General features: G+C 32.1%; 4 protein-coding genes across 4 annotated transcripts; 2 read left to right on the top strand and 2 right to left on the bottom strand.

The window, feature by feature from the left end:
* Window positions 1–29,228: 29,228 nt before the first annotated feature.
* LOC139487533 (elongator complex protein 6-like) lies at window positions 29,229–33,817 on the bottom strand. Its single transcript, XM_071272399.1, has 2 exons — window positions 33,078–33,817; window positions 29,229–29,378 (listed from the first exon to the last, which is right to left on the bottom strand). Exons 1-2 carry the CDS (start codon window positions 33,735–33,737, stop codon window positions 29,259–29,261), a joined length of 780 nt encoding a protein of 259 aa, XP_071128500.1. The 5' UTR covers window positions 33,738–33,817; the 3' UTR covers window positions 29,229–29,258.
* Window positions 33,818–34,011: 194 nt separating this feature from the next.
* Window positions 34,012–52,238, top strand: LOC139487535 (kinetochore protein Nuf2-like). Its single transcript, XM_071272401.1, has 12 exons — window positions 34,012–34,081; window positions 37,538–37,655; window positions 38,438–38,512; window positions 39,745–39,824; window positions 40,367–40,428; window positions 44,385–44,482; window positions 44,822–44,932; window positions 45,746–45,865; window positions 46,969–47,231; window positions 48,288–48,479; window positions 50,464–50,626; window positions 51,306–52,238. The coding sequence occupies exons 2-12, from the start codon at window positions 37,539–37,541 to the stop codon at window positions 51,390–51,392; spliced, it is 1,368 nt and encodes a 455-aa protein (XP_071128502.1). The 5' UTR covers window positions 34,012–34,081; window position 37,538; the 3' UTR covers window positions 51,393–52,238.
* A 1,254-nt stretch (window positions 52,239–53,492) lies between these two features.
* On the bottom strand, window positions 53,493–55,921 carry LOC139487534 (uncharacterized). Its single transcript, XM_071272400.1, has 2 exons — window positions 55,862–55,921; window positions 53,493–55,357 (listed from the first exon to the last, which is right to left on the bottom strand). Exon 2 carries the CDS (start codon window positions 55,354–55,356, stop codon window positions 53,638–53,640), a length of 1,719 nt encoding a protein of 572 aa, XP_071128501.1. The 5' UTR covers window position 55,357; window positions 55,862–55,921; the 3' UTR covers window positions 53,493–53,637.
* A 70-nt stretch (window positions 55,922–55,991) lies between these two features.
* Window positions 55,992–57,671, top strand: LOC139489406 (uncharacterized). The gene has a single exon (XM_071275723.1). The coding sequence runs from the start codon at window positions 55,992–55,994 to the stop codon at window positions 57,669–57,671; it is 1,680 nt and encodes a 559-aa protein (XP_071131824.1).
* Window positions 57,672–72,089: the final 14,418 nt, after the last annotated feature.

Consider the following 72,089-nt stretch of genomic DNA (forward strand, 5'->3'; position numbering starts at 1 on the left):
AAAATGATGAACGAGATCCGAAACTCTTGCATCTCTTATATAATTATATATAAATATTAACATGATTAAGGTCATCAAATCTGATAATTTATCAACGAACATATATTTGAAAATTTCCAGATGTAAAAATGAATACTACAATCTATGAATTAACCAAAGAGGCAAGAACTACTGAACATTTAGGCGCTATACTCTGTCACAAGAGCCTTACAATAATTCTAGTAGGTTATCTTTCAAATTCTTTACAAAATGTTTCCTCGCTCACAAGAGTAAAATTAATGAAATATTCTCGTTGTTGTTAGTTGTAGAAACTGAATTTTCCATGTTAGAATGCACTGGATCAACATATGCAAATTATCACAGAATTGAACTTAATAAGTGTCTAGTCATGGAGGTGTTATTGTGTTTATATCTTTTCTAAACATAGGCGATTTGGTAAAATCATCAGAATTTTTTAAACATGAAACCATTTATTGCATTATAAAATAGATTGAATGAGTAGGGTAATAGATATGGAAACATTTTAACATTTGTTAAATGTTATCAATAAATACTTTAAACGTGGCACTATAACTTTCATAAACTGTTTGAAAATACTGGGTCATTTGGGACAAAATATTGGCAGATTCATAATGAATATTTTTTAATAAATGTGTCCGATGATCACACCTGCCAACTTACGTGTGCCCCAAGGATAAGTACAGAACATAAGGGAAAATGAAAGCATGGTTCATTATCTTTTAAACTGTTGTGCACTTCAGTGTTTCTGCTGTTCTGTTTTTTACTCAAATCAAAAACAAGAGGGAAACAACGAAACAACAGAAACACTGAAGTGCAACAAAAACAAGCGACAGTGCAACACACACAGAAACACGATAAAAGATAATAACTGTCATTTTCCTGACTTGGTACTGGACATTTAAAGAAAAAATGGTGGGTTGAACCTGGTTTTGTGGCTAACCAAACCTCCAATTGAACCTGGTGTGGTGGCTAGCTAAACCTCGCGCTTTTATGGCAATGTTACATATAGATATACTTCATTTTAGTTTTCCTTTGAAATACTTTCAAATCCTCACAAAACTGATTTGATGACGTTAGGAGTTTCATCAAATTTTGGATGCTCTTGTAAAGCAACGTTGTGAACAATACGCGTTAAATTTGAAATAAAAAATATAACAGAACGAATTATCTGATTAAAAAAACTGTACATATTTGAAAAACTTATTTTGTCAGTTTATGTTGAACATTATTTTCCTTCACATAATAATATTGGAATACTGAAGATGGAAATAATTTTCAAAACTTTGAAAACTATATTTCTATTTTCAATTGAATATGTTGGCTTTGTAAGAACTGCATCTCATTACCAAAACTTTTTATCAATGCAGCCTATCTCTTATTCGTTCCTAATTAGAATTTTAATGCAACCTACCATGAAATTGCTATTTAGACCTACAAAAAAGATATCAGACGAAACATCAGTCGGAATTAACAGCTTAATGGAATCAAAAATATCAAATTCACTCATTAGGTTTATTGTTATACCACAGGGAAATGTTCCGTATGGGTTATAATGAATATCGCTTTAGATATTAAAGGATTATAATCAATTCCTAATAGACATGTTCACCATAAGCCGATACCGAAACCGAAACCGAAACCGAAACCGATACCGAAACCGAAACCAATACCGAAACCGAAACCGAACCCAAACATTGTAGGGACTGATAAATGTTTATAATGTTAATTAGTTCAACCTTTTTACTCTATTACATTGTTTTAAATTTGAATACAAAAGACCGAGTTAGATTCAATCATTATTTAATAACACCAATGCAAGTAATATACAATTTAAGATGTCGATACAATTTATCTATGAAGTACATTAAGCAGGTCTCGTCGTAGGGTAATAGCTGCACATAGTTCTACAACAGGTGCAATAACGTTCTGACTTTGTCTATAAAGATAATTTGTCTTATGGAATGTTCTACATAAGCTCTCCTGCACGAATCTTTTCATCGACAAAAAAATTTGCGTTCATCGTAGATAAATGAATGTTAATTGTGTAGCTGCCTTACAGTATATAGTATTGCAATAGGATGTTCTAATGGATGTGTTCCAGACCGTATGAGTATTTGGACCGTACGCGTACGGTCCAGACCGTATGCGTACTTTTTAAAAATACTCATACGGTCGGACCGTACGCGTACGGTCTGATTAATATCACTAAGAAGTTTCTTAAGTTTATAAGTTACAAATGTATGTAACAGATCAACATAACTTAACTCTCAAATTAATATGGAAAAGTTCAATTGTAATTGAAATATAAGCTTTTATTTTTTAACTATTTAAACAATTCACGCTAATTAAATCTGTTAATATGTCGATCAGTAATACATTAATTGAATTATGATCATTGAAATTGATGATATCGGAAGTAAACATAATGTGGGAGGACAATTGTTTTATAATATTAGAAACTTTACAAAAAAATGCAAATGCAAAGGAACATGAATGAACTGCAAACATGTAAATGTAAAAAATATTACATTACTTGTGGTAGCAAGTGTCACCTGGGCGAGAGTACCAAAATAGGATTCAGATATATACAATTAAACAAATATTTAATTTCAATTGTTCATTTGTTCATTTTATCCATCTAATTGTAATGACAATTTATAAAACTAAAAATAAAGATTGTGATTAATGTTTGTTTAAATTTAACCAATATGATCCAATAACATGTATGGTCAGCTCGTACTGGACCATACGCGTATACTCATACGGTCCGACCGTACGCGTATGGTCGGACCGTACGAGTATACGTATACGGTCCGGACCGTACGCGTACGGTCCAAATACTCATATGGTCTGGAACAGATATATGATATCACCAAGTAAGTAACAATCACGAGAAAACGTAAAAATATCGTATGGACGGATCGCACCCATCAATAATCACGCAAATGACATAAACGGCCACTCATACTGCCTTACAGTATATAGTATTGTAATAGGATGTTCTAATGGATATATGAGATAGCAAAGTAAGTAACAGTCACGAGAAAACGGTAAAATATCGTGTGTGGTCCGATCTCATCCGTTAATCTGTAAGTCATCGCGTCATAGTAAGGTAATGACCTAGAAACTATATTTGATGGGTCTTATTTCTTTCTTCTGTCTCTTATTACTTTATACGTGTACATGAATATTGTGTATACAATGATGTACACTATAAAACCATGCCTGGTTTTTGGTTGACGATTTATTATATGGTAGGTGCCATCAATAGATCCTTCTTCCAATTCTGGCCAATCACCCTTCGTAGGTAACCATTTTTCAGCTGACGGATATGTGATCAATGATCTGCATTACTGAAAGCTTGATGAAGAATTGGCCAAATTTCATGGATAGCTTTGTGAAATAAAGTTTTGCTAACACTAAGAACAAATATGTAATTAGCAATACTTTGAAAAATATAGAAGGCTAGTGTAAAAAGTATGTCCATCACAAATGGGTTAAAGTCAGTTTTTATTTTCAGCATAACAAACTATGAAATAATTTGCTTTAAAGTTTAGGATAAATATTGAAGAACCTAGCACATCAAGAGGAGCAATCAAACGTGTTCCAGAAAAAAGGAAGTAAAAGGAAAAAGCTAGAGAAAACATGAAAATGTATAACATACTGTTGAAATTAATTTTGCCAAATTCACCATCAAGCTTTTTGGATTCCCTTATTCTGATACAGATTAACAGTAGTCATACAATTATAATAAAATGAAAAAGGTTTGCCTTTATAAGTATTTGTTTTTGTCCTTTTTGTTAATTAAAGGTTCCCTTTATATATATATATATATTCGGAACGATATTGCACATGTTGAAGAACTATGTACAGTTCTTTCCTTTAGACGAAACTTGATTCATAATAAATGTACATCATCAATAATAAATTTACATCCAAATCTTTATTGTAGATTACTTACTTAAGTGTATTTAATACTCGTTGAACTCAATTTTTTTTTTTTTTTTTTTGATAGATTCTGGTTAATTTTGGAATTGAATAAATACTCCATCATGTGTTTTAAATTTCAAACAATAAAATGGAGTAAAAGGGTTCAGTTGATTAAACATTATTAACATTTACCATTTACCCAACTGCTATTTTTTGTTTCGGTTTCGGTTTCGGTTTCGGTATCGGCTTATGGTGAACATGTCTAATGGTAATATATAAAACCATTATTTCATCAGTATTGTAGATTCTGATAGCAGCATCGGTGAAACAAAAGCATTTCATGGAATATATGTGTTATATTATTTCTTATTTATGTTTGTCCACGAATATGAACTTCTGAACTACAGTTAAAATATTGTTAAAATGTTATACATTTAAATATTTATTTGTATTTTATATAGATTTACCAAATCGTTTTAGTAATGTCAATTGTTGAAGTGACTTTTCCTTATTTTGTATGTATCAAATCAGGTATATAACGGTTGTTTTCTATTTGTTTCTTTTGCTGATATATGATCATTTAGTCGAACTATTGATTTTGTTATACATCGTAACTAAAGATATTCGTGTTTTCTCTTATCCCTTTATTTATCATTTTAACTTTATAATCCTATGATAATATTACATTGAACCCTATGTTGGTGTTTCTTGACATCATGGTTCTGATATCAGAATGTTATCCCTGAAACATTGCATGACCAAATATAAAAGGTTTCAGGGATGACTTTAATCAATATGCACCTTCAAGTCTATATGAATACGTTAGTGAATCCTGTTTGAACATATCAGTAATTTGTGTCTGATCTACAAAATATTTAGACTGCTATGAAAATTATCAAGTTTACACTGCATTATATTATTTCTTCTACAAAGACACAAGATAATGTTAAATGGATGTTTATTTGTCAATAAACAGCTATTTGTTCTAATTCTATGTTTTCAATTGAACCAATAGTCCAAAGCCTAATTAGATTGTTTATAGCAGATGAAGTGATAAAAAATATATAAGATAATTAATGCCATATTGGAATTGGGTTACACCTAATTGCTATATTGGGAAAATAACTTACTTATACTAAAGACAGCAGTAAAAGTGGAATTCAATGTTAAGATATCCAGAATGGCATTACACTACAGTTGTACGGTCTATGAAATCTCAATTGTCCATAGAACAGGTAAATAAAGGCAACAGTAGTATACCGCTGTTCAAACTCATAAATCCATGGACAAAAAACATGATCGGGGTAACAAACTTAAACTGAGGGAAACGCACCAAACATAAGAGGAGAACAACGACACAACACTACAATGTAACACACACAGAAACGGACCAAGCATCAGACAAAATCCCACGAGAATAACAAATATAACATCAAAACCAAATACACGAATTTCGGATAGATAAGTACCGTGACACGTCTTATCGCAATGTGAATTTACACTAAACATGATTCGGACCTATGAGTATAAATAAAAGGATACAAGTTTTAGTGTAAAGAGTTGAAGGCCGTACCTTGACCTTTGGTTAATGGTTTACTTTTATAAATTGTTACTTGGATGGAGAGTTGTCCTTAATTCAAATAATGGATTTATTTTTCAATAATTATTTTTAAATGCTATATGAATATTAAAAAAAAGCGGTTTTGTAATTTGGAATATAGCTTCTTTTCGTTTCAGTAAAACATTTACTCTCAAAACCTCTCTTATTAACCAGTATGCGAGGTAAATTACCAAAGTTATTGTCTGTACATTAAGCTATTTAAAGAAAAAAAGTCAAGATATAAAAGTGTATCGTATAATATGATAATTATTTTTATTTATTTTTCCGTTATCTTGATATTTTTCACGATAGACTTTTCTCATGTCAATACTTCCATAACAAAATAGACATTTGAAGTTGATCATTCGTTATATTATAGTTCGTTTCTGTGTGTGTTACATTTTAAAGTTAGGTTTATTTTGTGTCGTTTGTTTCCTTTTATATTTGAGTGTGAATTCACATTATTATAAGACGTGTCACGGTACTTTTCTATCGCAAATTCATGTATTTAGTTTTGATGTTATATTTGTTATTCTAATATCTTTGTTATTAGATTTTGTATGCTTAGTTCGTTTCTGTGTGTGTTACATTTTAATGTTGTATCGTTGTTCTCTTATATTTGATGCGTTTCCCTCGGTTTTATTTTGTGGCCCGGATTTGTTTTTTTTCTATCGATTTGTGAGTTTTGAACACTGTATACTACTGTTGTCTTTATTTAGTCCATTTTTATTTTATTTTTTTACATGTGTATACAATGTATTTTTTTTATTATGCAGATTTAATGTTCTTTGAATTTTATGGTCAGGATGTAAACGAGCGATCTCAGCAAAGACGTGGAAATTGATATAGGCAATTAGGTCAGAGAAACATTAAAATCGCATTTTATTTTGCTCTAATAACATTTTTTTCATACTAAGTCTATTTTTATAACTTTTATTAACAATGGAAACATAAACGAAAATTTCAATAATGGGACATAAATGTTATACAAGAAATGTATAAAAGTCATACTATGAAAATGAATAAATGCATCCAGGTATAAAGGTACATTATTACCTGCGTGATTTCTAAACATATATATTGTATGAAGAAGCAAAAGCCATGAGATAATAGTCATCTTTATCTCTTTATCAATAAGTAGACTGTTGATACATAGATATAAGCAGAAAAACAAAATGGCAACCCTTTACCACAAAAAAAATGTAGTTAATTTACATAGTACTAGTATATACATATATTTGTATGTGTAAGTAATTCAAAGTCAATACTGAGGATGAAAGTTCATCATACCAGGCAATAGGTTAAACACGAAAAGAAGATACTCTTTCCGAATGGATTTAAGCTGTTGAGGTTGTTGATAGAATTAAAAAAAAACTAATTGGTATATGAGGGTATATGAGCGCATATGTAACATTAATCGTTAAAGCACCTGAACTACCTCCATGACCAATAGTTTGTTGTACCTGCTTGTAACGCCTGGACCCACATGGTTTTTGTGTGTACATCCTATTTTATAAACTGCGAAATAAATTTATTAGGCATTGACAATTCACTAGGAAACTCAACGTTTAACCCTAAAGCAATAAACAAGAAGGAAATCTTACTATTTTTGAAAATTTTGATAATCAAAACACTTATTGTGCCTTTTTTCACTTTTGTGGTATCTGCCTGCGTAGTTCCCGAGAAATAGAAAAAAAGATGTTTTAAATTTGTTTGGGATAATAAACCAGATAAAGTAAAAAGAAATTCAAATACTGGTCCATATGAAAAGGACCGGGGGAATTGGATATGATAGATATAAGAAGTTATTTCACTGCTTTAAAAGCTATGTGGGTAAAAAAACTAGTAACTAATTGTGAATGAGGTTGGAAAATAGTACCTCACCACTTATTTTTTATAATTTTGGGTCAAACCGGTTAGTGGGGATAAGCCAGACGAAAGCCTTGAAAACATTCCAGATTTTTATAAAGATATCATTAAATGTTGGAAATTAACTGGTTGAGGTCGAACGAAAAAAACTGAAACATTTACAAAGGTCTTTCCACCAAAAAACATGTATTTCAATATGAAAGTAGTAAAATAAGGTTTAAAATGTCATTACATTCGGCAAATGATAGCTTATTGTACGCAGATTCTAAAAATATATGGTTTGTATACACTATTTTAAATAAGGGAGATAATGTGTTACTTCCGGTTTAAAAATGTTACTTCCGATACTATTTGAATATTTACTTGACACTGCTTCAAGAAATATCTTGTTCTATATACTTTTATATTAATAAAGTACAAAACATAGCTACTTCCGGTTTAAACAAGGTCACTTCTGGTAATATTTTTCAAGGTTAAATGGTTTGAAACCTATTGCAAAAAGTCTCATGGCTTTATCATGTATACAGTTATCAAAGGTACCAGGATTATAATTTAGTACGCCAGACGCGCGTTTCGTCTACATAAGACTCATCAGTGACGCTCATATCAAAATATTTATAAAGCCAAACAAGTAAAAAGTAAAAATACATATGAGGTAAAAGCAAAGGTCAAAATCTAAAATGTCAAATTAAGCTATGGCCTTGAGATTAATTTCAAGGTCATTAACCAAGGACCATAGGTCTTAATTATAGGTCTTAATTATATTTGGTTAATGAGTTATATCACCATACGTGTATTTTTACAAACAAGAGGGGAGAAAACTCCCTTTTACGTTTAACGTACCCTTGAAATCAAAATTTTCATGTTACAACATGTCGCAACTAAATTTAGTAAAAATAATGTGTCGATATTTTATACGGTTTTTGGAAATAAGTGAAAATAAGCCAAAATCAAAATTTAGAATATGACCTTGACCTTTGACCTTGTCCCACTTTTCATTTGTTTGGGACCAAGGACCTCAAATCAAAAGATCCTAGGTCTCTATCACTTATGGTTTACAAGATAGAAATGCATATCACTAAACTCAAATGCATTAGGGGCAATAACTCTCATATGGAGTGTTCATATCACTTTGGTCAAAATAGGACAAATCATTTAATCGATATAACGAGCAATTTAATAAAATAAATTTGTCGCTTTCTTTTGCGGTTACGGAGGAGATGCTGTCACAAGGAAAACAGTATTCGGGGAGATAACTCTTATAAAGAAAATTGTTCTGCTTACAATGGGTGAAATAAAAAGCGCATCAACTGTATGATACTATATACAAAATATCCAAGCGACATATTGCAAAACATAAATGTTATGCGAGAACAAAATTAGGCGAAAGAAAATAATAATAATTAAAAACCAATTGTTCAGAGAACAATTGAAGGCCTTTCCACCAGTTTATATCTATTTTGATATTAAAATATAAAAAATCAGTCTAAAATGTCAGTTCATATGGCTTTACGATGTATAGATATGAATTTAAAGCAAAGGTCAAAATGTAGAACGTCAAATTAACCTATGACCTTGACCTCACATGGTCACAAACTGAGGATTTCAAATCAAAAGACCCTAGTCTCTAATATGTATGGTTAATAAGTGATATCACTTTAAACATAATTTAAGATATGATAGGGGCTAAAACTCCCATTCATTGTTTACGCGCCCTTTCAACTAAAATTATTTAGTTACCTAATGTCGCAACTAACAATTTATACAAAATAATTTGTCGATATCTTATAAGGTTAATGAAAATGAGTGAAAATATGACAAATTCAAAAATTAGAATATGACCTTGACCTTTGACCTTGACCTAATTTTCATTTTTTTGAACCAAGGACCTCAAATCAAAAGATCCTAGGTCTCTATCACTTATGGTGGTCCAGTTTAAAATACATTTCAAAATTTCAAATACAAAAAGGGAAATAACTCTCATATGGAGCGTTCATATTGCTTCGGTCGAAGAAAAAACTTATATATCAAAACAATTTATATAAATTTTTATTCAGATACTCAAAAGAAAATAAACTTAGAATTTTTAGATGGAAATTACTACAACATATTCTACCTACAAAGAAACTTTTATGCAGGTGAAATTTTTAAACAATAGGTTTTTTATTTTTGTATACAAATCACTTCTTTATACTGTGTCCGTATTCAAAACATTTTTGGATTAAAATGAATAAATTTTTAAAGAACAGTAAAACTACTTTTAAGATAAAACTAAGACACTTGGTATTTGGATATAAAACTTCGGACGAAGAATATTTTGACTTTAACTATTTTTTTTAACAATTGTTGGTTTTCCAATTTACAAAGCCTATTACATATCTGATCAAAAGAAACAAAAACGTCAATGTTTTCTCAAATTTTCTTAATGAGTTCAATAGAAGAGTATGTTTGACAATTAAAAGTAATGTTTTATCAACTATTAGAAATCATCTGAATAGTCATATTAAGTGATATTATCTAATATATATTTGATGTACAAATGTACGTATAATATAAATCTAACAACTAATTACTTCCCTGAGTAATCAGGGAACATCAGGAGGAGCTAGGACTCCTGAAGGATATTGTAACAAGCTAATATTCTAAATAAATATTAAATTATGTTGGGTTATTTTAATAATAGAACGAAATTCCGAATAACCAAATGGATTTTTTATGTTCTTTCGGAATTTTAACCAAAAAAGATCTTTCAGAAATGCCTAAATTCTATTAGTGTCCTTACAAATAACGATATCTTACTGGGTCTTCCAAGTGATCAGAGAAACCTCCTTCTACATTAATAACATAAATCTTATCAGCAATGAAAACCGGACTTCAAAGTTATTGTTTAACTACCTTTTCCAGAGATGGTGTGAATCAGATCTGTTACATTAAATTCTAAATTCCAATCTAAAAGACAAATCAAACGAAATTAGCCTGCTTTGTTTCTTAAAAAGAAATATTGGCCAACGTAGATATACGTGTTTTGTCTTAGGTCTGGGATAACTCATTCTTTGTTAAAAAAAAAACGCACTCGGTTCAATCGAAAATAATCTCTGAAACAGACATTTTCAAGATGCTTGATTTCTTGATTTACTGATGGGAACATTTTAATCCATATGAGGCTAAATTCATACAGAGCTTTTCATGCATAATGAGAAGAAGCTACCATATGTCTGTAACTTCACTTCCGCGATAAAGTTTTTATCATATTACTAAATAATTCAAAGATTGATGACTAACAGAGTGTACAATGTTAGCATCTCCTGTCATTCCTGGATTACCTATCAAGCTAATCCAAAGTCACCCAACAGAGTGCACAATGTTAGAATCTTCTGTCAAGCCTGGATTACCTATCAAGCTAATCTAAAGTCACCCAACAGAGTGCACAATGTTAGCATCTTCTGTCATGCCTGGATTACCTATCAAGCTAATCTAAAGTCACCCAAATGTGACACTATCAAATATGACCCAATCATTTAATTATAAGTTATAAAGCAGACAACTATTTTTGTGTCTTAAAATGAAAGTCCGAGAAACATATCTCTCGTGAATTGGAACACCTCAGATGTTATAAATTTGATCGAATGAACAAATATTATTCCCTGGATGACAACTTATCAAAATGGTTACTCTATATTTTCTGTATTCATTTGTGTTAACCGATAGGAATGTTTGTGAACTTGTATTTATATCCCAAAAAATATGATGAAACTGTCTGGTTTGCTAAATCCCGCGAGACATGAACTATTTTGATCACCAATGATTTGGATAACTATTTTAAAGTAGCTTTTCTACTGTCATAATGAATTACTAGTTTCAATAAAGGAATTAAATTGTTCAGCAGGGAACAGTCTCACATGTTTTGCTAAATTAATAAGGTTAAATGAACCACATTAGCATTGAAAAAACCATCAATCACTCATTTATTCATCGAAAATATCATAAAACATACATGAAGCAGTCATCCTCACTTTAGAAATCAAGTTATGTAGTTGTCACCTCTATATCACAAGAACGTTCGTTCGACGGAAGTCATAACTACTTTTGTGACATACTAATTTTTAGACTGCCAATAAACTGAGTACAAGAAAAATTCGCAAGGGTTCCGCGGAACGCAGTGTCTCGCCTACTTTTGCTGTTAATCGCAGGTTCAACAAAAACGAGAAAAAAATTAATAAAAATATTCCTATCTATACTATCTTTTGATTGTCAGAAGCTTCTATCCAAGTTTGGTAAAAATCCAGAATAGTTCATGAATCTGATAAATGATTTAAAAACTTAAACTGCAGACTGTATGTAATGTTAACTGGAAGAAAAACTAAGTCCATTTATAAGTAAAATACGGAAAAAACAAGAACAAAGTATTAACAAAATTTCCTTCTAGATACTATAGTCGCCGTCACGTAAAATTGGCACCATGTTTTTTGTCAAAATGTTCTTAAATATCGACCGCGTTTATTAAAGATCATGTTTTTCAATTAGCGGAACTAAAATCCTGTCCAAATATCCACTACTGTCCTACCTTTTATTGTGTTTCCACTGTATAATCCTGACCTTCACATAATCCAAGATTAGTTTGTATGGTGGAATCTGACATTGTTATTACAGAAAGTGTTGTCGTGGAGTTCCACGTGCTCTCCATTTTCTTGTGTCTCTCGGAGCTTTTCGTCATCTTTACGTAAAAAGCGCGGGAAATTGTATCATCAATGACAATGATATAACAGGAGTGTAACGAATGTTATGGAAAAAGGGATACTCATAGAAACTAAGATGGCGGTTTTACAATGTAAATAATCTTGAAAAATGTGAAGGTCAAGATTATACAGTGCAAACACAATAAAAGGTAGGACAGTAGTGAATATTTGGACAGGATTTTACTTCCGCTGAATGAAAAACATGATCTTTAGTAAACGCGGTCGATATTTATGAAAATTTTGACAAAAAACATGGTGCCAATTTTACGTGACGGCGACTATAGCTTTTGATCATAAACAAGCTTCTGTCTAAGTTAGGTACAAATCCAGGATAGTTTAAGCAAGTTATTTAAATTGTAAAAACTTAACAACAGAGTGAATGTAATGTTTCCTGGCAGAAAAACTAAGTCCATTTATATGTGAAATACGGAAAAAATGGATTTATTGTTTTACAAAATTTACTTCTAGATACTATCTTATAATCATAAATAAGCTTCTGTCCAATTTTGGTAAAAATCCAGGATTGTTTAAAAAAGAGTTATCAATTTTTTTTAAACTTTAACCACAGAGTGAATGTAACGTTCACTGGCAGAAAAACTAAGTCCATTTAAAAGTAAAATACGGAAAAATAGGATTGTTTTTTACAAAATTTACATCTGGATACTATCTTATGACCATAAACAAGCTTCTGTCCAAGTTTGGTAGAAATCCAGCATAGTTTAAGAAAGTTATTAAAATTTCAAAAACTTTAACCACAAAGTGAATATTTGTGGACGCCGCCGCCGCCGACGACGACGACGACGACGACGACGACGGAATGTAGGATCGCCTAATCTCGCTTTTTCGACAGGCTCGACAAAATTGAAGTCCATCCAGTTTTATTAATTATTCATTATTTTCCAGTAAATTAGATAATTATTGAATAGAATACGACAGTTGTTATCCATTCGTTTGAAACAGCCAAAGGTATGTCAATGACATTTTTTTCTAAAAATAATAGTTCATCGGAAGGTACCAAGACCGTGTTGATAAATATTCCGTATCACATTTAAAAAATGAACGATGGTCTTGAAGTATAGATTCTGGGTACTGACGTTGTTTATCATCTTAATAACACATCATAGTATTCTTTTATTTGTCTTTTTGGTGTTACTTTTACTTTTTAATCTGTTTTGGTGATATCCATTTCACATGGTTCTGTACTTATACATCCCGTTATTGTGGTATTGTGCGATGATAACTTTTTTGTATTCTGGTTTTTCATTTTAACTAATGTGCTTTGTCTAAATTGGGTTTGTTTGGTTTTTGTTTTTGTGTTGCTTTGTTACATATTTATTTTTTTCATAGTGATTACGATTATAACACAATGTTGACTGCTGTACCCTTATTATATGAGAGTTTGTCTCACCTATTATGTCAAATTGTTTTGAACACACATCGTTGTCTATATAATGGAATTAGATGTGACTGTTATAAATGTGAGACGTTTAACTAGCTTAAAAAAAGTTTAATCCACCATTTTCAACATAAGAAAATGCCTCTACCAAGTCAGGAATGTGCCATTTGTTTTCCATTCGTTTGATGTGTTTGAGCTTTTGATTTTGCCAGTTGATTAGGGACTTTTCGTTTTGAATTTTCCTCAGCGTTCGGTATTCTTGGGATTTTACTTTTTGATTAATGTTTGAGCTTTTAATTTGGCAATTTTCTTAGGAACCTTTCCTCGGAGTTATGTATTTTTGTTATTTTACTTTCATCTTGCCATTTTGACGACTACAGTTTTGTTGATGACATTTCTTTTCATTGAATAATGGTCTGAAAAGATATAAATAATCTCTCACAAAAGTATTTTTCAAAGAATTTGATTGTTAAGAACTCAGATATATGGTATACATATGAAGAAGGTGTGGATATACGTGACCATTTGAAGTCAACAACAACACATCTGAATATCATACTGTCATCATCATAATAAGCAAGTGTCTGTATAGATCATGTAGATACCTCGAGTCTAAATATTTGTGAATAGTTTTATGATGTAACCAGAGGTGTATCATCAACAATTAATTATCAATATCATAAAATATAAAACACGACGATATGATAGAAAACGACTACTAATGATGTCGTTGGCATAGATATATCATTCCCCTTTTATGATAAAGCTGAAAAGTTAAAATAACAAATATATCAATATATGGATCAAAACAACCGAGAAACGAAGTAGGCAATCAAATTGTGTTACAAGTTCTTGCAAGATTTTATAAAAACATTAATTAGTTAAAATTTTAGCATTTGATATTGAAAAGATCATTTATAAATATAAGAACTATTATGGCAGGAAAACAGTGTTTATGTTTACAGTAAAGAAACGTCATTGGTACATTTCGTTCACACATAGAACTATCTTTATCTGTATGATATTATTTTGTTGAATAATTCAGAGTTCTAAAGGGAAACTCCATACTATTTTTTACGACAAAAAGACGACTTTCTTTCCCTATTGTTAATATTCCATTTTTAGACGGCGATGTTTCTTTGGCTCCAGCTTACGGTATGTTTATATCCAAAATCATTCAACCTGTGTGTGAAGTATTATAGTGATATATACAATAAGGTATTTTTTTTAAAATCCAGAAAAAAAAACAGAATATTTTCTACAAAGCTTAAAAAGGTTAATGTCAATAACCTACGCTCAAAGTAAGGGTATGAAAAGAACCTAATTGTAAGAGATTCAGCTAGCAGAAAATATGTTTGACCAATCATCTTCTACGTATGGCAATTCCTGTATCAATTCAGGAATAGGACAGTGTATTTCCATTCGTTTGATGTATCAGTATTTGATTTTGTCATTTGAAGACGGACTTTCTGATTTGAATTTTCCTTGCTGTTTGATAGCTATGTAATTTTACTGTTTCTTAACGTGTTTTCATTACAGCACAATCTAAAGGGATTATTAAGAATAACGTTTCCGACAATTGACAACTAAGCAACAACAAAATTTATGCATTACATTTTGATTCAAGCCTTTTCAAACACCAACTGCTTTGACTGATATCTATTTCGTCGAATTATTTGCATCTTTTGATGAATTTAAAATTTACAATATGTGCAAGGATTATGAAACAGGAACAAGTCAAAGCAGAAAACTTTACTTTTGATAGAAAAGATAAATTCTGTTATAGAGGTGTTAAGAACGCGGAACATTCCAATGCGTTTAATTATAACATATCTTTATATTGAACATATTCATGTAAAACTGTCAACTATCTCTGAGACAAAAATCTCCAATACATGTTAAACAACAAAATCTTTTAAATCATACATACAACTATATATAAAGTTTGTCAAGCAAAAAGTGTCATAGAAATAAATAGATATTAATAAAGTAGTAAATTGATTCCTCGTGACAAAAAATATAGTAATTATAAATATTGATAAGTGGTGTTAAAGAATAAAGCATTGATCATTTGACATCTGTTTTGCGTGTAGGAATGAAGTACGATTTAACAAAATGATGGATTAAGAAAACACGAGGTGTCATCTGAAACAACTAAAGTGAAACCAGCGAATTTATCAATGTCAGAATAACTTATTTGTTGCAGCAAGAATATCGCTTAACGGTGTACACATAATGCTCATTTGAAAACAAAATGATGAAAGAGATGTTAAAACATATGAGCAGGAACACGATTTGGGTCATCAAATCTGGTATGTCATCAAATAACAATATTAGAAAAGATATATATGTGTGAATGAATACTATAATCAATGCTATACTTTAAAAGCTATAAGTACAAATACTGACTGAAAATTCCAAAGTTATTAAATATCTCCAGTCCCAACAACTGTACAATAATAGTTTTACTTCCAAATACTTTACAGTTGATAGTCGTAGAATAGTCGTTTTTAATGAAGATCTATTGTATTGTTTTGCGTTTAGGTTATTGACGTTTTTATCAGACAGTCGATTTCTATGTATCTTGGCGTTTGCTTTTGTTGTAATTCAGTGTTTCTGTTTTTCCTTCCATCGGTTTAAGTTTGTTAATGACATTTATGTTTGCTTAATCGCCTGATGACCGTATGATTATCGAATAGCGGGGTAGAACAATGTTGCCTTTATTTATGGCCGTTTTAAAGTTCACATTGGTATGCCGACAGTCTGTTGAAAAACACGTCCTCCACACGTAACAAATATGTTGTCAATCAAGAAATCGTGCCTCTTTGGATAAAAAGTTTTGTTTTAAATCGACCGTCCTTTTCAATTTCGTTTATTGATTAGTGTATTTCTCTTTTGCTGAGTGTTATTGCATTTGTTTGTACTTTTTAGCTCACCTGACTTGAAAGGCCAAGTGAGCTTTTCTCATCACTTGGCGTCCATCGTCCGTCGTCGTCCGTCGTCGATCGTTAACTTTTACAAAAATCTTCTCCTCTGAAACTACTGGGCCAAATATTACCATACTTTGCAACAATCATCATTGGGGTATCTAGTTTAAAAATGTGTCCTATGACCAGACCAACCAACCAAGATGGCCGCCATGGCTAAAAATAGAACATATGGGTAAAATGTAGATTTTGATATCTCTGAAACAAAAGCATCTAGAGCAAATCTGAAAGGGGTGAAATTGTTTATCAGGTCAAGATCTATCTGTCCTGAAATTTTCAGACAAATAGGACAATCCATTGTTGGGTTGGTAGTTATAAGGAGATTTTGCAGTTTTTGGTTATTATCTTGAATATTATTATGGATAGAGATAAACTGTAAACAGCAATAATGTTCAACAAATTAAGATCTACAAATAAATGAACATGACCAAAGTGACCCCTTAAGGAGTTATTTTCCTTTATAGTAAATTTTTAACAAAAGTTTGAAAGTTTTTGTTATCTTACAAAAATCTTCTCCCCTTACAAATTTAACAAAACTTAGTAACAATCATCATTAGGGTATTTAGTTTTAAAAATGTGTCCGATGATCCTGCCAGCCAACCAAAATGGCCGACATTGTTAAAAATAGAACATAGGGCGAAATGCAGTTTTTGGCTTAAATCTCTGAAAATAAAGCATTTAGAGCAAAATTGAAATTGTTGGGTTGCTGCACCTTATTATCTTGAATATAATTATAGATAGAGATAAACTGTTAACAGCAATGATGTTCAGCAAAGTAAGATCAACAAAATGGTTAATTGACCCCTAAAGGAGTCATTGCCCTTTAAAGTCAAATTTAACATTTTTTTCGTAAATTTTTGTAATCTTTTACAATAGTCTTCGCCTGAAACAACTGAGACAAATTTAAGCAAACTTGGTCACAATCACCATTAGGGTATCTAGTTTAAAAAATGTGTCTGATGACCCTGCCTGCCAACCAACATTGCAGACAAGGCTAAAAATAGAAACAATAGGGGGATGCAGTTTTTCACATATCTCTGATATTAACACAAAAGTATAAGGGTTGCATTATTACATGCATTAATTGTAAATAGAATATCAGGTGAGCGACACAGGCTCCTTGGAGCCTCTAGTTTCCTTTGTTTCCTTGTTGTCATTTCAGAAAGATGATTGCGGTTTCCCAATTGTTAACTTTCCATTTCTATGTAGCAACATTGCAGCAGCGCCTGCATACGGAGTGTATGTCTCCCAATTGATACGCTATTCCCGCGCTTGTATTTCCTATTATGATTTCTTTGATAGAAAGTAGCTGCTTACAAGGAAGCTATTAAATCAAGAATTTCAAATGGTGAAGTTGTAATCTCATTCCTTCGTAAATTTTATGGAACCATCACGAGTTGGTTGACCGTTATGGAATAACCGTTTCACAGATGATATCGCATCCGATGTTTCTTATGTCGTAACTACAATCCCCTTCCCTTTTCATGAATGTGACCTACCGAATTAGACTATTTACCGGGTTTGTAATAACATGATCAACACGACGGGTGCCACATGTGGAGCAGAATATGCTTACCCTTCCGGAGCACCTGAGATCACCCCTAGTTTTTGGTGGGGTTCGTGTTGCTGTCTTTAGTTGTCTATGTTGTTTCTTGTGTACTTTTATTTGTCTGTTTGTCTTTTTTAATTTTTAGCCATGGCGTTGTCAGTTTATTTTGGATTGATGAGTTTGACTGTTCTCCTCTGGTATCTTTCGCCCCTCTTTCAATGTTTTTGGCACTACCTTAGTTAGGATTACATATCTCTGAATCTAAGACTCTCATGAGATACGTTCCTTTTTTCATTTGATCAATAGATGGTCGATTATGAAAAGGAAACTCGGTCATGTAAAGTCTTACGGACTCTGTGGTAGTATTATTTTGTTTCCGTTATGAACAATTTATACAAATGACAACGGATATGTTCAACTTTTTGTATTAAATATTACATCATCTTATCTTCACTAACGAAGTCATTGAATTATATTCATGACTTCTATGGAGATAAAAATGATTCCTTGTGTATACTTTATAATTATTTTTCCGGCTTGCAATGTTTGTATAAATGTTTATTCAAGCTATGTTATTAAAATTGACATCTTTGAACAATATATATATATATACAATGTAGGCATAGTTAAACCCGTATATATTATATTTAAATTTAATTCGACGTTATCCTAATATAATTGTACAATATACAAACAAAGCAAGCAAGCTAACCAAAGTCTTGCTCTGCATGCATTAGGGAAAATAGCTGTAATTTAATAAAATATTATCAGTGTCTCTGGTTGTTGTAGGTTGTAGACATCGGATTTTTCAGGGTAATATTTACTGGATTAACATATCCAAACTCTCACAGAAATGAACCTAATAAATGTCTAGACATGGAGGTGTTATTGTGTTTATATCATTTCTAAACATATCCAATTCGGTAAAATCATCTGATGTAGGCATGCAAATATGTATTGCATTATCAAATAGATAGAATGAGTAGGGTAATAGATATTGAAGCATTTTAACATTTGTATAATGTTATCACCAAAACTTTGCCTCTAAAACTATAACTTTCACAATCTGTTTAATGTATTGTGTTATAATATCAACTGACAATATTATTAAACATATTGTAGACTGTAGTACTGCATTTAAATTATGAGACAAAGCAATAAAATAGTGTTTTGCTATGTTGGAGCAGGGTGTTCAGACACGTTTCTAAAGTATAGGAAAGGTTAATTGTAAAGAATTCTTCCTTTCAAGGATATGTATCTCTTTATTGAGTATATTTTTTCAAATAGTTACTTTTTTTAAACTTCGTGTATTTCACATCCTATCTTGTATGGCATTTATCCGTTCGTTTAATGTGTTGTGGCTTTTGATTTTTCCATTTGATTAGAGACTTTCCGTTTTAAATTTTCAGCGTTCGGTATTTTTGTGATTTTACTTTTTTATGGTAATATTCTTCACACAGCACAAAAATGTCGCCATTCACAACTACCCTAACCTTTGGACAGACTTATTTAGAATGAATTTAGTTACGATACTGTTGTCAGGTCATTTAGGATGGTATATTTTGGTAATAATATTGATTCACTCTTTGCGTTGGAAACTACAGCCGATTTCAATAAGTATGAAGCTAAAGTTAGTATCTTTCAGTATGGTTAGCTTGCTTGCTAGCTTAACCATGAAGTCATTGTTAGGTAAGGTATACTACTCTCCTTTCAAAGAAGCCATCCTACAGACAGATAGATTGGTTATCTGTCGGACTAGTCTAATCTTAAAGGAGGGTGGTTTACCTAACATAACAATGACTTCACGGTTCAGCTAGCAAGAAAGCTAACCAAAGATATTACCTTTAGCTACATACTTATTGAAATCGGCTGAAACACATTTATTGTAAAACCAGTTGTTGGCATGATACGGGTTATGTTCTTCTCATATATTTTATGATGACATGAAACTAAACCCCTAACGGGAGGGATTCTGCTCAATTTTCATATATGATGAAGACACAATCTTTCAATCAATTTAATTGAGGTCTGGAGCTGGCATGTCAATAACTGCTAGTAGTCCTTTATTAATTTATGTAAAACTATCATTGTCATTTTGCTTTGTTTCTTTTGTTGCCTCAGTGACATCAGACTCGGACCTCTTTTAAACTCAGTTCAACTGTGCGTATTGATGTGTGTTTATTTATTCTACACTTGCTAGAATTATTAGGGAGGGGTTGAAATCTCACAAAACATGTTTAATCCCATCGAATTTTTGCGCAAAAGTCAGGAGACTCCAGCTTTGTTAGTCTTGTGTGTGTTTTTATCTTAGTTCATTTATATGTTTTTGAGTTCAGTATGACGTCCATTTTCGCAAAACTAGTACACATTCTTAGTCGGATTTTCATGCTGCATTGTAGACCCTTTGGTGGACTTCGGCTGTGTTCTGCTCTTTTGTCATGTTAATGTCTCTTTAACATATGCCCCATTTCTATTCTCAATTCTATATCTTACTGGACTCATTTTATGAAAATATGACAGCTGATCAATGTACATGCTCCTTGGGGCCTCTGGTTCATTGTACCTATAGTATCATCTTTGTTTTCATGAAGGTATTAAAAATCCAAATAATTTTATCCATACATTATTTTATTTTCATAGTATATCTTTCAAATCAAATAGCAATCATATGTTACATACATTTTGTATATGTTTCAAATCTATCTTGAAAAGGGAATGTTTGTCTGCATAGAGACAATTACAACAAATGAAGCCAAACTGTTTACCGACAGAAAACCAAACAGACACACCAGATTAAACCCTTATAATAATACCTGACAGCTGAAATATTGCAGCCAGTAACTCCACACAATATAATCTCTTTGTGTCTATGAATGTGACCACCTCTGACATCAATACAATTTAGAGAATAACCTTAAATCAAGCAAACACGTTCCTGAATACAACACATTTGAAAGTTTTTTTTTATATGTCATAAATTATAAGAAATGAGTCAATAATCAACATAAAGAGGTAAAATGGTTGAATTTCAAATCAAGAATTTCATATCACAAACTTATTCTTCTTCATAAAATTCTCAAAGATAAAGCACCTGATAAATTAAAGGAACTATGTTGTCCAATTGTTAACCTACATAGTAGAAATCTGAGGTCATCTGCAAATAATAATTTAGCTGTTGTACAACCGAACACAAATTCAATGAAGAAATATTTACCATATAGCTCATAAATACTTTGGAATAAACTACCAAATGAAATAAAACATTGTGAAAACCTGGACACTTTTAAACAAAAATGTGAAGATCTTATGACTGTAAATGATTTATAACAATTAACTCACTCATATATTCAATGATTTTGTATTTTATGTATATATATATATGAAATTATTTTTCTCTTGTTCTACAGACAATTTATAGTTAGCATGAATATTGCATCTACATATGTTCAAAATTGTAAGCTTTGTAATATTTTTACTGTTTGTTCTTAGTGAGGGTCTCAAGGTAGATTAGTGAATACTAATGGAGTCACCCTCTTTAAATAAAGCCATTACTTACTTACTTACTAAGATTTATAAACTTCAACAACTGTTTGGAATGTATAGGCATCAGTTTACAATTTAAAAAGTGCACATAAATCTGGATTATTGTGGAGGAATAATTAACAGAGCAAGGATTTATTCAAATATATGCAAATATCATTGACTTAACATAGTGTTTCATGTTAAGATAATGAATTTTATGAAAACCAAACACCTTTACATCATACTAAATTACTTTCATGGAACTCTGACCATTGGCTCTATGTTTGACATTTTGTCCTCAAGGGTATAAAAAAAAACAGATGTCAGCACTCCAATGTTAAATATCATTGATACAGTCTTCTTAACTACTTTTTCTGATGAGTTGTATGTAGACAGGACACATGTCTCCAATAACTACTTTTTCTGATGAGTTGTATGTAGACAGGACACATGTCTCCTATAACTACTGTTTCTGGTGAGTTGTATGTAGACAGGACACATGTCTCCTATAACTACTGTTTCTGATGAGTTGTATGTAGACAGGACACATGTCTCCTATAACTACTGTTTCTGATGAGTTGTATGTAGACAGGACACATGTCTCCTATAACTACTTTTTCTGATGAGTTGTATGTAGACAGGACACATGTCTCCTATAACTACTGTTTCTGATGAGTTGTATGTAGACAGGACAAATGTCTCCTATAACTACTTTTTCTGATGAGTTGTATGTAGACAGGACACATGTCTCCTATAACTACTGTTTCTGATGAGTTGTATGTAGACAGGACACATGTCTCCTATAACTACTGTTTCTGATGAGTTGTATGTAGACAGGACACATGTCTCCTATAACTACTGTTTCTGATGAGTTGTATGTAGACAGGACACATGTCTCCTATAACTACTGTTTCTGATGAGTTGTATGTAGACAGGACACATGTCTCCTATAACTACTGTTTCTGATGAGTTGTATGTAGACAGGACACATGTCTCCTATAACTACTGTTTCTGATGAGTTGTATGTAGACGTAGACAGGACACATGTCTCCTATAACTACTGTTTCTGATGAGTTGTATGTAGACAGGACACATGTCTCCTATAACTACTGTTTCTGATGAGTTGTATGTAGACAGGACACATGTCTCCTATAACTACTTTTTCTGATGAGTTGTATGTAGACAGGACACATGTCTCCTATAACTACTTTTTCTGATGAGTTGTATGTAGACAGGACACACGTCTCCTATAACTACTGTTTCTGATGAGTTGTATGTAGACAGGACACATGTCTCCTATAACTACTTTTTCTGATGAGTTGTATGTAGACAGGACACATGTCTCCTATAACTACTTTTTCTGATGAGTTGTATGTAGACAGGACACATGTCTCCTATAACTACTTTTTCTGATGAGTTGTATGTAGACAGGACACATGTCTCCTATAACTACTTTTTCTGATGAGTTGTATGTAGACAGGACACATGTCTCCTATAACTACTTTTTCTGATGAGTTGTATGTAGACAGGACACATGTCTCCTATAACTACTGTTTCTGATGAGTTGTATGTAGACAGGACACATGTCTCCTATAACTACCGTTTCTGATGAGTTGTATGAAGACAGGACACATGTCTCCTATAACTACCTTTTCTGATGAGTTGTATGTAGACAGGACACATGTCTCCTATAACTACTGTTTCTGATGAGCTGTATGTAGACAGGACACATGTCTCCTATAACTACTTTTTCTGATGAGTTGTATGTAGACAGGACACATGTCACCTATAACTACTGTTTCTGATGAGTTGTATGTAGACAGGACACATGTCTCCTATAACTACTGTTTCTGATGAGTTGTATGTAGACAGGACACATGTCTCCTATAACTACTTTTTCTGATGAGTTGTATGTAGACAGGACACATGTCTCCTATAACTACTTTTTCTGGTGAGTTGTATGTAGACAGGACACATGTCTCCTATAACTACTGCTTCTGATGAGCTGTATGTAGACAGGACACATGTCTCCTATAACTACTTTTTCTGATGAGTTGTATGTAGACAGAACACATGTCTCCTATAACTACTTTTTCTGATGAGCTGTATGTAGACAGGACACATGTCTCCCATAACTACTTTTTCTGATGAGCTGTATGTAGACAGGACACATGTCTCCTATAACTACTTTTTCTGATGAGTTGTATGTAGACAGGACACATGTCTCCTATAACTACTTTTTCTGATGAGTTGTATGTAGACAGGACACATGTCTCCTATAACTACTTTTTCTGATGAGTTGTATGTAGACAGGACACATGTCTCCTATAACTACTTTTTCTGATGAGTTGTATGTAGACAGGACACATGTCTCCTATAACTACTTTTTCTGATGAGTTGTATGTAGACAGGACACATGTCTCCTATAACTACTTTTTCTGATGAGTTGTATGTAGACAGGACACATGTCTCCTATAACTACTTTTTCTGATGAGTTGTATGTAGACAGGACACATGTCTCCTATAACTACTTTTTCTGATGAGTTGTATGTAGACAGGACACATGTCTCCTATAACTACTTTTTCTGATGAGTTGTATGTAGACAGGACACATGTCTCCTATAACTACTTTTTCTGATGAGTTGTATGTAGACAGGACACATGTCTCCTATAACTACTGTTTCTGATGAGTTGTATGTAGACAGGACACATGTCTCCTATAACTACCGTTTCTGATGAGTTGTATGAAGACAGGACACATGTCTCCTATAACTACTGTTTCTGATGAGTTGTATGTAGACAGGACACATGTCTCCTATAACTACTGTTTCTGATGAGCTGTATGTAGACAGGACACATGTCTCCTATAACTACTTTTTCTGATGAGTTGTATGTAGACAGGACACATGTCACCTATAACTACTGTTTCTGATGAGTTGTATGTAGACAGGACACATGTCTCCTATAACTACTTTTTCTGATGAGTTGTATGTAGACAGGACACATGTCTCCTATAACTACTTTTTCTGATGAGTTGTATGTAGACAGGACACATGTCTCCTATAACTACTTTTTCTGGTGAGTTGTATGTAGACAGGACACATGTCTCCTATAACTACTGCTTCTGATGAGCTGTATGTAGACAGGACACATGTCTCCTATAACTACTTTTTCTGATGAGTTGTATGTAGACAGAACACATGTCTCCTATAACTACTTTTTCTGATGAGCTGTATGTAGACAGGACACATGTCTCCCATAACTACTTTTTCTGATGAGCTGTATGTAGACAGGACACATGTCTCCTATAACTACTTTTTCTGATGAGTTGTATGTAGACAGGACACATGTCTCCTATAACTACTTTTTCTGATGAGTTGTATGTAGACAGGACACATGTCTCCTATAACTACTTTTTCTGATGAGTTGTATGTAGACAGGACACATGTCTCCTATAACTACTTTTTCTGATGAGTTGTATGTAGACAGGACACATGTCTCCTATAACTACTTTTTCTGATGAGTTGTATGTAGACAGGACACATGTCTCCTATAACTACTTTTTCTGATGAGTTGTATGTAGACAGGACACATGTCTCCTATAACTACTTTTTCTGATGAGTTGTATGTAGACAGGACACATGTCTCCTATAACTACTTTTCCTGATGAGTTGTATGAAGACAGGACGCATGTTTCCTATAACTACTTTTTCTGATGAGTTGTATGTAGACAGGACACATGTCTCCTATAACTACTTTTTCTGATGAGTTGTATGTAGACAGGACACATGTCTCCTATAACTACTGTTTCTGATGAGTTATATGTAGACAGGACACATGTCTCCTATAACTACTGTTTCTGATGAGTTGTATGAAGACAGGACACATGTCTCCTATAACTACTGTTTCTGATGAGCTGTATGTAGACAGGACACATGTCTCCCATGACTACTTTTTCTGATGAGTTGTATGTAGACAGGACACATGTCTCCTATAACTACTTTTTCTGATGAGTTGTATGTAGACAGGACACATGTCTCCTATAACTACTTTTTCTGATGAGTTGTATGTAGACAGGACACATGTCTCCTATAACTACTTTTTCTGATGAGTTGTATGTAGACAGGACACATGTCTCCTATAACTACTGTTTCTAATGAGTTGTATGTAGACAGGACACATGTCTCCTATAACTACTGTTTCTGATGAGTTGTATGTAGACAGGACACATGTCTCCTATAACTACTTTTTCTGATGAGTTGTATGTAGACAGGACACATGTCTCCTATAACTACTTTTTCTGATGAGTTGTATGTAGACAGGACACATGTCTCCTATAACTACTTTTTCTGATGAGTTGTATGTAGACAGGACACATGTCTCCTATAACTACTGTTTCTGATGAGTTGTATGTAGACAGGACACATGTCTCCTATAACTACCGTTTCTGATGAGTTGTATGTAGACAGGACACATGTCTCCTATAACTACTTTTTCTGATGAGTTGTATGTAGACAGGACACATGTCTCCTAAAACTCCTTTTTCTGATGAGTTGTATGTAGACAGGACACATGTCTCCCATAACTACTGTTTCTGATGAGTTGTATGTAGACAGGACACATGTCTCCTATAACTACTTTTTCTGATGAGTTGTATGTAGACAGGACACATGTCTCCTATAACTACTTTTTCTGATGAGTTGTATGTAGACAGGACACATGTCTCCTATAACTACTTTTTCTGATGAGTTGTATGTAGACAGGACACATGTCTCCTATAACTACTGTTTCTGATGAGTTGTATGTAGACAGGACACATGTCTCCTATAACTACTTTTTTCTGATGAGTTGTATGTAGACAGGACACATGTCTCCTATAACTACTTTTTCTGATGAGTTGTATGTAGACAGGACGCATGTCTCCTATAACTACTTTTTCTGATGAGTTGTATGTAGACAGGACACATGTCTCCTATAACTACTGTTTCTGATGAGTTGTATGTAGACAGGACACATGTCTCCTATAACTACTTTTTCTGATGAGTTGTATGTAGACAGGACACATGTCTCCTATAACTACTGTTTCTGATGAGTTGTATGTAGACAGGACGCATGTCTCCTATAACTACTTTTTCTGATGAGTTGTATGAAGACAGGACGCATGTCTCCTATAACTACTTTTTCTGATGAGTTGTATGTAGACAGGACACATGTCTCCTATAACTACTGTTTCTGATGAGTTGTATGTAGACAGGACACATGTCTCCTATAACTACTGTTTCTGATGAGTTGTATGAAGACAGGACGCATGTCTCCTATAACTACTTTTTCTGATGAGTTGTATGTAGACAGGACACATGTCTCCTATAACTACTGTTTCTGATGAGTTGTATGTAGACAGGACACATGTCTCCTATAACTACTGTTTCTGATGAGTTGTATGAAGACAGGACACATGTCTCCTATAACTACTTTTGCTGATGAGTTGTATGTAGACAGGACACATGTCTCCTATAACTACTGTTTCTGATGAGTTGTATGTAGACAGGACACATGTCTCCTATAACTACTGTTTCTGATGAGTTGTATGTAGACAGGACACATGTCTCCTATAACTACTTTTTCTGATGAGTTGTATGTAGACAGAACACATGTCTCCTATAACTACTTTTTCTGATGAGCTGTATGTAGACAGGACACATGTCTCCCATAACTACTTTTTCTGATGAGCTGTATGTAGACAGGACACATGTCTCCTATAACTACTTTTTCTGATGAGTTGTATGTAGACAGGACACATGTCTCCTATAACTACTTTTTCTGATGAGTTGTATGTAGACAGGACACATGTCTCCTATAACTACTTTTTCTGATGAGTTGTATGTAGACAGGACACATGTCTCCTATAACTACTTTTTCTGATGAGTTGTATGTAGACAGGACACATGTCTCCTATAACTACTTTTTCTGATGAGTTGTATGTAGACAGGACACATGTCTCCTATAACTACTTTTTCTGATGAGTTGTATGTAGACAGGACACATGTCTCCTATAACTACTTTTTCTGATGAGTTGTATGTAGACAGGACGCATGTCTCCTATAACTACTGTTTCTGATGAGTTGTATGTAGACAGGACACATGTCTCCTATAACTACTGTTTCTGATGAGTTGTATGTAGACAGGACACATGTCTCCCATAACTACTGTTTCTGATGAGTTGTATGTAGACAGGACACATGTCTCCTATAACTACTGTTTCTGATGAGTTGTATGAAGACAGGACACATGTCTCCTATAACTACTTTTTCTGATGAGTTGTATGTAGACAGGACACATGTCTCCTATAACTACTTTTTCTGATGAGTTGTATGTAGACAGGACACATGTCTCCCATAACTACTGTTTCTGATGAGTTGTATGTAGACAGGATACATGTCTCCTATAACTACTGTTTCTGATGAGTTGTATGTAGACAGGACACATGTCTTCTAAACTACTGTTTCTGATGAGTTGTATGTAGACAGGACACATGTCTCCTATAACTACTTTTTCTGATGAGTTGTATGTAGACAGGACACATGTCTCCTATAACTACCGTTTCTGATGAGTTGTATGAAGACAGGACACATGTCTCCTATAACTACTTTTTCTGATGAGTTGTATGTAGACAGGACACATGTGTCTATAACTACTTTTTCTGATGAGTTGTATTTAGACAGGACACATGTCTCCTATAACAAATCATAAACCTGGTATCTTTTTGAAGTGGAAACATAAATACTCTTAATTGTAAACCTTTTAGTTTTCTGTTCAGCTGACATTTCAACCTTAAGGAGGCTCGCGGGTATAAGATTTTCAGAAAAAAATTAAACATTAATTTTTCATTACAAATTTTATTGATTACCTTAAGTAGCTGTTACTTTATCATATGGTACAAAAATCATTCCAAAAAATCAATTTGTGTTGGCCCCAGCAGACTTTTAAAATGTAGATGTCATTGAAAAAGCTTCAAATTATCTCCCTTTGGTGCAAAAATGCCATTTTTTGGCATAAAAATTGAAATATCTTTTTTAACTCATCGGTGACCTATATTTTTTATTGTTATTTTCGAATAAGCTGTACATAGACTAAATAATTGTAAAATTTTAGCGATTTCTGTAATTTAGTTCTTTTTTTATTTCGATATTGCCGCTATTTCTCCTATTAGTTCAACAGAAAAAAGGACATTAACAAAAATGTATGCTCCTTTCGAAGGCAGATTGTGAGCGTAAATGAACGGTGACCCCATTTTTTTATTTCATTTTTCTATTAAGTATAAGATAAAGTTCATTAATAGAAAAATATAGAGAAATCCTATATTAAATTAAAAAAATTATTTAGACCCGCGAGCCCCCTTAACACTGTACTAGTAACATTCATAGAATACTGTAACTATTATAGCACTGGACAAATTATACATTAGAATGTACATGAAAACAAATATCATTCATTGTTCAAGCTTTTTTCACTTCAGACATTTTATGTCTATGGAAAGGATTTCTGTTTTCCTTTACAAAATTTAACAAGGAATAGTACTAGGTCATCTCAACATGCTAGTAGAAATAAATGGAATTCATTGTTGACAATTATTTGTATTTTATTTTATTTATAGAACAGCTGATGACATCCCTGCAGCAAACAATACAATATTTTTATCTGTCAGTTTATACTGCATTCTTCTTTCTTTTCCTGGTTTTGTTAGAGAATGTCTGTGTTTAACAGCAATCTGAAAAAAATTACACATTTAATTTTTTCATATGACAATGTATGATATTTCAATTAGATGTTCTAACTCAAAACTGCAGAATTTAGTGATTTCCAATTGCTTTTTCTATTTACATAAGAAATGATCAACATGATGGTCTGAGGCAAATTTCTAGACATGTTCAAAAAAAAAAATTAATAGCCAAATCCAATTTTGTTTATTAACCCTGTTTAGTTGCAGTGTTTGGTGTTGTAAACTTTTTAGACAGTATTTCATGTACATCTTATTTATTTATAAACAGTATTCATACAATTATCTATAATACTAAAATTACGAGGTCCAATTTGTCAGCCGTCATCACGTAAAAACGACGAATCAAAGAATTCAGCTTTATATAACTAATATAGTACAAAGGTGTAGATTATTAGTTACATAGTGTGCTAGTGACCTAATACGGTATATATGGGGTCAGTAAATTCCATATGGGGTGAGAGCGAAGCTCGAATCCCCATATGGAATTTACTGACCCCATATATACCGTATTACGTCACTAGCACACTATGTAACGAATTTATCTTACCGACTATCTTAACGTGTAAAATTAAGACTAGTGATTCTCAAAATGAGCAAGTCTTCAATACTGTTAGCACTAAGAAAATACTTCCATTGATCCTACAAAAACAGATGCCAACAATAACGACTTGTAAGGTTTAAATGTGTTTTATGAATTTATTTCGATCTTAATCATCAATTTCTTCGTCTGTTGGAACTTTTAAGATTTTTTCTCAGTACCGTTTTGTTTTTTATAAAGGGACATAACACCATTACTAACCGTGTATGAAATAAGCCCCGCCCCCTTCTTACCTAATAAGGAATATAAAGGGACGTAACTCCACTACTAACCGTGTATGAGATAAGCCCCGCCTCCCTACTAACCTAATATCAAATATACACGGTTTGCACGCGGACGCTTTTAACCAATCATATTCCTGGAAATGTATAGGAGGTAAGATAATAAAAATTACACCACTCCAGGCCCTTTTGTTTTCCACGTAATTAATATTGCCAATAATTAAGAAGTTCCGGGTTGAGTCCGATACTGATACCAGTAGAATATTCACCTGTTACCTATTACCTTATCTGTATGTTCCGCATCTAACAGGTGCACCACCAAACGATGTATTTAGGATTATGCTACATTCACGGATCATAATCCTAAAGGGTTGACACTACTAAATTCAATCATTGTCAAATTGTTACCTATTGTAGTATTTTAATCAGTAAGACTTTCTAAGATAACAATACGAATACTAAAAATCTGGACTAAAAATAAGGTGCATATAGGAACCGTTTTCAATTTGTTAGCAGGCATGACATAAAACAGTGAATCAAAGAATTCAACTTTATTTATAACTAACATAGGACAATGCTGTTGATTAAAAAATACTCCATTCAAGGACCTTTTGTTTTCCAAAATCTGGACTCAAAATAAGGCTTATAGGCACAGTTTTCAATTTGTTAGCGGGCAATGCCGCATGACGTAAAACAGCGAATCAAAGAATTCTTTATATTTATAACTAATAAAGGACAATGCGGATGATAAAAACATACTCCATTCCAGGACCTTTTGTTTACCAAATAATTAATATTACCAATAATAGGTTCTAGGTCGACGGGTTCACACAGAAAGAGTTTGCAAGCAGAGAAAACTGTGTATCTTATAATCGGCATGACTTTATCAGATGACAATACCAATACCAAAAAAGGCTTACGCATAGTTATATACTTTATTTCAGTCACGGACCCGCGATATCACAGGTGTGCTCTAGTAAGGATAAAAATTGTCAGACTGTTATCTAAACTGTATTTAAATTCAGTTCCTTTTAAGATTTAATAAACTTTTAAAGGCTTTAAAGTAGAAGATTAAGAGATCAGACACATTCAACATATAATGTAAATAATTGTGAGCACTTTTTATTCACTTTTTGTAAATTCAGAAAGTCATGCATGTGATTATTTTTGCAATACATGAATTTGAGGAACAGACAAAAATGTGAGATTATCATTGCAGAAAAAGAAGCATACAGATATATGTTGTGATTTTACAGTATTGTTTCAGATAAGGGTGAAGGTTTGGTACAATTAAAGCGTTTAAACCAGCTGCGATTGTTTGCACCTGTTAGGAATATGATCTTCAGTAGTTACCGTTTGTTGATGTGGTTCATAAATGTTATTCATTTCTATTTTTATATAGATTAGACCGTTGGTTAATTTATCCCGATTGAATAGTTTTACACTAGTAATTTTTTGGGGCCCTTTAAAGCTTGCTGTTCAGTGTGAGCCTATGCTCCAAGTTGAAGATTGTACCTAGACCTATAATGGTTCACTTTTATAAAATTTGTGACTTAGATAGAGAGTTGTATCATTGGCACTCATACCGCTTCTTCCTACTTCCTATATCTATATGTATCAGATATTCAAATAGGAGTTCTCATTATTATGACAATACTTACCTCGATGCATTATTCCATTTAATAACACAATAATTTCTGAATAATTTACAGTCAATACAGTGTACAATGTAGTTCTGATGCACAATTACTTCAAAAAGATTTGTCTAGTTTAGTAAAATGGGAAGAGGATTGGCAAATGAATTTTAATCCTGAGAAGTGTTATGTAATTCATATTTCTAAAAAAAGTAAACCTTCCACTTTTGATTATATATTGCATAATCATATTTTAGAAGCAGTAAAAGACAGTAAATATTTAGGTGTAACTATAAGCCATGATCTTGATTGGGGAACACATATAAACAATATTACTTGTAAGGCAAATAAAACCTTAGGTTTTCTTCGTAGGAACTTAAAAAACTGCACACGTAAGGTTAAAAACCTTACGTACACATCACTTGTCCGTCCGGTCGTCGAATACTCTTCCCCTGTCTGGGATCCGTACAAAAAACAACACATCACTCAGGTTGAGCAGGTACAGCGTAAGGCAGCCAGGATTGTCTTCAATGATTATAAAGACAGATCACCTGGAGCAGTTTCAAATTTAATAAAATCATTGGAATGGGAAAATTTAGAATTAAGAAGGAAAAAGGCTAGATTAACTATGCTGTATAAAATAAATTGGGGGTTAGTTGAAGTTCCTAAGGACAACTTAACAATATCTGATAGACGCACTAGGGGGAAACATAAATTTAGGCAAATATCAACAAATAAAGATTTCTATAAATTTTCATTTTATCCTCGCACTATTTCGGACTGGAACTCACTACCTGAAGCAATAGGTATGTCAGACACCCTGGAATCCTTCAAAAGTGGCATATCCACTCTAACATTTGAAGGATCCACAGCAACTTATTAAACTTTAAAGCCACTGTACATAATGTATATATGTTATTGATAACGATTTTTCTTGTCATATTATTTTTAAATTAAGTCCATATGTACATAGCACACAAGTTCCGGGAAGTTTTACACTCCTACCTAGGAGTCTACTCCCGTATTCGGAAGAAGAAGAAAAAGAATGTACACCTAATAAGATCTAATTATGCAATGTCAAATGGAGGGCTTTTTTATACATGTAAAGAATGCTACTACACTACAACTTAGATAGGTTAAACATTCAATATCTCTTAATACTGTTATTGTATATCTAGAATCAGAAGTTTTCTAAAAATAATGGAAAAATTAATTCATTGAAAATGTATTATACCTCTCCATGAACATCCTTACAGTAACCAGTTGCTAGTCCACACACTTCCATGGTGACAGTACAGTTATGACACATCCAGTTCCATAAGATTTTCATTTGATCATCACCGTTCTGTTTACCATTGCTTGCATAGAGGACAAGACATCCTTTCTCACCAATGTCTTCGTGTATTAGTTCATGTAAATAATGGCAAAATGTAATCACATCTCTTGTGTCAAAACCAAGAATTGTAAGAACAGATATGTTGTCTATGATGATAGTTGGTGAGCAACCATTCTTCTCTTTAAGTTCCATGTAAGATGTGCTGATGGACTGTAACAAATTAGTTAAAACAGATTTGTCATCTATTGGATTGTCTCCCTTGTCACAATCTTTACAACATGTATTCCCTAAAAGTTTTAGTCCTTCGACAAATACGAGTTTATTTGTTTCCTTTTGCGTTGATAAATTTGTGCCAAACTTTTGACTTATTGCATTATAATGTCCAAAAGACTGACTAAGTGCAACAAAACAAACAGGAGTCGACGTCTTCAAAGAATGTGACAGAAAATGATGAACTAGAAATGATCCTTCAACTGATGACTCCGATATCCCAGCAAACCAACCATTCAGTCTTTCTGTTTGTTTAACGTCTATTAGATTATTAATTTCGAGAAACATTTTCAATTTTAAACGCGAACGTGAAGAACATGTAAATGTGGCAGTAAGTAAGATCCTCAACCAAAGTGAAAATGAAAGTTAAAACAAATTACAGAATTTATTTTCAAAAAACGAACACCAAAATTATCTTTATTTAGTTATATATTAATGAAATTACTTCAATTATACAAATCCAAATAACTGTTTTGGGTACTTAGTTTATTAAATATTTTAATTACACAATTCTTTTTTGTTGTTTAACCATTGATACAAAAATTCGTTTTACAATATTTATATTTTATTAACCGGAAGTAAAATATATTTGGCGGATGTTTTAAAAATTGTCAACATTGTTACATCTACAGGTAAAACTATAGTATTTGCAGTGTCAAGGCAACGTAGCAAGTTATCTGTATAAAAACATTCCCAATATATAATCTTCCATCCAACTCAACAAACCATTTGGGTATGGCACCCCTTTTTTTCCCCAATTCTCCAAGAAGCTTTCGGGTCAATCCGGCCCAAGTCGATCCGGCCCATATGTAAAGTCGATCCCCCCCACAAAAAAAATTAAATGATAAAGATAAGAAATAAAAGTAAAGATATATACTAATTGTAATTCATAAATGTTTATGATTTTTTATTATAATGTATCCTCCACTCCCCAAAGTTCGTCCACCTAACGAATATCGCGGTGCATTTTCAGATACGTTTCCCGTATATTCCCGATAATTTGCAGTAATAAAGATTCAATAAAATTCTAATCTTTGGCATGAAAAAGAATCAACAGAAGACCGTAGTATAACGGAAAAGCAAAAGTGAACACTTACTTGAAATCAATGCCTGTTCTACTTTCGCCCCTCAAGTTCGTCCACCGGATGTACAACCTTGTTACGTCACACAGGTTAGGCCAAACACATTGCATTTTCGCATTTTTTGTTCAAAGTTAATTTAAAAGGGTAAGTATTGAAAAAAATCAACAAAAATTAAATAATTAACAATAAAATTTTCAACAAGTAATTATAACAAGAAAATTTGGCAAAATTGTCTATTCCATGGCCTTGCAATGCATGCAGTAAAACTTGGTATTTAGCCCTCAATTCTGTACAATATTTCAGATGTGTCCAGTGCTTGTACCTATAATTGTCACACTGCACCCATTTGGTAAGTTCAACACCAACCCCAAGTCTAATTTGTTTTGGGGTAAACTGTTTACACACACAGCATAATTCGACTTCTGGAATGTCTGTATCGCTGAAGTCCATGGAATCATCAATGTATATGTGACTAGGTCCTGGTTTTGGAGACTTGTGACTAGGTCCTGGTTTATTAGTTATGTTGCTAGGTCCAAGTTTAGTGTGGCTAGGTCCTGATGTAAGTGATGAAGCAAAAGTGGACGTATTCTTTATTTTTTGTTTTCCAGTTTTCTTACAACTCTGGTTGCTTGGTTTATTTTTTCCTTGGTTTTCAACGTGCTGTTTAACCTTTTCTGCTACCTCACTTTCAGTTATTGGCATACCAGAGACAATCTTTCCAAGTGTTTTTCTTTCTTTCTTGTCATTTTCGGACTTCATTTTTTTTAATTTGTTTATTCGTTCCGCAAAGATAAAACCAGAAAAAATTAAAATAGCCTTGCCAGACGTCATAATTATTTGGACTAATGTAAAACTAAAAGGTGTACAAGATTTTTTTCAAGATTATTGGGTATAATTATATTAAAACGTATATAAAAAGAATTCAGACATCAACATGTACATTAATCAGCAGTAATTAGCATTTTCTTTCAATTGGCTATGATCCTTTCGTCTTGTGTTATAACAAATATAGTTACATACACAACGGTATAAGCCGATCTTTTGTCTTCTGTAATAACAAATATAGTTACATACACAACGGTATAATATAAGCCGATCCCCAAGCTGATACATACTAACTTAAAATAAATTGACTATATTCGATATTACAAAAAAAAAGTGTTATATAGAAGCCTCTGATGTTTCCTGAAATAAAAATACAAATAATTCTTATTATATACACCAAACAAAAGATCGAATTATAAAGACCTTGTTGATAACATAACTTTAGTTAATCAGGATTTGAATGAATTAAGTGATTACGAGTGGCATTACCTTAATTCACAATCATAATTGTTGAACATGTTGAATAAACAAACCAATTATAGACTAATGACTTCGTTTATGTATACTGTTCAAATTTGTCACAAATTCCTCCATATAGTGAATATAGTTCATTCATATTTTATAATGGGGCAGGATCGACGTGGGCCGGATTGACTTGGGCCAGATTGACTTTGGGACGGATTGACTTGGGGCCGGAACAACCGGATACCTCCAAGAAGATCAAGACAAAAATATAGTTCATGTAGTAGCAAAATCACTGGTTGCAGATACATGTAGTCAAGTCTAGTCTAACAGGCACCTGATGGTTAAATCGGCACCCCATGTTGTCATTTGATTAATTTGCTCAATACGTATCTGTTATTGTAATATGAGGCAGGCATTACCTGTGAAAGGGAACCAAGTCTGTATGATTTTTTTTTTTTTAATTCAAACATATTTTACCCGCCGTCAAGGCAGTCTTCATGATAATCTGTTAAATCTACAGGCCCAGACCTCAATTTTTGAAATATTTTAGTTGGATTCTGTTGGCCTGTAGATATGATTTTTACAGGCCCGAGAGCAATTTTACAAGCCTTGGCTGCCACTCAGCGTGAAGACTGTCAAGACCTGTGGTAGCCTGCTATAGGCCGGCCACATACCAACCCGCGGTTGAGACCCATGGTTTAATTTCAAAATCTGTAAAAGAAGAAACAAAAATACCCCAACATTTCCGACTTTGGTTCTGTTGGTAGGGATTTTAGTTGTGACGTTATTTAAGTTATGAAGTCGTATTCCCTGAGTACAATGTACATGAAAAGTGGTGGTCCTCAGGATTTTACCAACAAAATTGTGCATTGGACTGACATAAATTTAGTAATTTGAAATAGAATTCATAGTGAGGACCAGCAAATTTTCTTCAAGGACCAACAGGGAATTTTTTTTTTCGCAAACTCTGTATTCAATGTAAACAAAGAAACGCTATCATCTAGTCAACCATTAAAGGTCAAGGTACAGTCTTTAACACAGAGCCTAGGCTCACAAAGAACAGCAAGCTATAAAGGGCCCCAAAAATTGCAAGTGTAAAACCATTCAAACAGAAAAACCAATCTGTATTATATATAAAAAACTAAAAACACTAATGAACAACAAAAACAGACGACAACCACTGAACATGCATGTTTAAATGGAAGCAAGACAACTCGTCCCACACTAAATCACCCAACATCTTTTGGAGAGTACTTTATTTTTCAAAGCTTAGTTATCACTACAAATAATTGCAAACAAAACTGTTAATTGTATCATAATCCAATATTTTTTCATAACAATTTAAGGATTCCAATTTAACAGCAATTTTTTTTTATAGCAATTAACAAATGGTATACCAACTTTAAATTGGGGTAAAAGATTATGTAAATAGTCCACCTGTACGAACAATATGTAATCATTGCATGCCGAGTGAATATTGTATACCATATGCATCTGACCATAAAAAGAAAGAAGAAACTATTTTGAGACTAAAAAAAATGGTCAATTTTGCTTCTGTGTTTGGCTTGCAAATACAATTACTCAGCTATCCAGAGATTTCAACATTTCCCTTTTCTGTACAAAATGTAGTTTGAATTTTGGATGTTCAGTTCCACACTGCAAGCCCTTTTTTTTTTTAATTTTGGCAGAATATTATCCCAATATATTATTTTGCAGAATGTCTTGTGATGACCAATCATTTCAGTTTCCTCCTTTAGAAATACATGAGATTGTTCGTCAACTCAGAAGTATTGGCAACATTTTGACCGAGGAAAATGACTTCAAAAGACCAGATGTAAGTAAACTTATATAATTAGTAAAGCAATTAATGCAATTATAAAATTTCAGTGATATCAATGGATATTGAAGAGAAATGACCTTACCCAGCTGCTCAACGGTAATAAAATTTAACTAAAAGTAATTGCTCCATAAAAACTGTACAGCAAATATACATGATATATAAGTAACCTCCACAAAACATAGTTTAACCTCAACAAAAAATACATGTATAATATATCTATCATTGTGTCTATCCAAAAGAAAAAACCTCCACAAAACATGTTGTGTCTAAAAGAAATAACCTCCACCAAACATTTTATAGTCAAAAGAAACAACCTCTGCAGAAACAGAAAGCATAACAGAAAACAAATTAAAAATCAGCATTAACACAAAATCCCTCATGTTCATGAAAAGCCTGGAATACATGATCAATTCTTGTCAGTATGAACTATTTACTGGTAAAATCAAATACATACAGTTTTACTAAACAAACTTGTTTTAATTTGTAAACATCCATTCCATGGCCCTCAAATATTCAGCTTTATGCGTTCCTGAGGAAGGTAAATCCAGAAATACTTTTTGTGCACATGAAATTTATAACATGTCAGAAAGAATTCAACCTTATGTAAATGAAGAATTACGTCTGTGAATCATCTAGAAGACAAATCTGTAAGGACATTTTGTAACTATTAGAAATTGGGATGATATCAGGTTATAAAAACCCTACAAAATATATCAAAATTCATCGTTGTTTTCACTTTTTAAAACTACTAATATTATATATTATTTGATTTGTAGCCTAACAGATGGGCAAAGCTTTACCCACAGATTCTAGAAGCTTTAGAAGGTGTACCATATGAAAGCACATTACAGGTAAAACAACCCAAGACCAAAAAGTGATTTTCAACACAGCAAGAAAATCCTGTACCCTGAGGCGAGGTTCAGTTGGGCCTTTACAATAATGTATACATGTGTACTTGTAAATTGATGTCACACAAAACTCCAAACATTTGTGTATTAAACATGATAAATGAACCAAAAAAAATACACATTAAAGACTTACAAAAGCCAGAGGTTCCTGGCTTGGCACAGATGCAAAAAAGTAGTGGGGTTAAACATGGTTTGTTAGATGATATCTCAATCCAACCTCTACACCTCTAGCTGATGTGGAATAAACACACAATCATACTCACAGTAAAACTTAGTTTAAAAGAAGTATGGAGTCAATTTGTTATATTAAATGTAGGTAAAAAAAAGTAAAATCACAAAAATACTAAATTCAGAGGAAAATCAAATCGGAAAGTCCCTAATCACATGGCAAAATAAAATGACAAAACACATCAAAAATGAATGAAGAAGAACTGAAGATAAGGTAAAAAAAGAAATTAAGCAAAATGATAATGATCAACATAAATTACTGGTAACAAAGAACTACTTGCATTTACTTACATACCAGCTCCAGACCTCAATTAAACTGGTTGAAAGATTACAATAGTGAAAATCAAGCACAATACCTCCCATAAAGGGTTAAGTACCATATTATCATAAAATAAGGAGAACATAGTTACCTACATATCATGCCAACAACTGGTTTTACAGGTAAAATTAAATGAAAAGTTTGTCAGTAGTTTATGGAAGCATGTTACAGTGGAAACGATATGAGAGGTTAATCAGTACTTATGGGTGCCTCATCTTCATGTATTCATGTACTAAAGAAAAATTCTTTGAATAAGGACTGTAAGAAAGAAGACCTTAATTGCCGGAGACTCTAAATAAATAATTAAATTTAATGTGAGAATTTCAAATGAATTTATGTGTGCAAGTCACTACATGTACTTAAAATGATATGATATTTGTCAGTCGTGTCAGTGGAATTATTTTACATATTTATGAAGGTCAGAAAAAGATCAAGCAACTCCTTATAGCAAATAGTGTTTATATTAAGACTATAAGTAAATACATGAACTGATTCATACTAATAATGTAGAGACTTGTCTACAGTAGAAGACCTTATTTTTACCTTTAAATGTCTTTGTAATGCTGCTACACTTCTGAGATAATACTGTTTTTATGAACTTTTACTTGAAATGTTTTGTTTTTTTTAGAATTCCTTACATTTTGCATCATTTGAATATCCAGAACTGTATGAAGAATCCATGCCAGCAGTTGTACTAACCCTAGCATTGTAAGTACAAGACAGCACTGACACCTGCAAAGTGGAAAGGGAACTATATAAGTTGCAATAACTTGTTCCCCAATCCACTTTAAAAAAATATGTACAGTACAGTCTTGGTTATGTATGAATAAAACAAAATTTACATGCCACTTCCACTGCTACAAACAAAATATATATAAATTTATGAAAAGAAGAAAAGTTAGTGAGTTTTAAGGTTATTTTAATTGGCAAGCACTTTCTTCCCTGTAAATGTTGTGGAGGTTTTATAATGTGTCATATATACACAGAAACATATCAAACCTACAACAATCTACAATCATCAAGATTTAAAGAGTCAACACTGGAATATTATTGGACTGACTGTAAAACTATGGGGGAAGTTTCTGTAAAACAAAAACAGAAAACATAAAACTTCTAGAAGAAATTGATTTCACATTTATTCACTGTTTTCAACCAAACAATATTACAATTATGTTACATATTTTTCAAGAATATAATGACAATGGAATCATTCAAACAATCCATCTGAACTTTTGCTGATTTTATTTCAGATCTCGAGTCTTAGGATCATGTGGGATAAAGAACTTCAGTATAGCAGATATACATGAACCAAGTAAGAGCTGTTAGTTATATGTGTTAATTCTGGAAGGTATACATGAACCAAGTAAGAGCTGTTAGTTATATGTGTTTATTCTGTAAGATATACATGAACCAAGTAAGAGCTGTTAGTTATATGTGTTTATTCTGTAAGGTATACATGAACCAAGTAAGAGCTGTTAGTTATATGTGTTAATTCTGGAAGGTATACATGAACCAAGTAAGAGCTGTTAGTTATATGTGTTTATTCTGTAAGGTATACATGAACCAAGTAAGAGCTGTTAGTTATATGTGTTTATTTTCTCTTCTGATTTCATATTATGTTAATGTCTTCTTTTTCCAAAATTTTATTGTTCATTTGTATTATAAATGTGCCTCCTAAAATTCAAGCTACTGTTCACTTTCTTTTAAATTGTTACATTTTTGTTAAGAGGTTGTAAGAGTTGCACCCCTTTATTTGCCATAGTTGATGCATCAGTCAAAAAAGTGGTCTTATTTCATGTTTTTTTAGATTATCTATAAAACTGACTAACAATAGTCACAACTTCTAAATGCTATCATAGATAATGTAAACTTCAGAAATTATTGTGTGCATTTATTATTTCGATTAAGTCATTTTAGTCTAAACTCAAATGAAAATGCAATTTTAACTTTTGCGATATTTAGAAAAATACTGTATAATTCATATAAAAAATTTCAAAATCCAAGTTTAAATCATTGCCTTTATAACATTGATAACCTTGTTGCATTTTTCACAATGATAAAAACATCCCAATAATGTCTAAATTTCTGAATTTACAGTACTTACTGGATATTGTTGCCAACCACCAGAGAGTATGTTGTTGATATTTAAAGGGAAACTTCGCAAAAAAATCAAAAATTGATATTATGTTCATTCTGTATAAAAATGTTCAAATTCATAGATATTAAAGTTTTATTCCGCTAGATAAGCGATCACCATCGATTTTAAATTTAGAGTATCAATTCTCCGAGATCCGCCATCTTGTCTTCTTTCCCGATGAATAAAAACGATATGTCTATAAACCACAAAGAAACAAAACTACAGTAACCGATGTAGTCGTAATTGCGTGTCGATATCTTGTCAATCGTACGGTTGTTTAATACGACTAACTAACTTGATACGGAAAATATTCTTACTTTTTTTAAATTACCATGGTCTGTTGTTTTTAAACTGTTGATATTGGAATTAGGTGAAAAGTCAAAGTTGAAATCATAAATAAGGTATAGCAAACCAAAAATTTTAGCAAGTGAAAGATACTGCAAACTTTGTAAAGATAAAGTGGAAGATGAAGTTCATTTTCTTTTACATTGTCCTCTATATAAAGACCTTCGAGAGAAGTTTGATATTTTCAAAAACCTTAATAATGATGATGATATTAAATCAACGATCTATTTACTTAACCCAGTAAATCTAGTTAACACCAGACAAATATGTAGTTATTTAAGTCAAGCTTTTGAAGCTCGTAATAATAATCTAATGTCAGTTGGTCTACCATAAGTATAATACTATGTAATACTGTGATATTATATATATAATTGGTACTTCAAATGTTTTCTTTATGTTGTATTTGCATAAATTGTCATGTTTAATGTGTTTATATCTTGGAATACGCATTGTATCATATGTGCTTTGTCCAATAAAATATTTGAATTTGAAAAAATAAGTGTTCCGTGAAAATTGTTTTCGAAAATCTAATTTGTTCATAATTCTTTAAAGTAATAAACTTTTTTCAAATATATTTTGATCTTCCCTTATCTGATCACCAGCATGGCTAAAGGTATTACTTCCAAAGGTATTGTGAGGGGTGTGAGGTGACACGTCCAGGTATTCAAGCGATTTCCTGTCGGGCTTGCAAGTTCATGCATCGTTTCACTTCTGCAGGTATTGATCAGTGTACACGGCTGATAACTTATAACTTATAACTTTCCATTTTGAACTATCAGATGTATAATATACAACTCTGTCTTACTTGTCATTACTAAACTCATACGCTTGTTTATAAATAACATTTCTGGTGTAAAGAATATAATTCATAATATATAAATAATACCCAAAAAATAATTTTCCAAGGGTGAATTTGGGAAAATGTAATATATAGTCATTGTCAATAGTGAAGGACAGATTGGAACAGACCAGAAATATTGATTTAAAAAAATGTACGCACTTGCCGACAATTCGTTTATACGACTGGATATAAAGTTACGGAACTATAGCGCAATTTAAAATATATACGTGTATACATTGAACATAAGAAAAAAACATATATTTTGAATAAATAGGGGTAAAAGTGTTGTAAATAGACTAGCCAACGTATGCCAACAGTATGTAATCATCGAATGTCGATAGACTACAGTTGTATACCATAAGAAGAATGCTTGTATGGTAATTCTGTCGTTTATCTGTACAAACGGTTGCATTTCCTCTCCTTTCCCAACAAACAAACGAACGAAACGCAACTAGTCTGATTTCTCTGGAGCTCATCCTCAATGGCTCTTATACGTCAGGAAACTTACATGTATACTAATAATGATTGTTTCATGAACAACGATGTATGAACGAACTATTATACATTCGTCAATATCTGTAATGAATGACTAAAGTATAACTTTTATTACAACTACTGTATTACTTATTTGGATTAATGACGGCTATCATGTTCAACATTGCACAACTATTATCATAGAATTTTAAAAAAAAATCCTCAAAAATCCTCAAAAGATATAATGCCTTAGCTTAGATAATTAGTATTCTTTTCACAAAAAGTTCGTGTTAATGATTGTCAAATGAATTTAATTATGTAAGAATAAAATGTTAAAAAGAAACTAAAAAAAAATTATGCATGTTGTATGTTGTATTTTTTTGTCAATTAAAAACTTTAAAATTGCAATAGTTTTATTAGCATTTAAACACAGCCAGATTTGAATACAAGTTAAGAAATTCCGGTAAAGTCAATGATATCAAACAGATGTACAATGGTATATCAAATTGGGTAATATTGCATTTAGTTTTTATTAAAGATTAAAACTACTATTTTTTGCTTCATATTTGAATCTTTACGCCAATTGCCGCTAAGAAAGTAATCAAAAATTGTTTCCTTTTATTTTTATACACTTTCGGAATTACGAATCTGAATTTTATTTTCAATTCATTTACACAATTTAATTATTGTATCTTTATTCTCATCGTGTATTTCATCTTAGTGTATTAACACCATGACAGCATATACTCTAATCCTTTCTATTTATCCTTTCCAAATAACAACATTTATACCTGTGTACGCTTGAACTCACACCTGCGGCTAAATAGCTACAAGGTAAACGAATTGACCTCAAGCCGAGAAATATACAGTGACCTTTACAAAATAATATACACACTCTGCTCACACATTAGTTGCATTGAAATGATTATCAAAACAATAACGGTAAATAGAACTGAAATATTTTCAGTTCAATATCAGTAAAAATGTTCAATAAATATTTTATGAAAAAAATCTCAACAATAATTAATTAAATTTATTCAAAAACATTTACTAGAGATAATTTTATAGGAGTTTAATTCAATCAATACAAAACGGTATATATATGCATATTCACTTTCGTTCATTCTTATATTGTGGTTTATAACTTCGACCATTCGTCAGCTGTGCGCTTTTAATTACGTATATTGTCGATAAGCTATAAGAGTTAAACAGATTTTATTTTTTCCCAGAATTCAATAAATCGGGCTAATACGTCACGACCCACTCGAGAATTCAACCAAAAAAGTTACAAATACTTGATTTTCTCTGTTATTAGAAGGAATATAAATTTAAAACTTTGCAAATGTGTTTTTTATGTTAAGATGAACATAATTAGATGATAAGTAAAAAATCGCGGAATTTCCCTTTAATATTTTCTGTCATTCAAGAAAGTTCTGTGATTTGAGGAACTTTATTTTGTTTGTTATTTTAGAACCTGCCAGATTGAGAAGGATTTGCAGTGCTGTAGTAAATTTTATATTGTTTAAAGGACAACAGTGTGACGTGTACAGAAATCTACGGGAGGAAACAGTAAGTGATTAACTAGCTTTGTTTGGATACTAATATCTAGTGAAAAACTCATATTAAAGGACGATGTGTATGTCTCTCAATAAATATTATTGGCTAATGTGTACAAGGATACATTGCCTTTTCATTATCTTGCTATATCAATGTGACATTATTCTAATCTTTAATACCAAATAAGGAAGAAGGAATTCTAATGTACCTGATGTTTGTTAGACCATTTTTTTAAAACATTTTAAGATTTTTAATACTCTAGTAAATCTATAAAAGGGTTGAAAGAGGCAGTATTTTTAGATTTGTTAAATTTAGTATTCAACATTTGGTTTTACTTATTTATTTTTTCAGGAGAGTTCTGTTAAAGAGTTTGAACATGTGGCGAAGATGAATGCTGAACTGAAAATGAAAATAAATGCTATTAAATCTGTACGATCTGAGCAAGAACCAGAAATAATTAGGGTAAGTTACTGTATTAGGGAGGACTTCATTATAAAATTATGCTATGAAATTTGTTAGAGCTGAGCAAGAACCAGACATATTCATGGTAAATTTATTAGGGCAGACTGCATTATACTCACACTATGAAATAGCCAAGGTGATTGAAAGCCTGCTCTTTTTGGAAATCTACAAGGGTGTGTTTTACGTGCAAGAGATATGACTCTCTCTGAACACTGGTCAGCCATTTATCGTCCCCTTCCAATGGACTATCATCGTTTCCTCAAGACAATACTCGCAAATTGTGTCAAGGGAGAGCCAAAAATTCAGTCCCTGAAATTTTCATCCCGGACCGGGAAAATAACCAGGAACCTTTGTGTTAGTATTCCAATGCACTAACCACTACACCACAGCTTTCATTTCGATTTTGACATCACCTTGTCAAAGATGAAGGTTGTAGTTACTATAAATAGACATAGATTAAGTTTGCGTTGAATATTGGTTCAAGAAGTATGGTAGGAAAAAATGTCAGACAAGCTACAAAATTCTCTGTTTCAGAATCTAATGCATCTTGAGTAATATTTTGAAAACCGTACACCAAAACTTTGTGATTGGTTTAAAACGTTCTAAACAATGGAAATTCAACCATTGCTGTAATGTTATTTTCATTTTGGTGTACGAACAATGAGATTACCCATAGTCCTTTAGATTTTGAAACAGCCAATTGGCTGAACCATGATGCTTTAATTATTAAATAAGATATGGTTTAAACCAATATATAAGTATTGACAGGATGAAGGGCTATAAGTGTAAATGACTATATAGTTTGTTTTTTAGGTACAACAAGATATACAGGCTAGAACTGTCACCATGAATGAAATGGAAAAAGTTAAGAATGAGAAGAAAAAGGCCAGTAGTGAAATAAAGGAGGCTGTTGCAGAGAAACAAGCAAATACTGTAGGTATCAGTTTATTCTTACCGTATGTAGAAAGAGTGCTAGTAATTTTAACAATTACCTTGAAACCAATATATAAAGGCAAGTCTATCTCTTGGCTTCCAGTCTAATTTTTTAACATCTGATACTGTATATTTTTAATTTTCATACTTATTAGAAAAACTCGAAGCAAAGTATTTTTTTTTATAATTCATGGCAGAGGACATAATTGTATTACAAAATTATTGATATAATTCATTAGAAGGATATTTTATATTTTTATGTCTAACTTAAGATAGTAGAGGGGCATTATGTTTTCTGGTCTCTGCATCTGTTCATTCATCCGTTCGTCTGTTCGTTCCTTGTCCTGCTTCAGGTGAAAGTTTTTTGGTCAAGGTATTTTTTGATGAAGTTAAAGTCCAACCAACTTGAAACTTAGTACAGATGTTCCCTATGATAGGATCTTTCTAATTTTAATGTTAAATAAGAGTTTTTACCCAAATTTCACAGTCCACTGAACATAAAAAATGATAGTGCAAGTGGGGCATCCATGTACTAGGGACACATTCTCGTTTTATTCCTGAATCCGATTGATTTCTAGCTGTTTAACATGGCGCATTAAATAGATATTCCAGACGATAACATGTCATAACAACATATCATAAACAGTATTTTACTGTTTAAAGGTGATATGAATATGAAGCCTGCTCTATATAAGACCAACAACTGAGCTGGATTTTTAACATGTCTGATAGCAAGTTATCAGCACGAAAAAATACCAATTACCTTACTTTATTACATTATTTTGACTCCACCTGCTTAGTGGAGAAGTACAACCTCCTGCATTTGAGGCAAGCACAAGACCACTAAGGCAGTTCTTAATAAAAATGAAATGTGGATGCCATTGATGAACTTTGTAGTTTGTCATCAAAAACATAGATACAAAAAGCAAATATACATTATGTCTGTAGAAATTGTGATTAATCCTATTCTTATTGTGTCATTGGGATCATAAATGCAAATATAAGCGTGTTCTTGTCGACTTGAAATGAGTTCAGTTAACTTATAAGTCATAGTTGAACAGTATAACAGTCAATTTGTTTAGTTATTTGGTTTACTCTTTTAGGAAAAGATAAGGGTAATGACACTGAAAACAAAAGAAGAAATGGACAGATTATCACAGAAAATTGTACAGTCACCTGAGAGAGTGAGAGAAGGACAGGAAAATATGAAACAACAACTGGTCAACATGAAATGTGGAATGGATAAGAAATGGGAATCATTACAAGAAATGGAACAAAGATTGGAGACTGTGATTCAGGGCACTACAAAAGTTGATCAAATGTTAAAGTTATTGACAGACTTAAAGAATGACAAAGATAAGGGAAGGTAACTTAAACAAATGAATCCATGATTGGAATGAGAAATAACAATACTAGGTTGGGAATCAATATTTCAATTAAAGGTTCTTTTTTTTACTTTAGTAAAATTAGCAGAAATGTTGTTCAGAAGATACTTATCTTATGTTACATTTTTGTTCTGATGAAAAGCCTATATATATAAGATTCTACCACTGTATCGAGTGTGATATTTATCCACTCGAGACAGTTAAATTTTCAAATTTAAAATTTAACTGTCTTGAGTGGATAAATATCGTATTGCAAGAGATTTGTTGGTGGAATCTGTTTCAAATCAAATTTTACCAATAAAGAACTGGAATTAAATGAACCACAGGTTGATTAAATAAAAATAATCAACAGGTCAGGAAAAGGATAAATCATGTCAGAATTAGAGAAATATATTTATATCTACTATTTGGGCCAAATAAACTTTGGAGAGCAAATTGGATTCTTGGAAGCTCCAGTTATTATGCTCACTGATCATCAAATTCTTTGTTAATGTCCAATATGAAACTTCTAGTATAGAACCCTTGTTGTTTTTATGAGGTTGTTAATTGATCATTGTCTCATCAGCAATCATACCACATTTCCTTATGTTATATATTGTGTATCTGAAGGTTGATTTCTTTCCTTATATCTTGGCTCCATGAATCAGTTTGCTTAAGAAATGCAGAAATGCAGGAAATGTCAGATCAGCTGTATTTTTAACAAATGCCTAGTTTCTATTTCTATGCCCCACCTATGATAGTATAGGGGCATTATGTTTTCTGGTCTGTGAGTCTGTTCGTTTGTCCGTCCGTTCGTCCTGCTTCGGGTTAAAGTTTTTGGTCAAGTTAGTTTTTGATGAAGTTGAAGTCCTATCAACTTGAAACCTAGTACACATGTTCCCCATGATATGATCTTTCTAATTTTTATGCCAAAATAAAAGTTTTTACCCCAATTTCATGGTCCACTGAACATGGAAAATGATAGTGCGAGTGGGGCATCCGTGTACTATGGACACATTCTTGTTTATTATGTGTACACATTTATAAATTTATTGTAGTGAAATTTCCAATGAAATAAATCATATAGTAGAAAAAAGTCAAGAACAAAGAATGTCACTGACACATCTACGTGCCAAGAAAGACCAATTACAACAGATAATGAATGGAAAGTTAGAAAAACGAGACAAGCTAGACCTACAACAACAAAATAAACACCAAAGTCTGATGGAGGCTGTTAATTCACTTCAACAGTAAGTACTCTGTACATGTTTGTAGTAAATACACCCAATTCGTAGGTCTGGACAAGCTTGCCCAGTAGTCAAGTCAATCTAGCAGAAATTGAACCCTAACCTTAAAGTAACTGCAACAGAAGACTTTTGAGTTTCAATCTTTAACATTATACCCCAAATATTCACAGAAAAAAGTCCAACAATTATAACTTGAAGACTAAAACGATTTTAAAATTTCTATGGAGATTTGCATTGAAATGGGAGATAACTCTGCAAAAAAGGCAGAAATATCAATAAAAATTGATACAAATTTTAATTTTACCGCTTCTATTCAGCAGAATATATTGATTTTTGATATTTTACCTGTCTTTAAAGTATAAATAAATGTGTTTTCATATCTTTTGTCAAGCTTCAACCAAGATTTCATAATTCATTAATTGATCATTTATTAAATTTTTCAACATGTCAAGGTAAAGAAGCTCAAATTTGATAAGAATATTTAGGCATATATTCTTCTTTTTGTTGTTTAAAGTTTCTAAACAAGGTAGATGCTGAACAAATATAATTTACAGATATAAACAATACCAAATTTTCACATTTTTTTCTTCAAATTGGTCACAAAGCCACAAATTTGCAATTTATTTAATGAAAAATGTGTAAAAAAAATTAAAACTACCCATTACACTTCTGTTTTGTATATTTCATCAGAGGAAGATGATATAATATAGTCAAATACGAACTAATAACCCTATCAAAGTATCATGCTTTACATGAATTTTAAGAAAATAAACCAAAAACTGACATAAAAGACTCATTTTTGCGGTGTTATCTTCTCTTCCAAATGTTAATTTCCACAGGAAATTAAAATTGCTGATTTTGAGTTTTCCTTTTTTTCTGTGTATATTTGGGGCTTTATGCTATAGATAAGACCTAAAACATTTTCTGTTGCAATTAGCTTGAGGTTAAACCTTAGTTTGACTGGACTACAGTGATTTTGCTAGCACTTATCATTTTTGTAATTTACGAAATGGGTTTTACAATTTCAAAAGTATTACAAATCAATTTTGTGGCTTAACTTTGAAAAGTGTAAAAACATTTTCATATAAAAATACTACAATTTTACTTCCCTCATGTTTCTAACAAGTTTCCTGACCATTGGCTAATTTTCCATTACAATAGGTGTTATAAGTTGTGGTTACAGATAATCTGCTTATCGCCATTGGATGGGTAACATACCCGTTAATTATAAACCTTATGATTGTACATCATGATCATTTTTTTCAGTAAAACTTGTGTTCCCCTGTGGCCAGCCTGTTTCCATTTTAATTTCCATATTTCTGAAACAATATCAATATGTGTGTTTGTCGTAGTTTAGTCATTTGAACGTATTTTAGTCATATTTGATATAAATTTTCATCTAAAACTTTTTACAATTCCAATCAAAAAGATGGACCTGTATTCTTAACATTCAGAAATATTTTCAAGAGTCAAACAGGTGCTTCCTTTACTATGTACTGCACATGTGAGAAAGTATTCCTGTGAATTTAAAGACACTAAAAACGTAAAATATGAAATCATTTAGAATCAAATTCAACAAGAAAGAATAATATTTATCTCTAACTAGGTAAATTTAATTTTGAAAATTATAATTTCCTTCCTTTATTTTAACTCGAACCTAACCGTAGATTGATCTGTATTCATTATGAATTTTGAAAATCAAGAGTGAACGAATGTGATGATCTAATCTTGATCAATTGACATCCTCTTAACAGTTATTTGAATCGTTCCAATAAGGATTTGTACAAATCCTAGTATCCAACTTTGTAGAAATGAATTCCAAATATCGATTTAAATGGGTTTTTTTACTTGAAATGTATGACATGATTTGTGAAGTACCACAAATGTTATGATGGGCCACACCACTTTCCTTCACGTTCTTTTTACTCAAAGCTTTATTTTCTCAAAGATAATGATTTATTATAATATTGGTGTTGTATGATTTTAGACAGAAAGATTTTTTCCGACAAAGATTTGATACAGATGAAGCACAAAAATCTGGTATCAGGAAACAAGAACAACAAATCATAGACAGTATAAATGAAGAATACAGAAAATTTGAGAGAAAGAAAGAAGTAATAATGAGCCTGTATCATCAAATTTTAGAAAGGGTAAGATAATCCTATAAAAAAGGGGGTGTCTAACACAAATACCCATGCAGATCTAGCATGGTCAGAGAGGGTTCACCCCTTATGGATTTTGTTAGCTCTCTAGGAATTTGTAAAGGGTAGGTAACAAACCATATCACTTGTAATATCTTATGTCGGTAGGTAAAGTAACAGCTCACTTAAAAACATAAAATCTTGCATTACAACTCATAACTAACTTTGAATACAAATTAGATAAATTGAGAAAAATTATTGTCTCAGCTCTACCTTTCTCGTGGGTAATTAATTTTAGGAAAGAACCATATAATGCATTTATCGAACACAAGATTTTTACTGCCAAGTTATGTATAAGAACAAACAAAGACATATAACAACATTAGTAGATGACTTCGTTATTAATAGTAGACATGATGTCATGATACACTTATGAAATCTATTGACTCCCTAAAATCTATAGGGGATATATCCTGTCAGGTTCTGACTGTGTAAATAATGGGACTTAATGAAAATTTATTAACAATTATCTGTTTCACACTGAGGGCTAATATACCTAATAGTTACAGGTCACTGAGATCACATGTTACAAGTATTGTTATAAATAATTTCTCATGCCATACTCCCTGCTCATTTTATCCTGGTTAGGCAATATATTTGTCATGATAATTTGTAATTATGTTTTCAGATTGACAATAACCATAAAGAATTAGGAAGTGGTTGGGAAGCCTTATGTGAAATTATGCACAAAGTTACAAAGCAACTGGACAACTGACCTTATTCAATGCATATATTTCTTGGAATTATGTTTTGAGATGAAAATAACCATAAAGAATTTAGAAGCTTTAGATTGGGTCATGCACCAAGTTTTACAGCAACTGGACAAATAAAAGTAGACTTATTCAATATATATATAAGATGGAATTGTGCAATTATTTGTGTTTTTGGAAATTGTATTGTATATATTTCAATGATAACACAGCAATAGTTGTACGGTTAATAAAGATACAGCCCATGTTTGTTATAACAACTGCCAAATCTCAAAGAAATGAAGAAATAGATGTCTGAAAATTGGATGTTTAGAAAAAAACTATGATTTTGTTAGAAAAAAACATTTTAACCTTTATTTTAAGGATAAAGGAAAAAAGTTAGCAGAAAAAAAATTAACATGATTTGTTTTAAATAACAAATTTATTATTTGACCACTTGTTAGTGCCAATTACCTCTTGTAAGCATAAATTCAACTGCTCAAATGATTTTGGTCATCACAAATGATATTTATACTTAGATATATGTAAATATAGACTTGCTGAAACAATGCCTCCTAAATATCTTGTCAAATAGAAATAATTAAATACACTCAAATTGACAAAAACGCTTACTTAAACTGGAACTTTTATTATCCTACATAATTCACAAATTTGATCTGGGTCTTCAAGACAATAATACAGAAATAAAATTTCCGATGTACAAGGTGCAGTCAGCATGTATGTGACATTATAATTGTGCATTGTCTTGTTTGTGTTGTTATAGAATATTATATGTATTAGTGTCATTATGTAGAATAAAATGTATAGAATAGAATGCAATGAAACTAAAATAATAAAAAATCAGAACTAAACCATTATTGTCTGTTAATCTTCTTTATCTTGAATAAATATAAATATTGTGATGTTAAGTGTATATGAAATGTGCTGTCAAAAATAAAACAATTAGTAATACATTTGTATAAATGATAATGTTAGTGTATAGTTTGTATATTAGATTATAATTTTTCTAATTTGGAGGACACTTTTGAGGCAATTTCATATGAATTCAATTGGTGATTAAATATATATCAGGTACATCCATGAATTCTGTTCTGGCAAACATCTAATAAAAGAGTCAACCTCGATACATGTACTACCATATATAATTGGATTAATTGCTACATTGATAAGTTTTTTTTGGGAAGAAGATATTAAATCAACAGCTATGTCCAAAAACAAAAATAAACATTTAAAAAAAAAATGTCTTTCAAAACTTTTGAGCATAAATTAAAAATTTAGTATTATAAAATAAGATATTACACCATAAAGATTAGAAATATCTCCATTGAAACTTGCAAGAATGGAAGGCATTAAAACAGAAGTAAGCAAAATGTTACAAAACTTATAGGAGAATATCTTAAAATAAGGGCATTTTCCACTTGGGCATATTAGTTTTTAAAAAATGTTAACAAAGTTTAAATTGTAATATTTTGAAATATGAAAATTTTTACTGAGATTTTACAGTCAAAAAATAACAAAATTCAATATATTTTTTTTAATACTGTTTTTAGCATATTTGTTAGTAGGAGATCAAGTACCAAACAAACATAAAAGGTGTTAGTAGATGTTGTTCATTTGACAAAAATGACAATTAAAAATTTGGACTAGTTGGTGAACTATATTTGACTATATATATACATATATGTATTTTTCAAGAAAACTCTAGAAAGGGCCTTTTTTTTACCTGTCCACATCTGTATTTACTGGTAAACATTATGCACTTGGAGTAAATTGACCAAACCATACTCTGGTTAGTGTGACACATTTCAACAATACTCATATAAGTGTGCTATAATGTGATAAAAAGTCTTAAAATTAACAGTTAATGTTCCTGAACTTGGGTAAAACATACCAAAACCAATTTCAAATCAGTGGGAAAATTCTTTTTATATATTAAGTTATATTAGATATTCTGTAGAAATTTCCTTAAGTTTGATCAAAGCATTATCTGGATAACTAAATGTGTCACACAACTATATACACAACTTTGATTTTTTTCTTCATAATATTATGGGTACTTTCTCATTTACTATGAAATAGTGTTGAATGATATACAACCAACCCAATAATCATGAAATGTACATGTATTAGTTTTTTGAAAAGGTTTCAATGTCTGTCTGAAATTATCCCTTGACCAAAACATGATTTTCATGTTCATTGACTTTAAATCCATCGAGCAGGCGAGATATTTCACAATGCAGTCTTGATGATTCAATTAAATGTGATACAGTATATTTTTGGCTCTTCGTCATCATCAGCTGACATGTCACATCCAATCCACAACTTTCCAGCAGCATCAGTACATAAGCTAAGCGGTTTATCTATTCCTACATCATCTACAAAACTACATGTTAAAATCTTAAGTGTCGCCCCAAGCACATGAATAGAATGTTTCCCAATGTCACTTACTAAAAACAAATTGGAATGAGTTTCTGCAATGTCAAAGGGACAAAAATTGAAATCATTGCAATTTTCACATCTACAACCATTATATTCCTGTACAATATCACCTAATCGATTTAAAAGTACAACTTTTCCAGCAAATGTACTAAGATTAGAACTGTCTATGATTAATATATCATCTTTTTTCGTGTTTAAAACTCTACTTGGATAGTCAAACATATCAACTTCTTCATCTTCATCAAAACTGTCATCATAGTATCCCGGTATATAATAGTTGTCACTGTCATTAACAATCTTTCTTTTATCAAATGCACATGTGGTATTTCCTTGTTCATCTAGAACTAATACAATACCTAATTCTCTTCTCCAGCGATCTGGGTCTTTTACGAGTGCTCCAACAAACAATTCATTTTCATTATTTACATGTACGCATAAAGTTACAAAGTCTAAATGAAGAAATGTTTTCAACTGACCAGTTTTTGTTAGAATTTTTAAATCATCACCTACGCATAATATTGCATGTCCATCTTTCGTCTGTGAAATATCCATCACCCTTATGTCTTGCAAAGTTTTCAGAGTTTGAAATCTGTCATAATTCAGGTCCTCTTTTTTCAGAATATCTTCAGAATTGTTGCATATCAAGACCTTTTCTGCTTCACAATGGTTTATACAGCTGATGCATTTCATATCGATTGGGTAAACAGTAATATTCTCTATTATAGGCTTTTCAATAAGGTCTCCAAGAAGTCCTTTGGCTTCTATTGTTTTTGGAAAAAACTGAAATAGGCTGGCCCGTTTGCAAAACATAGGTTGGTGTAACTGCTTAACGTCAGTAAGACCTTCATCAAAAACAAGTCTTGGATCATGTGACCTAAGGGTCTGGTATATATTGTCTTTTCTTTTTAGAAGATCGCTTTTAGTTTTAAGGCACAACTCAATATCACTGTTTATTGATTGCTCTGTATTATGCCATTCAGATACTAGTTCATCTGAAACATCTTTGCTTTTCCTGGCAATTTCTTGTTTTATTTCCTCTTCTCTGTTAAGGATTAATGTTCTGATTTCCATATGATGCTTTTTTCCTTTTAATTCATATTCTTGCAACAGTGTTTCTTCATTTGTCATTAAAGCAATGTTACTTTTGATTTCGACCTTCAAATTTTCTATATCAGCAAGCTTCTCCTCGTAGACATCGTCAATTTCACAAAATGTATGGTTTTGATGAATATTTAAGATACATGAAGAACATATTGGCTGGTTGCAATTTTTACAGAACACAAAGCATGTTTTGTCAGGATGGGTTTTACACTTCATTTGTTTCAAGTCCAATTTTCTCATATTGTTGACCGTTTCTTCTGTTCCACATTGGTCTAAGTGAATTATTTTATGTTCTGCAGATGACATTATTTTAGAATGAATTCTTGAATTACAAATTCGGCACAAAAATAAGTCGCAATTCAAGCATCTCCAATTGATCTCTCTGGAAGTTTCACAAAACTGACAAACTGCCGAAATTTGTGCTTCCATTCTGAAAGAAAAGAGAATTTCTTTTAAAAAATTATTTCAAATTTTATGTTCAATGTTAAGTACTGTACTAATTTCCAGTTGATATATAATATTTAGTCCAGATTATATCCGACCAAATTATATTGGAACAATAGGAACCACCTGATGTTAACAATTAACATCTGATCGACACTAGCTTATCGAATATCGCATGACGGGTGATGCGTACCCTGGTTTCGCTATTTGAAGAGTTCAAGCGATTTTGATTCCTACCTTCTTAATCGATTTATGAGATTCGAACACTTCTGTTGCCTTAGTAGTTTAAAATCGTTAAAAGGGGTTTCGTGAATCAGTTGGATTTGATTCCGAAATGATAGATGCATGATGATTCAGATTAGAATTTACTGCAAACATAAAAAAAAATCAGTAAAAAGTTTTTATGAAGAGGGGATACAACACGCTGTTTGTTTACTCTTTTTTGTTAATAATATATGCACATTGATTAAGAAAACATATCAATACTTACTTGGGGTAGGTTGTTATACATCAGAAGTCACTTTAATGATTTTCTACCGGAAGTTTACACTTTACATTTATAGAAGGAAAACCGAAAGTAGAATACTCGTATAAGTGATTTTTCAAAAGTAATGAATAAAATGGAGGATGAACAAATTCCTAAGATTTGTGAGTTTTGCGAAGCTTCACGAGAGATTAAAATGAAGTGTATTAACTGTAACTTGTTCCTCTGTCGAGCTTGTAATTTGAAGATCCATTCAAAGATTAAAGCAGCAAATGATCATATTGGAATTGGCATTCAAGACTATTGTACCGAAAGTATCTTTGAATATACTAGAAAGGTTAATCTAAAGCAAATTTCATGTTTAAAACATAATGATAAGACGTGTTTTTTGTTCTGTAGAGATTGTGAACAGTTGATATGTTCAACTTGTGTCATCAAGTCTCACAAACGACACAAATTTGAAGAGATTAACCTTGCTTACCATAAAAAAGTGCACCAGTTAGAACATGAATCGGTACAGATAGATTCCGAAATTCCGAATGTCGAAATTCAGGCGACTAAACTTCGTGAAATGAAGTTAGAAGGTGAGAACAATATCAAAGAAATTAAATCAAAGATTTTTCAGCATGAATATAAAATTAAAGATGACATTTCGATAGAAGCAAAAACTCTACTCAAACAAGTGGATAACCGATGGGAGTTAACCAAAGACTCTATAATTAAACAGAGAAAATGGATACAGAAAAGTAGAGAGGATTTAGAAAAGCGAAAGGCTCAATTAAATCTAGTTTTACATTCTAGACGAGCAAGTGAGATTTTTGTTACAGCTAAAGAAATAAAACCCTTGTTACTAAATACATGTTTTAGTTATGTACAAATTGAAACTCTGTTGTTCTCACCAGGTAAATGTGATTTAGAGGACATTGGAGTTTATCATAAAAAAGAGAGATTTGCATTTGTTTGTGCTATTCAAACAAACCTTCATGTCATTTCCAGAATGCTTGAAATAGATAAAAACAAATATGTGTTATATAGTTCTGTTGAAAAAAAGTTGCAACTTGTTCAATTCATTAGTAATGCTATCAATATTCAGAAAGAAATTAACGATATCGTAGTGTCAGACATTGCAGTTTCTAAAGACAGTCATATATTACTACTTATTAAGTCGGATTTGTACTGTCTTACTGACACTGGTAAATTAAAGAAACTTGCACTTGGCACGGCTTATGAAGATTTGGATTCTGTACAATGCATTCATTTAAACAATGAAAATCAGATCGTAGTTGGGAGTAAATTTGATAATGATTACTATTTTGAAGAGGATAGATATTATGGCATGATTATGTCATTCGATTCAGTAGAACATTTTTGTAACCGAACGCAAGAAGAGTTCGTAGAAGAACCACTTTTCAACAAAATTCTTTACCATTTCCTTCCAGATAGAATCATATCTACAAATGACAATGATTACTGTCTCATTGTAAGGGAAACTTTCAATGAATCAAAACAGATAGCACGATTCAATCATGAATTTGAACTCAAATGGATATACGATGGTTGTTGTAAACATACGTTTTATCCCATAGACATCGCTGAGTCACCTACAGAACTGATATGTGTCGTTGACAATTATGAGGGTGGTGTTATACATGTCTTAAATCGGGACGGCAATGTTTTGACCTGTAATCTCCTTGCGAATGAAGATGTTGCATATCCTATTTCCGTCCATATAACTGTAAATGGTATGATTTTTATTGGCTCTGAACAAACTAAGAAAAATCAACAAGCGCATATATACTTATTCAAACTCAAATGACAAGTTTATCATTGCTTCATTTTGAAAGAAACGACTTTTTTCTTTCATGAAGTTACATTAATACCGGGTTTGAATTTATTGACTTATTTCTTAAATATATGGAACTTCTAAGGCAAACGATGGTCTGTATTAAAATAAATGTTTGGGTATAAGTGTTCCTAATGAATGTTAATCCAGAAAGGCGCTTCGGTCACAACACATTCGTAAGTTGTTATTTTCATTTGTTTTAAAGCAATGTCAAAGTTCAATTTGGATCAGTCCTTCTTGGCTTTGTAAAATCAAAAAATGTGTATATGAGCTGAGAAGAATAACAAAATAAAGTTCTTGATAAGTGGTAAAATAAATTTGCTAATGTACTGCGTCCTTACTAGTTTCGACACAGATTAAACGAATAAAAGTTTGTTTTTCTACCTTTTTATATGTGGCGTCACCCCTCGCTCATTGAGGCATAGTGCCACTTATAGTTTTTCATAAAACCATCATACATTTTACCAAATATGCAAAAACTAGGGTTTTAACAAAATTCTCCTGCATTTTGGACGTCGCAACTTTATCGCACTGATGACGCCATTGGTGAACATCTTGTTTAACTTGAAACCGTTTGACATTTTAACATGTGTTTTATTCAAATTTAATGTTCATAACATTATCACATTTACATTTTAAGTTATGCATTAGTGAGCCAATTCCTTTCAAGTATACATTTATTATATAAATTACAAAACCGATATTAAGAACAAAGTATAGACTAGAATACCGTCGTTTTGTAGATCTTTATACATGCATACATGTATTATCTAGTGCCATTAAAGGTATGAATGTGAGACGAATCTTTATTTCCAAATCGATGAACATGGTTAATTTCGTTATAGTTTTGCACTCGTGTATGAAGAATAACGCTATCATAACTAATACAACTTTGGATGTAACTGATTATTCTTATACAAAACCACATAACTATGACTTTTTTAAGGTGCATTTTATTTCGTTTGTATTAAAGTAGCAACAAACATGTAAAGACGATAATATTAAAGTCGTAATTGACAACCCATGTACGAAGGAAAAAAGAAATAAATTTTAAATATACTTGTCTCATTTATTAAGCTAGTTATATCAGCCAAAGTAAATATCAAACAGGCTTTGGACAATTACCAGTATAGAGATATATCGCTTTCATTCCTTGCTCGCTGCTCACATAAGAAGAAGAAGGCACACTCCTTTAGTAGCAACATAAGGAAAAATGCAAAGAAGGAAGCATTATTCGTAAACTTCAAGTTTTGATATATTGATCATGTCCTTTTATTAGAAAACTCAACGTTTATAGAAGACATTGAACACATCTATTCATCAAACGTAAGATATATAATACCACAGGTACCGTTAAGCATCCTTTTATATTGAAAAAGAGGGACGAAAGATACCAGAGGGAGAGTCAAACTCATAGATAAAAATATAAAATAAACTGACAATGCCATGGCTAAAAATAAAAAGACAAACAGACAAATAATAGTACAGAAGATTACAACATAGAACACTAAAGACTAAGCAACACGTACCCCACCAACAACTGGGGTTGATCTCAGGTGCTCCGGAAGGGTAAGCAGATCCTGTTTCACATGTGGCACCCGTCGTGTTGCTTATGTTATTACAAATTCGTTAAATAGTCGAATTCCGTAGGTCACATTCGTCAAAAGGGAAGGGCATTATAGTTACGACATAAGAAACATATCCGATATCATCTGTGAAACGGTTATTCCATAACGGTCAACCAACTCGTGATGGCGTCCGTAAAATTTACGAATGGATGATTTCAACTTCATCATTTGGAACTCTTGGTTAAATAGGTTCCTTGTGAGTAGCAATCCTCTATCAAGGAAATCATGATAGGAAATACAAGCCCCGGCATATCGTATCAATTGGGAGATATATACTCCGTATGCAGGCGCTGCGGGAATGTTGCTACATAGAAATGGAAAGTTCACAATTGGGGAGCTGAAATCATCTCTTTTGTCGTAAAGTTTTGTTGTCAACCGACCCTCATTGTCAATTTCTAGATGTAAGTCAAGATATGAGGCAGACGTAGCTGTATCTATAGTATCCTTTATCTTGAATTACATATTGAAAGGAACAATAAGAAACAGTTGATTTTCTGACAAAAGAGTGGAGTTCAGCTTCCCAATTTTGAACTTTCTTTTGCTATGTAGCAACATTTCCGGAACGCCCGCATATTGACCATATTCTTTGGTCGATAAACTATTGCAGATCTTGCGTCCCAAATAAAGCTTCCGTCATATCGGATTTCTACTCAAATAGTTATAAAAGGTACCAGGATTATAATTTAATACGCCAGACGCGCGTTTCGTCCATATAAGACTCATCAGTGATGCTAAGATCAAAATAGTTATAAAGCCAAACAAGTACAAAGTTGAAGAGCATAGAGGATTCAAAATTCCAAAAAGTTGTGTAAAAGTGTGGGATAAATCCTTCTTTGTAAAAATCACTCTGATTCAGCAAAAAAATATCTGAAACTGACATTATCAACTTGAAGATGCTTATAAAAGTATAAAGATGCAGCCCATGTATGTAATAACAAATGCCAAATCTCAAAGAAATGAAAAAATATATGTCTGAAAATTTAATGTTTAAAACAAAATTTATACTCTTGTTGGAATGAAACATTTAAAGTTTATTTTGAAGATAAAGGAAACTATATTTAGCAGAACAAATGATTTCATAATATTAGTTAAATACCATATTTTCTGATTTGACCAATGGTTAGTTACCTCTTGTTAGTTACTTCTTGTTAGCACAACTGCAACTAGTCATCAAAAATTGTATTTATATATAGATATATGTAAATATAGACTTGCTAAAATAATACCTCCTAAATTTCTAGTTGTAAGGTTCTGTTTAGTGGATACCGATTGTATGCAGGTCTGTCCAATAGAAGTAATTGAATACACTCAAATTGACAAAAACTCTTTATTTAACTGTAACTTTAATTAGCCTACATAACTCACAAATTTGATAGGTGATGTATAAGGTGAGGTCACGTGACATTATAATTGTACACTGTCTTGTTTGTGTTGTTATAGAATACTATAATTGTAAATGACATTATGTTATTAAAAAATGTATAAAATGTGTATTTTGAAATAGAATGCAGTGGGAAAATAATAAAAAACCAGAACTAATCCATTATTGCCTGCTAATCTTCTTTATCTTGAATAAATATAAATATTTCGATGTTTAGTGTATGAAAAACACAAAACTGTGTTGTCAAATAAAACATTAAGTAATACATTTGTATAAAGAACATACCAGTGTATAGACTGTATATTAAATTATAATTTTCTAATTTTGAGGACACTTTTGAGGCAATTTCATATGATTGCAATTGGTAATTAAATATAGCAGGAACATATATATAAGAAGATGTAGTAGAAGTTAAGGAAAAACATCATATTCAAAGTTGGTAGTTGATGATTACAACTGTGTATAAAGTTTCTGCAAGTCAAAGAAACATATAAAAAAAATATGGCATAGATAAAGAAGATGTGGTATGAGTGCCAATGAGACAACTCTCCATCCAAGTCTTTTAAAGTCAAAATTAACATTGAGCCTTGGCTCACATCGTACAGTAAGCTATAAAGTGCCCCAAAAATTTAATAACTAAGTCAACCTCAATACTACAATAACTGAATTGAATTATTATACATTGACAATTTTTTGTGAGAAGAACATATTTGTACATAAATGTGGCCGTTAGTTTTCTCGTTTGAATTGTTTGACATTAATTGTCATTTCGGTGCCTTTTATAGCTGACTATGCGTTATGGGCTGTGCCCATTGTTGAAGGCCGTACAGTGACCTATAGTTGTTAATTTCTGTGTCATTTTGGTTTCTGGTGGATAGTTGTATCATTGGCAATCATATCAAATCTTTTTTTATGTAATAACCAACATTTACGTCTAAAACAAAAATGAAGAATTTTAGAACTGTACACACAAACAAACAAAAATCTTTCAAAAGATTTGTGCAGAAACTATGAATTCAGTATTATAAAATCAGATATTGCACAAGACATATCCTCATTAAAACTATTGCAAGAATGGAAGGCATTAAATCAGAAGTAAGTAAAATGTTTCTGCTGAAAACTTGAATAATTGAATAAATAAATATATTTTCCTACAGAGAACATATACATATTAACCAGGGCATGTTAGTTTAAAAAATATTTAAAATTATTATAATTTTTACCAAGATTTTACAGTCAAAAGATAACAAAATTCATTTTTTTTTAAATCTGTGTTTTTGCTTATTTGTAAATAGGAAGTATTGAGCACATCAAGTACCAAATATACATGAAAGGGGCTGTTCATGTGACAAACATGAAAAACACTGTTATAAATTAATGATAATTAGGACTTGCATGTGATTTTTATGATTATGTAATTTTTCATGAAACACTAGAAAGGGCCTTTTTTACCACTCCAGATCTGTATTTACTGGTATAAATTATGCATTAAGAGTATATTGACCAAAACAGTCTCTTGTTTGTGTGGCACACACATTTCAACCATACTCAAGTGTCCTATAAGTGTCTGTAAGTGTCCTATATGATATTAAATGCCTCAAATCTTAGTCCCTTAACTTAGGAACAACAGATCAAAATCAATCTAACATCAGAGGGAAAATTCTTCCAACGATTAGATATTCTGGATAAATTTTCTTAAATTTTATCAAGGCATTCTCTCGCTTTTTACCAAATATGACAAATAAAAACACCACTGTTTACACAACATTGATTTTTTTCTCAAAATGTTAGGGTAAGTTTCTCATTTACTATGAAATAGTGTTGAATGATATACAACCAACCCAATTATCATCAAAGGTACATGTATTTGGTTAAAAGGTTTGAATTTCTGATAATATCCCCTTAGCAAAACATAATTTTCATGATGTATTTACTTTAAATCAATTGAGCAGTACGCACTCTTTTTTCATTATAAACAATAATCTGACTACAGAAACGAATCAATTAAATTTGATACAGTATATTTTAGGCTCTTCATCATCATAAGCTGACATGTTACATCCAATCCACAACTTTCAAGCAGCATCACTACATAAACTTAGAGGATAGTCTATTCCTATATCATCTACAAAACTACATGTTAAAAGCTTAAGTGTCTTTCCAAGTACACGAATATAATGTTTCCAAATGTCGCTTATTAAAAACAAATTTGAATGAGTTTCTGCAATGTCAAAAGGACAAAATTCAACGTCATTGCAATTTTTCACATTCACAACCATTATATTCCCATACAAAATCACCTGATCGATTTAAAAGTACAACTGTTTCCCCATATGTAGTTAAATCAGTGTTGTCTATGATTGATGGATCATCTTGCCTTGTATTCAAAATTCGACTTGGATAGTCGAACATATCTACTATCTCATCTTCATCAAAACTGTCGTCATAATTACTGTCACTGTGACTAGCAATCTTTCTTTTATCCAAAATATATTTTATATTTCTATGCTGATCTGAAACTACAACAATGCCCAATCTCTCTCACCCGTGATTTGGGTCTTTTGCAAGTGCTCGTACAAAAGTTCATTTTCATTATTTACATGTACGCATAAAGTAATCTGGTTTAAATAAAAACTGATCAACTGATCCGTTTGTGTTAAAATTTTTAAATCTTATCCAACGGATAATATGGTATGTCCATCCTTTGTCTGTGACATATCCATCACCTCTATGTCTTTTAATGTTTTCAGAGTTTTGTATGCAGCATAATTCAAGTCCTCCTTCTTCAGAATGTCTTTAAAACTGCTGCGTATCAAGACTGTTTCCGCTTCGCAATGACTGATACAGCTGATATGCCGCATATCGGTTGGATATACGATGATACTCTCTATTTTTGGCTTTTCAATGAGGTCAACAAGAAGTCATTTGGTTTCTACGTTGTGGGGGAAAACTGAAAAAGATAGGCGCGTTTGGGAACCATTGGTTGGTGTATTTTTTTAATATCAGCAAGACATTCATCAAAAACAAGACTCGATTATGTGACATGGGGGATATGTTTTCTTTCCTTTTTAGTAGCACACTTTTAGTTTTGGAGCACAACTCAATATTACTATTTATTGATTCGTCTGTGGAAAGTTATTCAGTTTCTATTTCATCTAACATATCTTTGGTTTTCATTGCAATACTTTGTTTTATATGATTTTTTCTGTTCATTATTAATGTCCGGATTTCCATATGATGATTTTTGCTTTTTAATTCATAAACTTGCAATCGTGTTTCTTCATTTTTCAAGAAAGCAATTTTATTTTCTACTTCCGAATTCAAATTTTCTGTATCAGCAACCTTATACTCGTATGCATCGTCAATTTCACAGAGGGTATGGTTTTGGTGTATGCTTATAATACAAGAAGAACATACTGGCTGGTCGCAATTTTAACAAAACAAAAAGCACGTTCTATCATTGTGGGTTGTACATTTCATTTGTTTCAAGTCCAATTTCCTAATATTGTTGATCTTTTCTTTTGTTCCACATTGGTCTAGATGAACAATTTTATGCTCTATGGATGACATTACTTTAGAATGAATTTTCGAATTACAAACTCGACATAGAAACAAGTCACAATTTAAACATCTCTAAGTGGTCTCTCTTGAAGTTTCACAAAACTGACAGACTACAGAAATTTGAGCATCCATTCTTAAAGAGATATAATCTTTCTATTATTTCTCTTAAGTCTTCTATCAAAGTATATGTTCAATATGGAGTAATGATCTGCATAATGTCAAATGATAACATGCAATTTATTTTTAAAAAATTAGCTTAAGTTTTAATTTGAAATTAGAAGAACGAAAGAACTGTGTAAAAATAATCTATCTTGACAAACAAAAATATACATATATATGTTTTTTTACACTTAGTTATCAAATATCTTATGCGGATCAGGAGTTATACTCCGTTGTATACTGTATTAACTGACCCCCCTCTTTGTTTTATTGAACAATTATTGTCTGTTATGTGTATACCAATCAGAGTTATATTGTACTAGTATTGTCTGTATTTGTAATTCGAGTACTCGTTGACATCCGTTATAAAAACCAAAGAAAAAAAGTTTCCCTTTTTGTGGGTAATATAGGTGTATCGGTTGGCTTACCTGATCTCTTATGAACTTCAAGTTCTATTTTAAGGTTATTCAAATAATTTTAAAAACAGAGACATATTATAAATACATCAAATAGCTCTTGGTAAATCAAACTGGCTGTTGAATCTTTTGTCCATTTTTTAAATGGGAAAATGTCATTATGAAATAACTGAAACTGTAATGAAAATAGAAGAAAGGTAAACATGTAGCAGATGTCGCGTGTTGTGTATATTCAAAGGACGTGTTTGTTATTCTGTAGAGATTGTGAACGATTAATTCACCATGAAGATCAGATTAAAGAAAACATTTCGATGGAAGCCAAAACTCTACTCAAACAAGTAGATAACCGATGGAATGTAACCAAAGACTCTTTAATCAAACAGAGAAAACAGGTACAGAAAAGTATAGATGATTTAGAAAAGCGAAAGGCTCAATTAAATCTAATTTTACAATCTAGGCAAGCAGTTGATTTTTTTGTGAAAAACACAGAAATTAAACACCTGTTACCAAATACGGGTTTATATCCTGTACAAACCGAACCATTTCGGTTTACTCCAAGTGAAATCGACTTCATGGAAATTTGAGTTTGTCATAAAAGGGAAAGATTTGAATTCAGTCGTGCTTTTCAAACAAACTATGCTGACTTTTCCAAAATGATAGAAATAGAAGAAAACCAATATGTTTTATATAGTTATAAGGAAAGCAAGTTGCAACAGGTTCAATTTATTGACAACACTATTAATATTCGGAAAGAAGTGGACGAAATATACGCGTGGGACATTGCAGTTACTCAAGACTGTCATATATTACTGCTTATTGGTTGGGATTTGTACTGTCTTACTGATAATGGTAAATTAATGAAACTTCCACTTAAAACGGCTTATCAATATATAGATGATTTGCTTTGCATTCATGTAAACAATGAAAATCAGATCATAGTTGGGAGTAAACTAGACACATACACGGATGAGAAGGAGGAGTCTCTGGCATAATTATGATATTCGCACCAGTCGTACATTTTGATGATGATACGTCTGATGAGATCGATCAACTTTTCAGCATTGATTTGGACAGTTTACTTCCAGATAGACTCATATCTACAAGAAACAATGATTACTGTTGTATCGCAAGAGAAGGTTTACATAGGGAAAAAAGGTAGCGCGCTTCAATCATGAATTTGAATTACAATGGACGTATGGCGGTTGTTGTAAAGACGAGTTGTTCCCACAGACATTACGGAGTCACCGTCAGAATTGATTTGCGTTGCTGATATTTATAATGGTGCTGTACATGTTTTAAATCAAGACGGGGACGTCTTGACGTGTAATCTCATTGTGAATGATGACGTTAAATATCCTCGTTCAATTCACATAGATAGTACTAGTATGATTTTCATTGGCTGTGATAAAACAAAGAGAAATCAACCGACACATAATATACTTATTCAAACTCAAATAATTACATTAATGCATCATTATGAAACAAAGACTTTTTTTCATTTCTCGTCTAGCTAAACCTCTCACTTGTTTGACAGTTGTATCGCTTTCCATCATTTTGACCACAATGTGTGAACACCTGGCGTACTAAATTATAATCCTGGTACATTTGATAACTATTTACACCACTGGGTCGATGCCTCTGCTGGTGGACGTTTCGTCCCCGAGGGTATCACCAGCCCAGTAGTCAGAACTTCGGTGTTGACATGAATATCAATTATGTGGTCATTTTTATAAATTTTCTGTTTACACAACTAAGGATTTTCTTATCCCAGGCATAGATTACCTTAGCCGTATTTGGCACAACTTTTTTGAATTTGAATCCTCAATGCTCTTCAACTTTGTATTTGTTTGGTTTATAACTATTTTGATATGAGCGTCACTGATGAGTCTTATGTAGACGAAACGCGCGTCTGGCGTACTAAATTATAATCCTGGTACATTTGATAACTATAAACATACATAAAAGGAAAAAATGTCAAAAAATAGGGATGCAGCAGTCAACATTGAGTTATAATCATAATCACTATAAAAACAAACAAATATGTTACAAAGAAGCACAAAATGTCATATAGACCAAGAATATTAGCAAACATTAAAGACAGATATACACAAAGTAACCATAGTACAATAACACAATGACGGAATGTTTAAATACAGAGCCACATCATATGTATCAGAGAAACACAAAATGGAATATGGAAAAAGCAAAACTGAAAGACAAGAATACAAGAATGGTCATAGAACAACAACACAATAACGGGATGTATAAGTACCGAGTAAATGGATATCAACAAAAACAGACTAAACAGTAAAGGAAATATGCATAAAGACAAATAAAAGAATACTATAACACGTTATTAAGATGATAAACCCCAACGTCAGTAACCACTGTTTTTCTGTTATCTAAATGTTTTTACCAAATGCTAAATCTTTAGGAAATTACATGTAATTTGCAGCTATGTTATCAAAGGAATGCAAAAGTTATATTAAAGTTCTTTTCGATCTATTCTTGCCTCGGGAAGCAGTTGTAGCTTAGTAAAATCAAGAAAACTGCACTTGAACTGAAAAGTTACACAAGCGAACGTTAACTCTTGAGTATTTCAGAAAGCATTCTACTGCAGTCCGCCATCAATGGTTGCAACATAGATTTAGTGAATCAAAGAACAGCGGTATGTTTATAATAGTTTTCTTCCGACAGCTGGTAAAGGCAGATGATAGTTGTTCTTTAAGACTATATTTCATGCACCATTGAACCAAAAAATAGATATAGCATACAGTTTAAATATTGATTACACCGGGTTAATTCTAAAGCAAGTTTTACCCGTTTCAGAAATATACACACAAATAATGCCTATTGAGGAATTTTGGAAACACTCACGTTCTTTTCAGGGAGGGGAAATTCCTTTTGTATCACTAAATTAGTATCTGAAATATCAAATACAACAAGTAATACATTTGATATATGTACAAGGGATTTTACAAATTCCATCTGATAAAATTAAATGTATATGTACTTGGTTCTTTTTTAAAGAAACTGCGTCACGTATGTTTCATATGGCAATTTTTAATATGATCTTCTTTTCAGGATGACAGGAGAAGCAATTATGTGTAAAAAAAACAAAACTTTACGACAAAAAAGAGGATTTCATCTTCCCTTTTTTTTACTATGTAGCGACATACCAGCAGCGCCTGCATACAGAGTATATATCTCCCAATTGATACGATATTCCAGGGCCTGTATTTACTATCATGATTTCCTTGATAGAGGGTTGCTGCTCACAAGGAAGCTATTAAACCAAGAGTTCCAATTGGTGAGGTTGCAATCATCCCTTCGTAAATTTTACAGACGCCATCACGAGTTGGTTAACCGTTAGGGAATATCCGTTTCACAGATGGTATCGGATATGTTCCTTAAGTCGTAACTACAATCCCGTTCCCTTTAGCCGAATGGGACCTACGGAAAAAGACTATTTCCCGGGTTAAAAATAACATGAGCAACACGACGGGTGCCACATGAGAAGCAAAATCTCCTTACCCTTCCGGAACACCTGAGATCACCCCCAATTGGTGGTGGGGTTCGTGTTGCTTAGTCTTTAGTTTCCAATATTGTGTCTTGTGTACTATTATTTGTCTGTTTGTCTTTTTCTTTTTTGGCCATGGCATAGTCATCACATTTTAGATCTGTGAGTTTGACTGTGGTATCTTTCGCCCCTCTTTTGTTCTTACAAATGAACAAAAATAACGAAAGAATTTAAAACATATTTAGGTTCAAATAAAATGAATTTGAATGTTTTTGAATTATTAATTGTCTTCTGTTTGCGTTCAGAAGCAAATAGGTCATGCATATTTAGGACGACAACAAATTAATTAAAAATCAAAAGTGTAAGCTCTGCAATGGATTGACTCATTGGATTGCTGCTTGAAATGAATATATGTTTGGAAATTACGGAACTTTTGTCTTTAAACAGGTCACCTACAGCAACGGTCAGTGCAGAAGGCATGGCACCAGATTTATTGTTCAAACTCAATGTTCGAAAGAATGCATAATCTTTAAAATCTGCATTTTTGTGCTTGAGTTTCACCATACAAGGCAGTGTTTTTGAGTATCTTCACCTCAATGTCTCAAAGAAATTCTTGGATCTTTACAATCTATATATGAATTAGGGCGATATAAGTTTACTGGTAGTAAAATCTGGAAACTTGATTAATAAAAGACAACTCAAATTACAATGAAACAATGAACAAAAAACAAACATATTATACAGTAACAAAAGACAACCACTGATCTACCAGCTCCTGATCTTGGACAGACAAATACATTTAGTTTTCGCTTAATCGATTTATGACCATTGAACAGCGGTATACTTATGTTGCTTTTATTAACATACAAATAGTAGTTATCAAAAGCACTGTGACGCTGTAAAAAATGTTTGATAACGCCAGACCCTCCCTCTAACCTGGGACATTGGTGTAACAGTACAAAATGAAACTATAAAAATCATTTGACAAAGAGTTTACTCGTTAGACGTCAGCTTTATCATGTTAATGTTACTTTGAATCTTTTGGGTACTCGAAAAAGAAGGTATTTATGTGTGTACAGTGTGCGAAGGTTTGAACAGCGGTATACTACTGTTGCCTTTATTTAAGTGTTTTATCATAAACATAATTGACAGAGCTGTCATGACCTGGGCATTATCAAATGCGGTTGTCATGCTCATACAACGCCAAATGACGAAAATCAAGACAAATGAGTAATAGATCCTGCCATCCAATCATGAGAGTTCAGTGCTGGCAGGAATTTAAACAATTCAGATATAAAACTGATATGTTGTTTAATACTTTCATTCACTTTAATAGTTTTTGTGAAAATTTCATTCTTTAAAATAAAAAATTTCAAGGATTTTGTAAAAGGCCGAAAAAAATAGTCAATAAATAAAAAGTCTGAAACTTGTACAAAATACATAGTTTTAGAAAATGCATGTAAAAGAGAGGCAAATATACCAAAAGGACGTTCAAAATCATAAGTCGATAATACCCTGACAACGCAATGACTAATAAGAACGCATTCTGAGAGTATTTCATGGCAATACATAGTCCCCTACCAGTTAAAAATCATTGTATTGAAACAAAATTCTAACTCGATCTATAACTTGTTATGGTGTACACTATATACATGTAATAGATAACAGGTCAATATATTTAAGCATGACGAAAAAAAGTTTTGAAAACTGATTCTTTTAGTGACTTTTCCAAGTTCAAGGACCATAACTCTGCACAAAATCATCAGACCGGGACAAAGTTCGAAATTGATCTGAAACTTCTCATGATAAAACTAAATACCAATTTTCAAATCAAAATCTTCATGCATGACGAAAACAGTGTGGAAAATTGATTATTTGAGTGATTTTGTAAGTCAAAGGACCGTAACTCTGCACAAAATCATCAGACCAGAACAAAATTTTAACTTGATCTGTAACTTATGATAAAACAATATACCAAATATCAAGCATCAATTGTCAGGCAGACAGAGTGAAAACCTAAAGTCCCCTTCTACTTCGTCGGTAGGGGACTAAAAAGGCAAACAGACAAACAACAGTTCAAAAAACACAATTTAGAAAACTAAAGACTGACCAAAACGAACCCCACCAAAATTTTTTAGAACATTCATAGAAAAGGATCTTCCTTGTGAGCAGCAACCATCAAAGAAATCGTTATAGGACATACAACATCTGGAATATCACATCAAAGGGAGATTTAAACCCCGTATGCAGGCGCTTCTGGAATGTTTCTACATAGAAATGGAAAGTTTAAAATATAGAGGATGGAAGCGTCTCTTTAGTCGATAAGTTTTCAACCGACATTATCTAGATATGAGGCATACTTTACTGTATGTTTTATTCTTTATCTCTCAAGTTCGATGGGATAGATGCGTTCAACATATGGAGTCAGCCTCAAATGAATAAAAAGAACACGTTGGCAAGCAGGACAATACAGTTCATCCCCATGGGAGGGCCGATTGGTGTTTTTGAAAAAACACATTCGTTTGTTTACTCTCTGTTTTAGTGCTATAAAACCAGGTTCAATCCACCATTTTCTACATTAGAAAATGCCTGTACCAAGTCAGGAATATGACAGTTGGTGTTCATTCGTTTGATGTGTTTTATCATTTGATTTTGCCATTTCATTAGGGACTTTCTGTCGGAGTTTTAAGTGATTTTACTATTTACTAAAATTATTTGCAATCAATGTACCAATGTCTGTGTGACATTTCGTTTACGAGGGTTTCACCAGGCAAATAGCCAAACACTGGTATGATAACATAAAATATCATTGATACTGTCATTGTTTATTAATTCACTCCTTATAAAAGTTTGAATTAGCACCAAGGTTTTGTATCCCTCTCCATAGATTGCAATAGCCACAATTTGCATATCCCTTTGGTATTTCAAGTTGTTTTAAGCTCCTGAACATCTTTTTTGATTTAAAATCTCAAAGTCAAAATGTAAGTTCAAGTAAATTTTGAAAACAATTCTAAGCTCAATTTACCAGCCTTTTAAAAGTTCTTTATGACTAAAGGATTTGAAGCATTCAAAGACAAAAAAATAAATGATAGAACGGTATGTTGCGTTGACATCAATATTTCATATAATTATGTTTTACAAAATTTTTATTTCAATTTTCAATATTTAACATATCAAGTAGAATAAAAAGTTATCAAAGAGCTAATGCTTAAAAAAATTTGGATCATGATAATTAGGGATAGTACAAATTTGCGACAGACAAATGATCTATCAACTTCTACATCATTTGTCTCTGATGGGGAGTTGTCTCATAACAATCAGTGGGCAATTGTGTTAAGAAATCCTGAGTGGTGAATAAAGGTAACACTTTGTAAATACAGCTGTTTCACAAGCCATGCTGCTTTTTGAGAGAGATAAAATATTCATAAATAAATTGTTTTGTTTAAGTACGGGCTGCCATTGATGATCTCTGTGTTTCATCTTATAGTGACATAACTTGGGATTGTTACCAGTATAGAACACCTGGTAGCAGGGAAAATTGAATTCCGAGGAAGTTCTGGGCACCTAAATGTTGAAAAAATGTTGCACAGCCCTATATTTTGACCTTATTGTCTATATTTTCAGACTTGCAACCTAAAAGACAACTTATGGTGAGGTTCCTGACTCAGGAAATGCACATACAGTCTTGATTAAACTAGTTTTCTATATGTAAACAATCATTATCAT

Source organism: Mytilus edulis, chromosome 9 (genome assembly GCF_963676685.1).
Source record: "Mytilus edulis chromosome 9, xbMytEdul2.2, whole genome shotgun sequence".
NCBI classification, from domain to species: domain Eukaryota; kingdom Metazoa; phylum Mollusca; class Bivalvia; order Mytilida; family Mytilidae; genus Mytilus; species Mytilus edulis.

What these genes read in the sequence shown, in the direction of transcription:
- LOC139487533 (XM_071272399.1), bottom strand. Translation starts at nt 33,737, where the DNA reads ATGTTTCTCGAAATTAATAATCTAATAGACGTTAAACAAACAGAAAGA. An exon ending in GTAAGGATGTTCATGGAGAG is followed by an intron (nt 29,379 to 33,077) that starts GTATAATACATT and finishes AATTTTTTTCAG; the next exon opens with ATTGCTGTTAAACACAGACA.
- LOC139487535 (XM_071272401.1), top strand. Translation starts at nt 37,539, where the DNA reads ATGTCTTGTGATGACCAATCATTTCAGTTTCCTCCTTTAGAAATACAT. An exon ending in CATATGAAAGCACATTACAG is followed by an intron (nt 38,513 to 39,744) that starts GTAAAACAACCC and finishes TGTTTTTTTTAG; the next exon opens with AATTCCTTACATTTTGCATC. An exon ending in AATGACAAAGATAAGGGAAG is followed by an intron (nt 47,232 to 48,287) that starts GTAACTTAAACA and finishes AATTTATTGTAG; the next exon opens with TGAAATTTCCAATGAAATAA.
- LOC139487534 (XM_071272400.1), bottom strand. Translation starts at nt 55,356, where the DNA reads ATGGAAGCACAAATTTCGGCAGTTTGTCAGTTTTGTGAAACTTCCAGA.
- LOC139489406 (XM_071275723.1), top strand. Translation starts at nt 55,992, where the DNA reads ATGGAGGATGAACAAATTCCTAAGATTTGTGAGTTTTGCGAAGCTTCA.